Source organism: Sciurus carolinensis, chromosome 11, assembly GCF_902686445.1.
Source record: "Sciurus carolinensis chromosome 11, mSciCar1.2, whole genome shotgun sequence".
Classification (NCBI taxonomy): domain Eukaryota; kingdom Metazoa; phylum Chordata; class Mammalia; order Rodentia; family Sciuridae; genus Sciurus; species Sciurus carolinensis.
The window spans coordinates 24,278,417-24,350,505 of record NC_062223.1 but is presented as its reverse complement, the minus strand read 5'-3'; the positions used below and the strand labels follow the sequence as shown (position 1 = coordinate 24,350,505).

Genomic DNA, 72,089 nt, shown 5'->3' with positions numbered 1-72,089 from the left:
TGTGTGTGTGTGTGTGTGTGTGTGTGTGTAAGTGTTATTTCTCTGTAATCCCTAACCTGCTTTGAATGATATGTAAAAATTATGGATAACTCTTATGCCATCACTTTTCGTTATGGTTTCTTTGTTGCTTTTTCTCTATCTTCCGTTCGACCTTGTGTCTTCCTCTTTTCAGGCAGGGAGTGATGAGAAATTTGACTTCCATTTAGTGCATTTGAATCCTTTCCCCTTCTCCATGAAATATGGCACTTGGGTCAATCCTAATGGTCTATACTGGTGCTAATCAGGATTTGGAAAAGCACTACTGCTATTGGTCAAAACTTAAGTCAATAAGGGTTTGAAAACATCTGAATGCTATTTGTCCAAACTTGTGCTTATTAGGGTTTGGAAAACACTAACACTATTTGGCAACCCTTGAGTCTGTGCTTTCATTCATGTGCACCCCTTTTCTAGTGAGAGCAGGAAGTTGAGGTCATTGACCTGTGTGAAGCAGGTACCTGCCACACATGTGCACCTTCCACTGCAAGGTAAAAGACAGTGAGTTCCACCCCACCTGGTATGAGGTTCAGCAGCTTCTAAGTTCCACCACTGCTTGAGCAGGAACTTTGACTGGAAGTCTAGTGTGGTGGTGAGGGAGCCAGGTCAACCCAGCTGTGATATGGAATAGTGGAACTTACTGCTTCTACCTCTGTGTGATTTGATGCCCCATAGACAGCCTCCTCTGTCCATTCCCATTGCTGTTCCCAATCTGCAGTTATCTCTTCTTTAATTCTTATCAAGGTGTTTAGCTATTGCAAATGAGAGAGAAGATAAACATTTGTTAATCTGTGTCTGCCTTGTTTCTTGAACACAATATACTCTTGTTTTTGTATCATGCTGTTGATAAGCTTTACTTTATTTGCTGTACAGTATCTGATTGTATATACACAGCACATTTTCTTTATTCATCCACTGATGGACATCTTCATTGGTTCCATATGTTCACTATTGTGAAAAATTACTGTGATTAAAAAAAACAAACAAAAATGTTGGAGCTAAAAAGTAAAATAAATGTAGGCAAAAAGAGAATAGAAAGCACCCCCAGCAGACAACATGATGTAGATAAATGAGTAGTAGCCTTGAAAATCTCCTCAAAGACTAGTTGAAAATATGGAAACAGACACAAAAAGGCAAAAATAATGATCATTAAGAAAACTTAGGGAATCTATGAGATACAATGAAAAGGCCAATCCTCCTGCCCTTTATGTCCAAGGTGGACTCAAGTATGATAAACAGGCAGAAGGTTTATTCAAAGAATAATAACAGAAAATGTTCCCAACTTGTGGAGAGATGCTCATCTATAGACCTAGGAAGAAGTCAAGTTCTGCCAAAGTTAGGTGGTAAATATCAAACTCTGAATGGTCAAAGAGCAATAGTGGATCTTCCAAGCAGTGGTAGAAGGAAATTACATGTAAAATAGTTCAAGACACCCAGTATATGACTTATGAGCAGAAGCTCCACAGCCAGGAGATGGTGGAATCCTGCATTGAAAGTTTTGAAGGAAAAAAAAAAAAACTGCCACCCAGAGTAGTCTGTACAAAGGCCATCCTTCAGAAACTAAGAGAACATTGGGACATTCACAGAAGAACAAGGGTGACAGACTTCATTGCAAACAGACCTGCATTATGAGATACACTTCAAGATTCAAATATAATGGTGCTGAGGTGTAAAACACAAAGATCTGAAGGTACAGAATCTACAATTTTGGGTAAATGTTCAGAATATTCAGGACTTAAATTACAGTTATCATGGTCTGTATCCACTTATTCATAAAGAGAGATTAAAAGACAACATAAATAAAAATAACAATAGCTGAAAACAGTTTTTAATGGGACAAGCAGTTTAAAATGATATCAACTTGTAATGTAAAAATTGTAAAATATAGGAGTCTGTGCATCCCTTCAGGACCCTGGCCTACCCAAAACCATGCCCAGCTTCAGGACCCTGGCCAAACTTCTCCACATCTACCAAGGTGGTCAGAAGCTTATATAACCCTGTTCAGTTATCCCAGAAGTGGAAACTGCCATCTTTAGGTGGGGCAAATCCCATACTGAGACAACTGATGGAGACTGGAAGTCCTTGGTCAGGTACTCTCTTGAACCAGGATAGTGAAAGCTGGGAGGTTCAAATAGTATAAGACTGTTGAACCTTAGATTTTTTTAATTGTTAATTTTTATTTCTTTTTTCTCATTCTATATTTCTTTTATTACCTGTTTTCTCAGAGTTTCTTTCTCACTTTTCTTATGGTAACAACCAACTTCTTAAGATCCTGCTCTCATTCTTCTAATGATCTAGTACCTCTACATACTCACCTCTTATCCCATTAACAGTTATATACTAAACCCCTCACCATCTTCTTTGTCACCATTAGAAATTGTAGGTATCATTGTAAGCCTATTGTCTATACTGTACATAATAATTGAACTCATTGTCTGTATTTATTGTAATATTGTTAATGTTTTCATAGGGGTATGTGGTTTAGGGCTGCATATTTTTTTATTGGGTACTGTGAATGGATATTGATCTCCCCTTAAAGGAGAGGTGTTGGAAACCTGGAGGATCACAATTAATGTACAAGGGAGAAACTGCAATACCTGGGATTTGCACTACTAGAAAGGAAGATACAGGAACGACATGAAAGAACAAGGGAAGACAGTGTCCCAAAAAAACTAAGATGCTATTTTAATAGAATCCAATGACAGCATGGCAGTAGAAACTTCAGAAAAGGAATTTAGAATGTACATAATTAAAATGATCTGTGAAACAATGAGATAAGAGAGAAAATGCAGGCAATGCATGATCACTCCAATAAAGAGTTAAAAGAGTAAATGCAGGAAGCAAAAGAGAATTTCAAGAAACAGAGATCCTGAAACACAAACAAATAAATTCTTAAAATGAAGGAAACAATAAACCAAGTTTAAAACTCAGTAGAAATCATCACCAATAGACTAGATCCCCAGGAAAATAGAACCTCACACAATGAAGACAAAATATTTAATCTTGAAAGTAAAGTTAACCAAACTGGGAAGATGGTAAGAAATCATGAATGAAATCTCAAAGAATTATGGGAATCATGAAAAGACCAAATTTAAGGAGTATTGCTATTAAAGAAGGCACAGAGATACAAACCAAAGATTTAACAACCTGTTCAAGGAAATAATATGAGAAAAATTCCCAAACCTGAAGCATGAAATGGAAAATAAAATCAAGAGGCTTACAGAACACCAAATACACAAAGTTACAACAGATCCACATCAAGGCACATTGTAATGAAAATGCCTAACATACAAAATAAAGACAGGATTTTAAAGGATGCCCAAGAAAAGGATCAGATTACATATAAGGGGAAACCAATATAGATATAAACAGATTTCACATTCCAAACCCTAATATTTGGTAGGGTCTGGAACAGCATATATCAAGCCCTGAAAGAACATGAATACCAACCAAGAATCTTAAGCCCAGGAAAACTTAACCTCAGATATGATGATAAAATCCTTATGTGATAAACAAAATTTAAGAGAACTTATAAATAGAAAGCCTGCACTATAGAACATTCTCAGCAAAACATCCCATATGGAGGAAGTGAAAAACAATGAAGCAAGTCGAGAAAGGGAGAAACTATCCTAATGGAAAAGTCAATCAAAGGTGAAACCAAGTCATTTAAGTAGATTAACCACTGCATACAGAGGTGCCAGACATTTCTTTGTAGGGAAAATATTTAAGTTATTAATTCAATCTGATCACTTGTTTAGGTCTGACAAGATTAAATTTCTTCTTGTATGAAAAATGCAGTTTTGTGTTCCCGGGAGTCTGTTTTACCTATATCATCGAACGTATTCACCTATTATTGCTTATTATCTTCTAATCCCTTTCATTTCTGTAGTATTAGTTCCCTGCAGGTTTCCAAAAGCTTTTCTTTAAGGGGGAGATCAATAATAGCAGCACACATTACAGAAGTACAGCAAATATGCAGCCCTAAATGAAATAGCCCCTATGGAAGACATTAACAATATTGTCATAATAAACAGAGTGTTTGAGTCCTGTCTGGAGCCGGCAGGCCATGCCCCCGCCTTGCCACATGTTGAGCTAAGATGGCACCTGCCGAATACTGGTGGGGTGTGCCTCTCCTGCACATGTAACTGTCAGTCAATACTATGTGTGTATCAGGTTAGATTGTGTGGTGCTTTATGATTGGCTAAGTATGCTTCCTTACTTTCCTCTGATTGGCTTTTGTATTAATATAAACTGGACTCACTTCCTTAATAAATGAGACTTGATCAGACTTTTGTCTTGTCTCCATTTCTCCTGTCTCTTGTCTCTCCCAATCCCCACTCCCCCTTCCAGGTTCCCATTGTAGTCCTGCGGGTCAGGACAAATTGGCGCCCAACATGGGGCGTGGACACGGGGGAAATCGCGAGGGAAGAGGCGTTTGATAGTTCAGCCCAACACAGCAGAAGTCAGTTCAACAAAGATCGCCATGTGAACCTGCCACATTGCTCTTAAATGTACAGTAGCACCAAATTATGGGACAAGATTTAAGTAAGCATAAAGTTTTTGTTAAGCGATTGAAAGAAGCCTTAAAGACACGGGGAGTAAGGGTTAAAAGTAATGAGCTTTTTAAGTTTTTTAAACTTATCAAGGACAACTGCCCATGGTTCCCACAAGAAGGAAACATTAATCTAAGAAGCTGGGATAGAGTGGGAGCTGCCTTGAAGGACTTTCATAGAACATTCGGTCCAGATAAGATTCCTGTTACAATTTTTGCTTACTGGAGTCTCATAAAGATCTTTTAGAGCACACAACAAACAATTCTGATATAGCAGCAACTTGCTTATGAAAATGCCAATCCTGCATGCCAAGCCGCTATAAGACCATACAGAAAGAAAACTGATTTAATAGGATATATTCGTTTGTGTTCAGATATAGGACCTTCTTACCAACAGGGCTTAGCAATGGCAGCTGCTTTTAGTGGGCAAACAGTGAGAGACTTTCTTAATAATAAAGACAAAGACAAGAGGGCCTGCTTTAAATGTGGTAAGGGTGGACACTTTGCCAAAGATTGCAGATCGGACTTACAAAACACTCTTAAGACCAAGACACCTGGTCTCTGCCCTAGATGCAAAAGAGGAAAACATTGGGCTAATGAGTGCAAATCCAAAAAAGATGATCAGGGAAATCCCCTCCCACCACAGCAGAGTAACGGGAGGAGGGGCCAGCCTCAGGCCCCGAAACAAGCATATGGGGAAATCAGCTTTGTTCCAGTCAGCAGCAACAGCAACAAAAGCAATCCATTTCAGACCTCAGTAGAGCAACCCCAGGAAGTGCAGGATTGGACCTCAGTTCCACCTCCTATGTCATATTAACCCCTGAAATGGGTCCTCAAGCCTTAAGTACTAGAATTCTTGGCCCATTGCCCCCAGGTTATTTTGGCCTAATTTTAGGAAGAAGTAGTTCCACCATGAAAGGTTTGCAAGTACTCCCAGGAGTTATAGATCAAGATTTTCTGGGAGAAATTAAGATCATGGCTAAAACAGAGAACAACATTATTACTGTTACTCAGGGAGAAAGAATAGCACAATTGATATTGTTACCTTTAGTTCCAACTAAACACCCAGTTCAAAATCCTAGGAGAGGAAATAAAGGTTTTGGATCCTCTAATGTATATTGGGTACAACACATAACTGATCAAAAACTTTCTTTGACCTTATGGCTAGATGGCAAATCATTTAAAGGTCTGATAGATACTGGAGCAGATGTAACTATAATTAAACAAGAGGATTGGCCTTCTTCTTGGCCTACCACAGAAACTATGACCAATCTTTGGGGTATTGACCAAAATACAAATCCCAAGCAGAGTTCTAAATACCTCACTTGGAGAGACAAAGAAAACAATACGGGTCTCATCAAGCCTTATATCATACCTCATTTGCCTGTTAATTTGTGGGGAAGAGACCTACTCTCTCAGATGAAAGTAATCATGTGCAGCCCCAATGAAACAGTTGCTGCTCAAATGCTATCTCAGGGATATACACCAGGTAAAGGATTAGGGAAGGCCGAAAATGGTATTTTACATCCCATTCCCAATGTGGGACAGATAGACAAAAAAGGCTTGGGAAATTTTTGATTTCAGCCATTTATATGCCTGCACCCCAAATGTGTGCAGATCCAATAACTTGGAAATCAAATGAACCAGTTTGGGTTGATCAATGGCTGCTAACTTCTGAAAAACTTGAAGCTGCTCAAATGTTAGTGTGGGAACAACTAACAGCTGGACATATCATAAAGAGTAACTCTCCTTGGAATACTCCTATATGTGTAATTAAGAAAAAATCTGGTAAATGGAGATTACTACAGGACTTATGGACTGTCAATGTCACTATGGTGCTCATGGGAGCCCTACAACCAGGGCTGCCATCTCCAGTAGCCATCCCTCAAGGATACTTTAAGGCAGTTATTGACCTCAAAGATTGTTTTTTCACCATCCCTCTACATGTAGATGATCAAAAAAGATTTGCTTTTAGTCTACCATCAATAAATTTTAGGGAACCTATAGAAAGATATCAGTGGAAAGTATTGCCACAAGGGATGGCTAACAGTCTGATCTTGTGCCAAAAATTTGTTGCTCATGCCTTACAACCTATTAGAGATTCTTGGAAACAGATGTATATTATTCATTATATGGATGATATACTCATAGCAGGACAATCAGGAGAACAGGTATTACTATGTCTCACAGAGCTTAAACAGAAGTTGACTGCAGCAGGGTTACAAATTGCTCCAGAAAAGGTTCAGCTACAAGACCCTTATACTTACCTAGACTTTTTGCTCAATGGCCCTAGGATCATTAATCAAAAGGCAACCATCAGGAGAGATTATTTAAAGACCCTTAATGACTTTCAAAAACTTCTTGGTGATATAAATTGGCTTCGACCATACCTTAAGTTAACCACAGGGGATTAAAACCATTGTTCAAGATATTAAAAGGGGACCCTAACCCACAATCATCCAGAACTATATCTCCTGATGCATTAATCACTCTTAAAAAGGTGGAGGACGCTATTGCAGGTCAATTTGTTACCAATATTGATTTTTCTCGCCCCTTAACACTCATTATATTTAATACTTCTATCAGTCCAAAGGGTCTTTTCTGGCAAGATAACCCTATTATGTGGATCCATCTTCCTTCCTCACCCAAAATGATGCTATAGCCTTATTATGATGCAGTAGCTGACCTGATTATCATGGGGAGAGAAGATTCTAGAAAATATTTTGGAATAGAACCATATAAAATTATTCAACCCTACACCCAACCTCAGGTCAATTGGCTATTACAAAATACTGACACGTGGCCTATAGCTTGTGCCTCATTCACAGGTGATATAGATAATCATTATCCACCAAATAAATTGGTTCAATTTTGCAAACTACATCCTTTTTTGTTCCCTTGTATTATCAAAAGGGAGCCCTTATACAATGCTCTTGTAGTCTTCACTGATGGGTCATCCACAGGAACAGCTGCTTACACTTTCCTTGATAAAACTGTCACTTTCCATACAAAATGCACATCTGCCCAACTTGTCAAATTACAAGCTACTATTGCAGCTTTATCTGCTTTTCACAATCAACCCCTTAATATCTACACAGACAGTGCCTACCTAGCACACTCGGTGCCACTCCTTGAAACTGTCCCTCAGATCGGACATGTTTCTAAAACAGCATCACTATTTCTTCAATGCCAGACCCTAATCCATAACAGAGCCTTTATTTATTGGACACATCAGAGCTCACTCTGGCCTTCCAGGGCCATTGGTTAAAGGCAATAAAATTGCTGACACAGCCACCAAAGTGGTTGCAGTAGCCTTCTCAGATAATATTAGACAAGCTCAAGACACTCATAACCTACATCATTTAAATGCCCACTCTCTTAGGTTACTCTATAAGATCACTAGGAACAAGCAAGGCAAATAGTAAAAGGCTGTACCACGTGTGCTACTCATCTACAGGTTCCACATCTAGGAGTTAATCCTAAAGGCCTTGTTCCTAACATGATATGGCGAATGGATGTTACTCACTTCTCAGAATTTGGCAATCTAAAGTACATTCATGTTTCCATAGATACGTTTAGTGGATTTATAATGGTTACTCTTCAGGCTGGAGAAACAACAAAACACGTAATTGCCCATTTATTACATTGCTTCTCAGTCTTGGGCATACCTAAACAAATTAAAACAGATAACGGACCTGGATATACAGCCAAAACCCTCCAAAAATTTTGTGACAAATTACAAATTCAACATGTCACCAGAATTCCTTATAATCCTCAAGACCAAGAAATGGTCGAAAGAGCACATCTTTCCCTTAAAACTACTATTGATAAAATAAAAAAGGGGGAATGGTACCCAATCAAGGGTTCTCCCCGTAATATACTCAGTCATGCTTTACTCATTCTCAATTTTTTAAAAATGGATGATCATGGGAAATCTGCTGCTGATCGTTTCTGGCACCCGGAATCTCAAAAGCATTTTGCCATGGTAAAATGGAAAGATCCATTGGATGGTTCATGGCATGGTCCAGACCCAGTTTTGATCTGGGGTCGAGGCTCATTCTGCATCTTCTCTCAAAAAGTTGATGCAGCCAGATGGCTGCCAGAGCGCCTTGTGCATCAAGTTAATGAAGTTACCTCCTCCAGGGATAAAAATCATCCCTGAGAGTCTTTTCTTCTCCTTCCACAGGTATGAACAAAACATTGCTTCTCTGGATAATGGCTGCCTGTTCACTGCTCTCCTACAGTCATGCAGGGTTTGGGGACCCAGCTAAGGCTCGTGAGTATTTACTGGAGCTCAAAAACAAACCATGTAAGTGTGAGGGAGGATATATGTTAAATAACAAACCAGCAGGCCCCAATCACCCGCAACGCTTATGCGTAGATTGCGGCAGTCACATCGCATTTTGGGAGAAACATACTCTGTGGTACTGTATCGAAAAACCACAAATTAATCCCACAGTTAATGGCAAACCTGCACCCTGTCCTTTCACAACCTTTTACACTTCCTTCCATAGCTCCTGTTATTCCTTAACTCAAACTTGTTCCTCAGCGAAAAAAATCTATTTTACTACCACCTTATTAAGGTTCCATCCAGGATCAGCTGGAGGGAATTGGTCTAATAACCCTGGAAAATTAAGTGTTGCCTCATGTCCTACAGACTTAGTAGGGAAAGCAGTTTGCTGGTTTTCTATGGCCCCTCTACATGTATCTGACGGAGGAGGTCCCCAAGACTCTAATAGAGCCGAACAAGTCCATGAAAAAATTCAATGGATGTATGAGGAACTCCATCCCAGTCTCTTATATCACCCACTAGCATTACCTAAACACAGACCTTCTGAAATAGACCCTGCCACTAACGATATTCTTGAGGCCACTTATGCTTTGCTTAATCAGTCCAATTCTCCCTTGACTGCAGATTGTTGGCTTTGCCTGCAGCTAGGATATCCCGTTCCACTAGCTATTCCAATTGATTATAGAAATGACTCAGCTACTAACCTCACTAGAAAAATTGCTGAGAATATAACCTATCCTAATACACCGTGGTCTAATTTCACCAGTAAAAATTGTCTACCGACTCCACCATTTTTGGTACAACCATTCATGTTTTCCAATACTACTTGCTTTTTCTCACCTGGCTATAATAATACCTGGGATTTAGATGTAGGGATTATAACATTTAGTGATTGCTTCGAGACATTCAATTTTTCACAGCCATTGTGCCCCCCTAATGGCACTGTATTTGTTTGTGGAGGTAAAAAGGCTTTTACTCAACTGCCTATCAACTGGACTGGACTATGTGTCTCAGCTGCCTTGCTCCCAGATGTAGACATTATTCCAGGAGATGAGCCTGTCCCTATACCAACAATTGATCACATTACAGGGCGAGTTAAACGCGCTGTCACTTTCATTCCTTTACTTGCAGGACTTGGAATAACTACAGCAGTGGCCTCAGGTACTGCTGGTTTGGGGGTCTCTCTTATTCAATATACTAAATTATCCAGACAATTGATCTCTGACATACAGATACTCTCAAGCAGCATACAAGATCTTCAAGATCAGGAAGATTCCTTAGCAGAAGTGGTCCTAAAAAATAGGAGAGGTTTAGACCTTCTAACTGCCGAACAGGGAGGCATTTGTTTGGCTTTGCAGGAGAAATACTGTTTCTATGCCAATAAGTCAGGAATCATTAACAACAAGATCAAACAACTGCAAGAAGACCTAGAAAAATGCCGACAAGCATTGGCTGATAATCCACTATGAACTGGATTCAGTGGACTCCTTCCCTATCTCCTTCCTTTCTTAGGTCCCCTCCTTTGCTTGCTGCTCATCGTATCTATAGGTCCTGTGATATTCAACAAGATTATCGCTTTCATTAAAGCTCAAATTGAAGCTATACAGGGAAAACCTATTCAGGTTCATTACCATCGACTGGAGATGATGGATCGTGATGGTGCAACATCTGATCAATATTAGATCTTAATAAACCATCACCCCTGTGAGCTGAACTGGACAGCCAATGACAGGTAAGATTCGTGAGAGCTCATACCAACCTAAGACAGGAAATGAGGGCTAGAGCCTCATTATCCAATGATGGGTAAGGATGTTGCTCTGTCACGGACAACCTAAGACAGGTGCAGTTCCCGAGGGATTGTCACTCGAGCTCTATAAAATAAAAAAGGGGGACCTGTCCGGAGCCGACAGGCCATGCCCCTGCCTTGCCACATGTTGAGCTAAGATGGCACCTGCCGAATACTGGTGGGGCGTGCCTCTCCTGCACACGTAACTGTCAGTCAATACTATGTGTGTATCAGGCTAGATTGCGTGGTGCTTTACAATTGGCTAAGTATGCTTCCTTACTTTCCTCTGATTGACTTTTGTATTAATATAAACTGGACTCACTTCCTTAATAAACGAGACTTGATCAGACCTTTGTCTTGTCTCCATTTCTCATGTCTCTTGTCTCTCCCAATCCCCACTCCCCCTTCCAGGTTCCCGTTGTAGTCCTGCGGGTCGGGACAGAGTCCAAATATTATCTTTAGTATAACAAATGGATTCCAATAAGGGCTACAATTTGTAATGGTGGACAAAGATAAAGGGGAGGGGTGTAGGATATAACTGTTAATGGGATAAGGAAAGATTACCTAGCACTACTATATTGTAGCAGTGTAAAAGTGGAATCAAAAGAAGCTTGTTGTCAGCAGGAGAAAAGGGAGAAAGATACTCTGAGGAAACAGGTAAACAAAAGCAAAATAGAGCGAGAAAACTAAAGAAATAAAAACTTAAAAATTTTCAAAGAGAAAGAAAAACTATACTGAAGCAGTTACATACTATACACACCTCCCAGTTTTCAGTAGCTTGATGCATGAGACGTACTGACAATGAGATTCCAGTCTCCAGGAGGCCTCTAAGGATGGGATTGATCCCACCTAAATATGGCAGCTTCCAGGATAATCCAAGATGGCCACACTGGTTTCCCAATGTGTTGGCAAATGGTGAGCTGCAGCATGTGGCATGGGTGCTGAGTCCTTGTGGGGTGTGGTCATCAGATCAGGGATTCTGCAGTTTCTGGCTGTTTTCCCAAAATTGAGGAGACACATGTAACCAAACCTATGGGTACTGTAACAGTGAACTTCCAGGCAACAACAAGGAGCTGGTGATCTGCTGGTGGTGTGCAGGCAGTCTGTAGGCTACAGGTGAATGATTGCCAGGTGGACCTCTGGTGGTGGGTGATGGGAGGTGAAAGGCAGGTGATGGGCAGGCAAGAGGCAGGCAAATATGCAAATGGTGGATGATACACAGCAATCAGTGCACTATCTGCCCTCAAAAATAGCCAATATGCTGGCAGATTGCAATTGATTGAAGTGGACAAATGGGGTAGACAGCAAGGGACTTTGAGCAGCAAAGACTGCCTCACAGAGAAACAGATTTCCTCTGAAACCTGAGCTATGGAGAAACAAGGAATGTAGCCTCACTGTGGTCCACCATCATGGATCTCTGAGAACAATCATTGTTATTCCCACAATACAGAAGACATCTTCAGGTTTCTTTAATTTTAAGTACTTCAGGATATGCCCTGCATGAATTTGTCAATTGTGTGTGTGATTGTTTACTTTGAGAGAACACCATGTTGCAGAAAGAGAAACTGATTCCAGGAATTTTACAATCAAGCCATAGAAGAGTGGTCCACAGTCCCCCTTGAGCCATTTAATAAGTTCCTCACTAATAACTCTGGTGTTTCCTAGAGATCCAGTGGATGGTACATAAATACTGTGCTTCTCTGGAGAGGGTGTCTTTCTGCAGGGATTACTGAAATCTGTTGAACTCTTAGGGAACCTCTGGATGGTAGGGGACCAATCTGATTATGGATGCAAAGTAACAGGTCCAAAGAGCTTCAATGGTTGGCTGGAAAACTTCATTCATTCATTTTTGTTCCCTAGCATCTAGTTCCTCATACTGTATCACAAGCACTGGATTCATAGACATGAGAGCTGTTTTTAGTGTCTGTTCAGAGGGATGTAATACTTGCCTGAGGATAGGTCCCATCCCTTGACATCATGTTTCCATATATTATACAAGGCAGGGGAGATTAGGAACTCTCATCCCAGGCCCTATTGAAACCAGAGTTTTGTGATGGAACTCAATTCACTGCTTGTGCTGAGAGGTGACATCCAGGCAAGCTGTAGACATCTGCAACTGAGAAAGATGGCAGCTGATGTCAGCAGCTCATACTCCAATTCTTCTTCTCTTTGGGTTCTTGTCTCATTAGTTCAGAGAATGAAACCCACAGACCAGGATTAGTGAGTGTGAAGGTGGAATTCACTGGAGACAGAACTCTTGCAGCACAAGAGGGAACCCTACAGCAGGTTCCCTTGTGCCCAGCATGCTGACCTAGGGGTTTATGTAGCACTCAGTCCACATTTATGATAATCAGAGCTTGAAAACCTACTAATGCTGTGAATCAATTCCTGAGTCCCAACTGTCATTCAGGTCTGTCCCACTTCCATTTTCTCTTGGCAGGTCAGGAAGTGGGAGGTTGATGTCATCAAATAGGGCTGCAGGGGTTCCTGGAGGGTCCATCTTCAGTGAGCATCCACACGGTACACAGGCCAACTTTCCATGGAATGGTGGGTGAGCTTGCCCTGGCTTGGAGCTGACCTGCCAGTCTTCATGGCAGGCTGCACACAGCCATGGACAACCAGTGCTGCACCCCACCTGACCTGCCACTCTGAGGCTTCACCACTGGGCTCTAGCTTTCCTGCAGGGACCAAGCAGTTGGCTGTTAGTTCCAGGCAGGGAGCCACATCATTATCTCACCTTGATCAGTACAACTGGTGAGGTTAAGGGCCTCCCTTTATCCTGTCCCCTCATGCAGGAAAGGAACTGTGAGCCATGGAGGTGGAATAATTAGGAAAGGATTCAGTCAACAAAACCCTGGGTAGCATTTTGAGGATCTAGTGAAACCCTGACTTCAACAGAACAAGGACTTTAAAGTGGGGGAGGTGAAAATGAAGAACAGGTATGGGGCAAAGACTCTGCAATGTTCATGGAGACAGGCCAGCAGAAAGTGTCTCACTGCCTCCCATGGAGAATTACTCAGAGAAGACACACATCAACAGACATGAGAGACTGTGTCCAGGGAGGAAATCCTCATCCTAACCTGAGTGGGCATCACTGTGGAAAGGCTTCCACAGACATCAGAGACATCCCCAGGCAGCTCACTGCATGTTCAGAAGTGACTCTCCCACACCAACCAGTTTTCCTCACCAGGTCTACTGGTAGAGCTCTCCTCATATTACAGATAGTATTTCTGCACCATGAGGAGCCTACATAGTCCCTTTGGTTATTATGTCTGTTTTAGTCATATTTTTTAATTCTGTTACTAAAATAGCTGACCAGAACAATTTTAAAGGAGGGAAGGTTTATTGAGGGCTCCTGATTTCAGAGGCCTTAACCCATAGAAGGCCAGCTCCGTTCCTCAAGGCTCAAGGTGAGGCAGAACAACATGGCAGAAGAGTGTATCAGAGAAAAGCAACTAACATAATCAGGAGGCAGAGAGAGAGAGAGAGAGAGAGAGACTCCACTCACCAGATACAGAATATATACCCCACAGCCATGCCCCCAATGAACCACTCAATCCAGTCATACCCCACCTGCCTCCAGTTACCACTCAGTTAATCCCATCATGCATTAACTCACTGATTAGGACTCCTACAACCCAAACATTTCTCCTCTGACCTTCTTGCATTGTCTCACATGTGAGCTTTCGGGGGACACCTCACATGCAAGCCATAACAATGTCTTATGTCCTCAGGACACTAGTGCACATCCAAACCCTAAAGTAGTGCCTGAAAAATTTAACGTGGGCAATGGGCATTGGTGGGATACACACAGAGTACACTTTAATAGAAGTATGATACAAAGCACAAATTGCATTTTCCATTTTATTGTAGCTTTATATAAAGAGACCAAAAGCAACCAGATAGAAGAGTTTTAATTGCATATAGAAAAAACACATATTTCACTCAAAATGTCATGATTTAGACTTGTAATTAATGTGAAAATTGTTCCAGTGATACATATATACTTTTATTCAAACTAAGGTTTCTATTTTGAGTGCATTTAAGATTATAGAATATATAAATTTACACAAGTGGAATTTGAAGTGCTCAAGTATTGCATGGATCTCTTTTCCCAGATGAGTCTTGAGAGACTTTTCTCTTTAAGCACAGGGAGTCAGTTTAGTCTTTGAATATTCTGTGGGAAATTTTTTTCTACTCATTGAAGAAGATTGTCGGGGTTTCGGCCGGACCCCTGGCCCTAGGTGTGGCAAGGCTAAGATGGCGCCTGGCAGGCTGCCAGAGCAGTAAACTTTTGCACAAACAACTGACATTATTTTGAGGAAGTTCCAGGGATTGGCTGAGCTCCCTGATGGACAGTACAGGTCCACTGTATGCCTGCCTTTGCTGCCTGTATCTGTGAATGCTCTCCCCTCGTGCGAAAATGCTGATTGGTTACAGTACTGTAGATATTGAAGTGTAAGTTCCTCAAAGAGGAGAACAAAGAAAGAACTATGAGGAAGTAAGCGCGCAAAATAAAGAGCTCAAAAGAACCAGGTTTGCGTCTCGTCTCTCTGCGGGCAGGGAGCGTGACAAATGGTGCTGAAATCTCGGGATCCAAAGAACAATAATTTTTCACAGACAAGGGTAAGTGAAGTGGTAAGTAATAAAGTAATAAAATAATAAAGCAATAAAGTAATAAAGTAAGTAAGGCTAGTAAGCCCGGTAACAGAAAAAGATTAATAGGCTTTAAGCCCGGTAACAGAAAAAGATTCATAGGCTTTAAGCCCGGTAACAGAAAAGAATTCATAGGCTTTAAGCCCGGTAACAGAAAAAGATTCATAGGCTTTAAGCCCAGTAACAGAAAAAGATTAATAGGCTTTAAGCCCGGTAACAGAGAAAGATTAATAGGCTTTAAGCCCGGTAACAGAGAAAGATTAATAGGCTTTAAGCCCGGTAACAGAGAAAAATTAATAGGCTTTAAGCCCGGTAACAGAGAGAGATTAATAGGCTTTAAGCCCGGTAACAGAGAGAGGTAACAGAGAAAAATTAATAGGCTTTAAGCCCGGTAACAGAGAGAGATTAATAGGCTTTAAGCCCGGTAACAGAGAGAGGTTAATATGCTGAAAGCCCGGTAAAAGTTCACAGAAGGCAAACTCGTTGCCCGGTAAAATTAGTTAGTTTCAATTTATGAAGTGGTACCAAATTGTGTGTGTGGTGTGTTATTTTTGTGTTTGTTGTGTGGCTTGTTTGTGTGCTTGGAGCTCTTAGTGCTGTAATATTTAATCATAGGAACAGAACTGTCTAAGACTGGAATGCAACAGCCTCTTAGGGAGTTAATAAAAAGTCATGGAATGCCACTAACGTTCCTTGATACCATAGAGAAGGTCTCTCCGTGGTTTTTAAAGGAAGGACTGTTAATTATTCCACAGTGGGAACATAATATAGTAGCCATAGTCCCCACAAGTATTGGGAAATAATTGTTTCATGATTTTCTGCATTCAAACCTAACCTGATTTCTCAACCAGGAAAAAAAGGGTTAAAAAGTCCTGGGTGATCCTCCCTCCCCTCTGCCTGGCCTTGTCAAGGCCTGCAATGGAATGTAAACTGCAGCAGTCTCAGCGGGAAGGAGGAGGGGTAACCTGAAGAAAAAAAAAAAAAAAAAAAGAAGTGTCCGTTTTAAACTCCTGGGCCGCTACACAAAACTAACTTATTCTTCAGGATTCTTGTTTTGTTTTGTTTTTTCTTTAATGCTGTATTTTTGAGCTCATAATTTTGATCCTGCATACCTAGGTTAATGATTTTTTTTTCTTTTTGATCAGTTCTATTTTTTATTCAACTGAAGTTTTTGAACAGCTGTTCCATTGCAATGAACATTTACCTATAAAGTTACAAGGCCTTTGATTTTGTGTTATGTGTTATGTTGTGCTGTCTAATGTCATGTTTTGTTAAAACTGAGCGCTCTTAAAATTAAAATTTAAAAATGGATCCAAATACTTTTATTCACGTGATTTAAAAAGGTTCAATTTAAATTTGGTAAACTAATGAAAGTAAAATATCTTTAAAAATAACTTGCAAGTCTCCAGGTGGTCAAACTAATGAAATGTTAATGTTAAACAATGTCTAATATCAATTGCTTCTAGGACTTTTCTTCAGCAGGAAAGAGGCAACGGATCCTGTTCAGGACACTTGTCTGATATCTTGGTTTTATAAAATAAATAAATTGGAGTTAACATGTATGGGATTACTCAAATGTGTTTGTAGAGACGTCTGGTTAATTTACAAAGTTAAAATGCTAATTGTTAAATAACATCAAGTACTCTTAACCCCTCAAATCCCATGGAGTATCATACTTAAACATTATTGGTGTTCTCATAGGATGGTAAATAAAAGGGTTTAAACTTGCTTTGTGTCATCACTAAACTAAAAACAAGGTTACTAAAAGTTATGTCCTAACAAGTGGAATTCTATATACAAAGGGTCCCAAAAGTTTCAACTGTGTTTCAATTAAGAGTACTATAAACAACAAAATATTTAATCTTATTAAAATAGGGTGATTTATCTAAATTCAGAAATTTCATAAGAGTTGTTTCAGAATGTGAACAAAAATGGGTCAACAAATAAAAAAGAAAAAATAAAAGGTTCTGGGTTTAAAAATGTATTTAATAAAAAGGAAAAGAAAATGTTTCTGGATAAGAAAGTCTATGTGTAATAAAGGGCAAGTTTCAACAAGTCTGTGTGTAACTAAGTTGGTTGTATGTATGTAAATCAGCTAAAGCTATTTAAGGTTTTTCCTAAGGTGAAATACTAATGTTCTGATATAAGCCAAAGTTTAATCTATATGGTAAAATGACATGGTAAAATAACAAAGTTTTCTTAAAAACACCAATTCATTCTTAACTTTGTGTCTCTTAAGTTTTATTCTTTAAAACAATTGTCTTAAAAATAGGGGTTTATACAATTATGGTTAAACAACTGTTAAAGATTGTACTACGTTATAAAGTCTAAATTTTTCTTTAAAAACTAAAATTGGTAAGAACCAATTCCTCACTAAAATTAAAATAACTCTAACCACAGATGTACCTTATAACCCACAAAAACAAGGTATTGTTGAACATACACATCTCACCCTCAAAAATACTCTTTATAAACAAAAAGGGGGAATAGAGGAGACCTTCAGGTCCCCTAAAGATAAACTTTCTCTTTGTCTCTTTGTTTGGGGTTTTTTTAACTCTTGGTAATAAGGGTAACCCGGTGCTTTACTGGAGCTGCGGCTCAGTTTGTGTGTTTCCACAAAATAAACTAACTTACAACCTCTTTTTAGACTCTTAGGAGGAACAGTTCAACTATGTAACAAAACAACTGCTTCTCTCAATTGTACTTCAGATTTGTGCTATCTCTCAATGTTAAAATGCTTCTAGGTTCCTGCTGGCAGACTTAATGTGTGTTCCTACCTTCCTACCAGTCCCAGTCTCTGTTACAGATGCAGAATTGCCAGTGTTACTATCAAGAAACAGGAGAGAATTTGGCATCACAGCGACTATGGTCACTGCAATAGTGGTTTCTGCAACAGCAGCACTAGCAACTGCCATACCTACAGCAACAGCAGTCAATCACTTGGCCAAAAATACAGCTGCAGCCTTACAGACTAAAGAAACTCTAAACCAACATTTAAGAACAGACATTCTCCTGGTGACTCAGAGAGTGGACCTATTACAAGAACAAGTGGACATATTACAAGAACTTTTGGGACTGGGATGTGTTTACTCTTTAAGAGCTGTTTGTGCTACCCCCATTGTATATGATAATTCCAGCACCGCAGCTGGGTTATCTAAAAAATTGTCAGCCTATCTTACTTCTACTTGGTCGTCTCAATTTGATAATCTTACCTCACGACTTAGGGCTGAAATTGTCAAAGTTAATTCTACTAGGGTACAAATTGCTTCTATGTCTGAGCTGGCTAAATGGTTTTCTTCTGCTTTTAATTTTGTAAACAGTGGGCAAGCCTTGGCACTTTGGGGTTTTTACTCCTCTTTGGTATCTTTTTCCTCACCCGCCTGGTTGTAAAACTACGAGCTACCCAACAAATGGACCAGATTATTTTTCATCAGGCCATGACTGCCCTAGAGGCCGCCAGTTCCCCACAAGTATGGCTCTCGATGCTGGACCGGTAGTCAAAGACGGGTAAGGGAGAAGGTGACACCATACCGACCTAAGACAGGAGCTGTAGCATGCTCTAAAGTTATCCAATGACGGGTAAGGACGGTGGTTGACCACTCCGCCTAAGACAGACACGGTCCCGAGCTTTCCTTTTCTTTTTAAAAGAGAAAAGGGGGAACTGTCGGGGTTTCGGCCGGACCCCTGGCCCTAGGTGTGGCAAGGCTAAGATGGCGCCTGGCAGGCTGCCAGAGCAGTTAACTTTTGCACAAACAACTGACATTATTTTGAGGAAGTTCCAGGGATTGGCTGAGCTCCCTGATGGACAGTACAGGTCCACTGTATGCCTGCCTTTGCTGCCTGTATCTGTGAATGCTCTCCCCTTGTGCGAAAATGCTGATTGGTTAAAGTACTGTAGATATTGAAGTGTAAGTTCCTCAAAGAGGAGAACAAAGAAAGAACTATGAGGAAGTAAGCGCGCAAAATAAAGAGCTCAAAAGAACCAGGTTTGCGTCTCGTCTCTCTGCGGGCAGGGAGCGCGACAGAAGATGAAATAAATTGAGAAATAATTTTATAATTTTTCATCAGTAAAAATGGGCATATGTTCAGGTACCATGAAGAAAAATTGCACTAATCCCCTCCAGTCTTGAAATTTTCACATATGTATAAAAGGATTAAGATTCAAACAGTTGTTTGAGAAATTAATGAACAAAGGCATTCTACAAGCAGGAGGATGGTGTGTGTGGCTTTGTGTTCAGGAGATGGCTGGGAGGAGACATGGGGACTTTCGCTCTGCTGGAATCTCCTGCAGTGTCTGAGGAAGTGATTCACCATGTACAGACTGGTGCAGACCATGAGGAGTACAAACACCAGATTTCAAATCATTATCATATTCATAAACATCACCGAGTTCCAGTTCTCAATCTGCCTGCTTCAATAGTGTGCATCAACATAGCCTCAATTAACCACAGTGAAATTGCTCCTGACTTTTACAGATTCAAAGATGTGGACATAAATGAGTATGTTGAGGATCCAGAAAAGCAACGATGGACAAGTCCATGTAGGGAGCTTAAACTTAATCCACATCCATTTAGGACTACTGGGAATGAGAGTGATGACTTGAAATGCACTGAGGAAAGAGTTGGTAGAGAGGGAAACACCCGAGATCACACAAGACTACTTTGCAACAAACATCACCCAAAAATTGTCTTCCTCCAAAGGATGACATCATATGTGATACTGACATGAATGTGATTGTCAAAGTATTGGAAAAGGTGAGGTGGAAAAAAATGGAATCCATAAGCTTCTTCACATGATCCTGAAATAAGAAGGTGTGCATGCACACCAGAAAGAGGAACAAGTACCCTAGGATGCCAAGAGACAACTGAGACCAGGAGAACACCAAACATTGCATTATATTTAAGTATTTTCCTCTTATTTTTATTTTGTTTTTCTCAGTATTAATCACAGGACTTCATGCATGCTGGGAAGATAGAGTAGCACAGAGATACACACCCAGTGCAGGAGCATTAGCTGAATGATGGTTTATAAGTTTAAATAAGGGAAAGTAGGCCTGGAATGAAAAATGAATAATTACTTAAAATTATTTTTAGGACATAGCTTCTGCAAGAATATTGACATTGCAGAAAGAGAAAAGGGTGGTGAAATGCTCAATTCCCTTGCATTTCAGGGACTGGTGAGACACTTCCTGAACATCAATTCCAGGGATTCTAGTGAAAAAAAGATCACAGAAGTAGGTGAAGAATCAAGGTGGATTCAATACACAACACTGCATTCGAGGATATATGGACTGTGTAGAGAAAAATATGCAGGTTATAAGGAAAGTTTTCGCCATATCCTCAGACTGTGTTTCCTCTTCAATCTATTCTTTTGCCTCTGAAGAGCATGATGCTTCAAACAGACAGTGTATTTCAACTTCTGTCTTGAAGTTTTCATGGAACACACCCATCCTCCAAGTCAGTAACCTTTAAACACTCATCCACCAGAGCATTTTCCACTGGCGGAATTTTCTTCTCACACCCTATCCTTTTGTCCAGCAGCAATGATCTGAGACACTGCTGTTCTCACAACTTGTTCATCACTACTAACTTGCAGAGGGTAGAGCCCAAATTACTGCTCAGTTTCCCAGAGTACTCTGGAAAACACACAGGACATGAAAGTGGGAGCACTACTGACACTGAAACCAGGGTTGATGAACCCAGGATAATGTATCATGAGGACTGCAACATATGTTAAATCCACCCTTTGGTCTGAGTATTTCTGACTATTTTGTTATAAAAACAGAATGAGTAGTTTCCCCAGTATTAGTGCAGCACAAATGATATGACCTTCACTCAGGCTAACATTGAAGTTGATGAGGTTAACATCTCAAGTGCACTTCTTGTGTTTTGGGTTTATATTACTATTTCATTTGCTTGGAGATACTTTCTCCCAAAGACACAGTTGTCCTTCACCTGAACCGTAGTCTTTCATTCCCTGTTGGACCTCTGGTCAACTCCATGTGGCTCCACACTAAGTAAGTCCATGAGAACACACCAAGGTCGTCACAGCATGCACTCTGACACCAATTCCTGCTTTGGCATGATCTGTACTGCGATGATCCCACCCTCATTATCTTGTTAAGGGAACAGCACTGACATTTTTTATTGAGCACCCACAGAGTTGAATTACTCTTCCTCCACTGGTTCATTTGTGCCTTCCACCAATTATGGAATTTAAATTTTATGAGTTTGAATGGTTTGAATTTGTGAACTAATCACGAATGACCATGGCACCTATACTCTCCTGTTTGAAAATACATCCTCTCTATAATTCATGATCTGAGGTTCTCAGGGTCAACCTCAAATGTTTTGATCATTTCATTTGCTGTAGTTTCACCAAACAATGGCCTCTCTCCATCCTCACCTTTGAAAGTGATCTTTCTTCAGATATCTTCTCTCCTTCTTACTCTTTAATTGGGATGATTGTCTATAACAATTCTAACACTTTCCTTATTTGATCATCCACACCTATTCCCAATATTCCTTTCCATATTAATGTAGTTCACATTTCCTCCAGCCTGGGGTGGGAGGCCAGGATGTAATTCCAGGCTCTAATCTGGACCTAACACACACAAGACTGCATAGTCTGGGTGGATGATCAGGATCATCCCCACTATAGATGAGCAGAGGGAAAACAGAGAACTACAAATACCCTAGAGACTCATAGGAACAATTACATTGCAAGAATTCAATGATTTGCAAAATTACCAAATAAATAAATTGCAAAAAATATGCCAATGATGAAGAATGAATTATGAAGAAGTAGAAAATCTTTATTAAGTCAAATTAGCAAGACTGAGGCTGTAATTTTATAATATTGCTACAATAAATACTGGACCTGAATGATTCAATGCTGAATTTTACCAAACATTCAGAAATCAAAACTCATTCTCTCACACATCCAAAAAAATGAAGCACAAGAAAACTACCAAATTCATTTTGCAGATTTTCTGTTATCCTGAATCAAAAGCTTGACAAAAGACACTAGGGGAAAGAAAGTTACTGGCCATTTACTCTCAAGAACATCCTTGCAAGAGTTCTCAAAAAATTATAGCTAGCAGAATTCAGCAGCACTTTAAAAGGATCATTCACTCTGATGGACTGGGATTTTCACCTGGCATGAAGGATGTGTTGACACACACAAATGTTCTCATGTTAGAAGAATGAAATATGAATACCAATGGTCCTCCCAATAGATGCAGAAACAGCATCCTCAGTTGATGTGGAAATAGCATTAACTGACTTTCATGATAAAAACTCTGAAGCAATTAGGTATGGAAGAAATGTACCTCAACATAATGAAGACAATAAGTGACTAGCCCACCTCAACATCATACTCCATACTGACAAGTCAAAGTTTCTGCTCTAACAAGCCCACTCTTGCCTCTTCTGTCCAGCATTGTACTGAAGTCCTCATCACAGCAATTAGGCAGGAAAAATGAATGATTAATACTGTGACAGTGCACATGCTACTGAAATTGGACCGTGGAGTCCATGGAATTCCAATGAAAATGCTAACACCAGTTTTCAAAGAGTTGGAAAAACCAATTCTGAATTCATGTGCAACTCCTAAATATACCTGATAGCCAAAACAATTTTGACTTGCAAAAACATTTGGGATCCTTACACTTGGTGATTCCAAACTTTACAAAAAGGCTGTAGGAATGGAATTGTACATCAGTGGCATAAAAATAACCTCTTAGATGATAAATAGAAGGAAGATTCCTGAAGTAAACTGAAATGTACACAATCTCTTAACCTTTGACAGGGATCAAGAATTCACAATGGTGAAAGCAGTCATCTCTGCAATCACTGGGGAAGGTAAATCTGGATCTCCACATGCAAAAAATGATTTTGCCTTTCATCACACAAAACTTCTCTTCAATAGGATTAATGATGTAAATGTAGGATCTGTCACCATATGGTTTCTGGACAAATCATAAGAAAAAACACCTTGACCTATTTTTTCTATATGACAACAAAACTAGTGTTGAGAGAAAAATAAAGAAGTAGAACCACTTCAAATTAAAAAGTTACTGCATGACTAGAAAAGAGTAAATCAAAAAGGAAGCTGAATCAGAGATGGTGTTCACAAATCCTCCATCTGATGGGGAACTAATTACAAATTAACTAAGGGGACATCATACAACTCAAAATCAAAGGAATTTTATTTCAATAGACACAAGGAGATGTACTTGCATAGAATGGCTACTATGATAAAACAAGAGACATAAGTAGTGTTGGAGATGGGAATAAAAGGAAACTTGTGGGCACTCTTGGAACGAATTAATTATAAAAATCTTCACAGAAAGTTGAGTGGAGTTGCCTCAAAACTTTGCAACTGGAGTGACCATGTGATCTGCACATCCCACCTCAACACACACAGAGGAACTTAAATCAGTCTTTCAAACGTGTCTGCATCCAAAGTTCAGTGCAGCATTGTTTATGGAGGCCAAGATATACAGACAACAAAATATCCACCAACCAACACAAAGATGAAATGATTGTGATATGTGGATGGACAGATGATAGGTACACACACACACACACACATACACACACACACACACATTCAGTGAAATAGTATACCTTCACATACAGGAAGAAATCCTCTCAACTCTGATAACATGTATAAACCTGGAAGACATTGTATTAGTAAAAGCAGACAGAGAAATATCATATGAGCTCACCTCAAGTTTAGAATTGTTCAACTTGGATAAACAGAGAGAGATGTGGGTCCCAGGATGCATGCACTGGGGACTGAGGTTGTGGTATGAATGGGTACTAACTTTCATTCACTAGAGGAATAATTTCTGCATGTCCAGTGTAATGTATGATAAGAAGATGGAATTAAGGTTTGGTGTACTTACAGTTTGCTGAAAAGTGATCCTAAATACTCTCAACACAAACACACATATTGATTCATCAACCAACTTGATTTTAGTGGTCATTTCACACTGTACAACAAGTCAACACTCTCTTCGCACTAAAAAATTATTAGTAATATTTGTAACTTGAACTCAATAAATCTGAAAATAATCTGTAAAAAGTAAATGAATTGGTGGTGGCAGCAAACCGACTGGCATTCTGGCCCCCCAAATATTGTTCACATCCCAAGTTGGAGGAGGCCTTAAAAAAGAATGAAATTATGACATTCGCCATTAAATGCATCGTGCTGGAGACTATCATGCTAAGCACAATACACTAATCTTAAAAAACAAAACACTGAATGTTTTATGGGATATATGAGGGGGAAACTATGGAATAATATAGTTACTTCAGATTAGGTAGAGGGGAGTGTAGGGAGGGCAGGGATTATGGGGTAGGAGGGAAAGTAGAATGAAACAGACATTATCACCCCATGTACATATGACTAGTGGGATCTACATAATGTACAACCAGAAGAATAAGAAATTATACTGAATTATATATGATATATCAAACTGCATTTTACTGTCATGTGCAACAAAATAAAATAAAGTTTTAAAAACTTAAAAAACTATCTTTAGACAAACAGAGGAAAAGAAATAGTCTGGATATTAACTGTTTCCACTTATTCATTTCCAAGTATAAAACTATTATTGGTTGTTAAGTAAGTAAATATAAGAAATAGTTAATAGAGTATTATTTTTGAATATCTACTTTTCACAATTGGTCTTTTCAAAGAGATTCCTTAGTACTTTTTTATGATGCTGAATTAATATTTGCAGTATATGAATATTTTATAAGAATGCTACACTTTAATTAGGACCCCACTTATACTTAAGAATGGGTTTGTATATGCACTAAAATTAATGTATCCATCTCTAGTGGACACTGGTGGTGCCACAAGGAAAACATTAGGTTAGCCATCAAAGGGCACACATTCTTTTATATTTTCTATATATTCTATCTTTAATTTCTGGAACCAACACACCTATTATTTATATAATACTCTGAAATGCTATTTATATTTTCACACACATATTTCATTTATCTAGTTAAGTTGCAATTATTTTTGAATAAGATTATGTCATCTTTGCCAAATTAAAAAAATATGAAGGAAACAGACTAAGCTGAAGGCAGAGAATGCAAGACTACAAAATACCACATCGCATATTTGTTTCATCTAACCAATCACACCTTACCAAAAAAGCACATGGGTCAACAGCAACAGCAGGGAAGTTCTAGGCACATGCTCCTCAGCAGAGAGCTGGTGTGTCCATGTGGAGATGAGATCTACAGCCTTCAGCACCATCACACCTGCTCCATAAGACTCCTCCCACTGAAGGAGATAGAGAAACATTAATGAGAAACAGATGATTACAAACTACAGAATAACTTACCAAAATGTGTCACCTTCAATAATGTTGGGAAAATGTGCTCAAGGGGAGAGAACTCCTGTGTATGAAGATGGACATTGCATTGAAATACATACCTTAAATTTGTGTCCTCAAACACGTGGCATCAGTATCAATGATGTAAACACACAGAGTTAATGTACCACAGTGGGAGGTTCTGGTCAAAGTCTCCTGTGAACAACAGAACTGGCACACATGTCAGGATATAAGAGATCCACCAGGTCAATTCACACTCTCCACTTAATTGCTATAAACAACACCACACCCACAATCATGTGAGAGGCCAGCTTTCTCCTGATGCACTAGAGAATCAGGGAGGAAATGTGCATATATAAATGCAATTATAATTGCTCAAAATGTACAAATATGCAGTCATATGAGACAAAATGTGGGAAGAACTTTCAGATCCTTGGAAACCCAGCAAGTGAAATGACTCTCAGGTCATCCTGAGCTGCTTTGGCATGGTCTATACTGCAATGACCCCACCTTCATTATCCTGTTAAGGGAACAGTACTCAAATTATTCATTGTACCTACAGTATTGGAGTCTGTTTCTCCAAAGGTTCATTTGTGCCTTCCACCAACCATGCAATTTATTTTTATGAGTTACAATTGTTTGAAAATATGCCTCTTGACATCTTGACCATGAAGGCCATACTGTCACTTCTAGAATTTAGTCTTGACTTTAGTATGTGACGTGACAGTTTCAGGTGAATCCTCAAATGTTTGATCATCTATAATGTTCCACTTTCACTAAGGCATGTCCCCTGTTACTGTTAGCCAGAGATCTTTCTTCAGCCATCTGCTATTCTTCCCAGGACACCTGCCTTTAGCAATCCTAAGTCCTTCACAACTTGATCTTCCAGATCTAGTCCCAATATTCTCTTCAGTATCAAAGTAGGCCAGACTCCCTCCTGCCAGGGTAAGGAAACCAGATATGATTCCCAGATTCTCATGTGCACATAACATCCTAACTCTGTACAACCTGAATGAATGAACAGGATCAGCTCCAGTGCAGGCAAGCAGAGGAAAGAGGACCACTGCAGTGAGGAGAGCATCCTGGGGTCTGAAGAGTTTTGCACACCTAATTCTTGACCTCCCAGGAGGGATAATCAAGAGGGAAATGGATGAACCTCAGCCTCAAAACATGATAAGACCCAGAGGGCTTGCATATCAGAGCAACAGGGTGTACATTGTGTAAACAACAGGAAGGGAATTCAAACACACAGCTGATATGCTATCTGCTCCATAATCCCACATGAGGGGAGAGCAGGAACCTCTGTCAGATATTTCAATTTTATTAACAGCATGAAATTAAAATATTCAGTATTTTAAATAAAATACTGTAAAATATACAGTAGAACAATCTGTAAATATTAATTACCTCATTTCAACATGCCACACTGTGTTTATATATCCCAATATACTCTCTACATCACATATATAAATTCAATTATAGTTGCTCAAAATGCACAAATATGCAGCTATATGAGACAAAATGTGGGAAGGACTTTCAGATATCTGGAACGCCAGCAAGTGAAGTCAGACAGATAGAAAAATTTACTAATCACGATTTCCAGGAGCACAGTTTTTAAAATTGAACTCAAGAACACATATCATCAAGTAAAACCATGGATCATTAATAGGGCACAGTTGGAGGTTTTAATGAAATATTTTCAAACTAGTGAATCTACACAAGAATGTGAGCATATAGCAAATTTATCAAGTCACATCACACTCTCTACTAACTGTTATGAGAAGCATTACACCTGCAGCCACTGGAAAATACCCACCATTCTCCTGGGGCACTTGTGAAGCAACCAGGAAAGGTTATGAATGATCCAGTTCAGACAGCATGGAACAAGATGATCCACAGATATAATGTAGAATGACAAAATGATAGTAAGCTTCAAATTAGAAATTATGTGATAAATTAATCTGTTTGGTATTTTCAGGCATTAAATGCACATTAATATTATAGAAGTTTAGTATAAACACGTAATAATTAAAAGTTTGCCATGAAAACCCATAAGTGTAAGAGTTGAGTAGAAAAAAGAGGAATAAAATGAAATATAGATAAATAAGTATCAATTGAGTCATTTGAAAATGAAGAGGAGAACATGAAAAAATCACAGAATACGGGAGACCCATGATTGTCATGGAACTGAATGGAAATTTCACATGTGTTAGGAGAAAAATCAAAATCAACACATCAAGAATTTTTCAGAGACTTTTTAAGAAAAGTCACTTGACTTATACAATGACAGATATGCAGAACTGAAACAGATCCTAACATACAGAAGACAGGAAATAATGGAGATGAGCCATCATATATGGTAGAAAAGAGAATTAGAGTTACATGGTAAGAGAGGATCATATAAGAACATTAAACAGAAATGTTAGAAAGAAAAATCTGAAAATGACTGAAGCCCCTGCACAGAAGCTTAGATGTGGTAATGGGAAAACAGACAAGGACTTCCCACCTTGTTGTCTCCTGAGGCTGAGGTCTGCAGGATCCTTGCTCCAGGAAGTTGGCCTCCCTGACAGAGTGAGGCATGTTGGAATGACTGTGTGTGGCCATTAGAGACTGCATTTCATCAACAGAATGACAGAACCTCTCTTGCCAAGTGACATCAATCACCTTGTCACCTGCTTCCTGAATGACCTTGAGTACCAGTATTCATTTTGATGCTCTTGGAGGAGCAACACATCCTCTCCCACATGCACAGTGGCTCTCTGTGTGTAACTGCTTGGTTATTCATTAGGAGTACTAAGTCATCACTTGAGGATGTGTCTCCCCTAGTTGAACTGCCGCAGAATGTAAACTTCAGGGTTCAGAAAACCACTAAATTTTTCATGCGATTAGTGGAAAAGACCACAGCAGTCAATGCAACTGAGCCTCAGCAGGACCAAGAGGACACACTGGCTGCTCCATGGGAGATCCCTGTGCCTCCTGAACCCACAGTGTGTTGTAAAAACCTCCACACTCCATGAAGCACAGGCCTGCTTCAAGGCAGAGGGCACAACATAATTCCAAAAAAGCCCAATTATTCTGTCTAACCCTTCCTTATTTGTATTTCTGCATTGTTTTAAAATTGAGCAAAACCTTCTGCATTTGGAAAATGCTGTCATTTTTAATTAATTATTATTAGTTTTTTTAATTTTTATTTTGCTTTTAATTTTTTACAGACTGCATTTTGATTCATTGTACACAAATGGGATACATAATTTTGTTTCTATGGTTGTACAAAATGTAGATTCATACAATTTGTGTAATCACACATGTACATAGGGTAATGATGTCTGTCTCATTCCACCATTTTTCATACTCCCTCCCTCTAATTTCCTTTGACATATTCTAAAGTTCCCCCATTATTCTCTCATTCCTCACCTCCCACCCCCATTATATACCATTCTCCACTTATCAGGGAAAACATTCCGTCTTTGGTTTTTTGCACTTGGTTTACTTCACTTAGCATGATATTCTCCAATTCCATCCATTTATTTGCAAATGCCATAATATTATTATTCTTTATGGTTGAATAGTATTCCATTGTGTATATATAGGAGAGTTTCTTTATCCATTCATCTGTCGAAGGACATCTAGGTTGGTTCTACTCTAGCTTTTGTGAACTATGCTGCTCTAAACATTGATGTGGCTGTCTTACTGTAGTTTCCTGACTTTAGGTCCTTTGGGTATAAACCGAGGAGTGAGAAAACTGTGTCTAAAGTGGGTTCATTCCAAGTTTTCTTAGGATTCTCCATGCTTTCCAGAGTGACTGCACCAATCTGCAACTTCACCAGCAAAGTAAAAGTGTGCCTTTTTCCCCACATCCATGCCAACATATATTATTGTTTTTTCTTGATAATAGCCATTCTAATTGGAGGAAGATGAAATCTTAGAGTTGTTTTAATTTGCATTTCTCTAATTACTAGAGATGTTGAACACTTTTTCATATATTTATTAATTGCCTGTGTGTCTTCTTCTGTAAATTGTCTCTCCAGTTCCTTGGTCCATTTATTGATTGGGTTCTTTGTATTTTTATTGTAAAGTTTTGTAAGTTCCTTAGAAACTTTGGAGATAAGAGCTCTATCTGAAGTGTGTGTAGAAAAGATTTTCTCCCACTCTGTAGGCTCTCTCTTCACATTCTTGATTGTATCTTTTGCTGAGTAAAACTTTTTAGTTTGAGTCCATCCCATTTATTGATTCTTGCTTTGATTTCTTGTGCTTTGGGAATCTTGTTGAGGAAGTCTGATCCTAAGCCAACATGATGAAAATTAGGGACTTCTTTGTCTTCTATTAGGTGCAGGGTCTCTGGTCTAATTCCTATGTCCTTGATCCATTTTGAGTTGAGTTTTCTGTAGGGTAAGAGATAGAGGTTTAATTTCATTTTACTGCTTATGGATTTTCAGTTTTGCCAGGATCATTTGTTGAACAGGCTATATTTTCTCCATTGTATGTTTTTGGCTCCTTTGTCTAGTGTGAGGTGACTGTATTTATGTGGTTTTGTCTCTGTGTCTTCTATTCTGTACCATTGGTCTTCCTGTCTATTTTGGTGCCAATACCATGCTGGTTTTGCTACTATTCCTCTGTAGTATATTTTAATGTCTGGTATTGTGATACCTCCAGTTTCACTCTTTCTACTCAGGATTGTTTTGACTACTCGAGGTCTCTTGTTTTCCCAGATGAAGTTCACGATTGCTTTCTCTATTTCTGAGGAATGTCATTGGGATTTTAAGTGGAATTGCATTGAATCTGTATAGTGCCTTTGGTATAATGGCCATTTTGACAATGTTAATTCTGCCTATCCAAGATCAACGGAGATCTTTCCATCTTCAAAGGTTTTCTTCAATTTTTTTCTTTAATATTCTGTGAGAGATCCAAGATGGTGGACTAGAGGGAGGCTGCATTCCTTGTCACTCCCTACCTCCAGTTTCAAGCAGAGAATATCTGTTTCTCGATTGCTCACTCTCAGGCATCTATCATTTGCCATGTGCCTGCCTCTCACCTGTCCATCGCTTGCCTTACACCTATCCATCATCCAATGCATGAAGTTCACCTCTCGATTGTCCGTCAACAGTAAGCAAACTGATTGCTGGCCACGAGTGGAGCACCAGCTGCCTGCTGTTGCCTGGAAGTTCACTGTACAATACCTGCAGGTTTGATTACATGTAGCTGCCGCCATTTTGAGACAACAGTCAGGCCCTGTAGGACCCCTGGTCGGATAGACTGAGCCCCGTCTCCAGGATACCTCAGCCCAACCAATCACTCCCTGCCTCTGGGGCCCTCAGATCCACTGAATCCTCCCTGCCGCCAGGACTCCCAGACCAAGTGACTGCACCCTATCACAGGGACACCAGATCGACTGATTACACCCGACCTCCAGGATCCCACAACCACACCAAACACACCAGACCTCCAGGACCCCTGCCAGACCAACTGCATCCCATCTCCAGGACCTCCAGCTGACCACGTTCACCCCTGAGCTGCAGCTCCCCATTTGCCAACACATTTCGAAGCCAGAGCGGCCAACTTGGATAATCCTGGAAGCAGTAGCTCTGAACTTTGGGTGGGGCAAATCCCATCCTGAGAAACCTGCTGGAGACTTGAAGCTCAATATCAGGTACCTCTCATGCATCAGGCTACTGAACACTGGGAGGTTTCATTAGTATATGTCTGTTATACAATAGATATTCTTTTTTCTCCTTTCTAAAAAATTTAAATTTTTATTTCTTTACTTTTCTTGCTCTCTTTTCCTTTTGTTTACCTGTTCCCTAAGAGTCTCTTTCTCCCTTTCTTGCATACTAACATTCAATTTCTTTTGACTACACTCTCACCCTTTCTATTTTCTAGAACTTCTGTATATTCTTTTCTTATTCCATTAACAGCCACATTCTAAATCCCTCTGCATCCTCTTTTTCCTCCATTAGAAACTGCAGACCTTATTGCAAACCTGTTTGTTTAACTGAAGTTAATATTTGAACTCATTTTGTTTACTATGACAATTTTGTTATGTCCACATAGGGACCATTTGGTCTAGGATTGCATAGTGTCTGATTTGGGCACTGCTAATATTGATCTCCCCTTAAAGAAAGGGTTTTGGAAACCTATAAGGCCACTATAAGCCTATAGGGGGAAATATGCAATACCCCAGATCTGCACTGCTAGAGGGGAAGACACATGAACAACATGAAAAAACAAGGGAAGAAAATGATCCAAACAAATCTGGATTCTATATTAACAGAACCCAATGACAATATGTTAGAAGAAATGTCAGCAAAGAACTTCAGATTATACATGATTAAGATGATCAGTGAAGCAAAGGATGAGATAAGAAAGCAAATGCAGGCAATGAATGATAATACCAATAAACTGAAAGAAAACCTGCAGGAAGCAAAAGATCATTTCAACAAAGAGATAGAGATTCTCAAAAAAAAAAAAAAAAAAAAGGAAATCCTTGAAATGAAGGAGAAAATGAACAACAACAACAACAACAACAACAACAAAAACTCAATGGAATGCATCACCAAAACACTAGACCACTTGGAAGACAGAACCTCAGACAATGAAGACAAAATATTTAATCTTGAAAATAAAGTGGCCCAAACAGAGAAGATGGTAAGAAATCATGAACAGAATCTCCAAGTTCTATGGGATATCATGAAAAGACCAAATTTAAGAATTATTGGGATTCAGGAAGGCACAGAGATACAAACCAAAAAAATGAACAACCTATTCAATGAAATAATATCAGAAAATTTCCCAAACCTGAAGAATGAAATGGAAAATCAAATACAAGAGGCTTACAGAACACCAAATGCACAGAATCACAACAGATCCACACCAAGGCACATTATAATGAAAATGCCTAACATTCAAAATAAAGATAGGATTTTGAAGGTCGTGAGAGAAAAGCATCAGGTTACATATAGGGGGAGACCAATACGAATAGCAGCCAACTTCTCAACCGAGACTCTAAAAGCTAGAAGGTCCTGCAACAACATATTTCAAGCTCTGAATGAACATGATTGCCAACCAAGAGTCCTATACCCAGAAAAACTAACCTTCAGATTTGAAGATGAAATAAAATCCTTCCATGATAAACAAAAGTTAAAAGAATTTGCAAATAGAAAGCCTGCACTACAGAATGTTCTCAACAAAATATTCCATGAGGAGGAAATGAAAAACAACAGTGGAGGTCAGCAAAGGGAGGAACTATCTTAGAGAAAAACCTCTCAAAGGAGAAACCAAGCCAACCTAAAAAACCAAATATAAGCCAAATGACTGGGAATACAAATCATATTTCAGTAATAACCCTGAATGTTAATGGCCTAAACTCATCAATCAAAAGACATAGACTGGCAGAATGGATTAAAAAGAAAGACCCAACAATATGCTGCAATCAGGAGACTCATCTCATAGAAAAAGACATCCACAGACTAAAGGTGAAAGGATGGGAAAAAACCTACCAGGCATACAAATTCAGTAAAAAAGCGGGGGATTCCATTCTTATATCAGATAAAGTGGACTTCAAGCCAAATTTAGTCAGAAGGGATAAAGAAGGACATTTCATACTGCTTAGGGAACCATAAATCAAGAAGAAACAATGATAGTAAGTATTTATGCCCCAAACAATGGTGTATCCCTGTACATCAAACAAATCCTTCTCAATTTCAGGAATCACATAGACCACAACACAATAATTCTGGGTGACTTTAATGCACTGCTGTCACCACTAGATAGATCTTCCAAACAAAATCGAACCAAAGAAACCATAGAACTCAATAACACAATCAATAACCTAGACTTAATAGATATATATAGAATATTCCATCCATCAGCGAGCAGATTCATTTTCTTCTCAGCAGCACATAGAACCTTCTCTAAAATAGACCTTATATTATGCCACAAAGCAGATCTTAGGAAGTGCAAAAAAATAGAGATACTGCCTTGTGCTCTATCAGATCATAATGGACTGAGAATAGAAATCAATGACAAAATAAAAAAGAGAAATTAGTCCAACAACTGGAGACTAAATAATATGCTATTGAATGAAACATGGATAACCAAAAACATCAGGGAGGAGATTAATAAATTCTTAGAGGTCAATGAGAACGATGACACAACATATCAAAATCTCTGGGACACTATGAAAGCGGTACTAAGGGGAAAATTCATTGAATGGAGTGCATTCCAGAAAGAATGAAAAGTCAACAACTAAATGACCTAACATTACAGCTCAAAGCCCTAGAAAAAGAAGAACAGAAGAACAGCAAATGTAGTAGAAGACAGGAAATAATTAAAATCGGAGCTGAAATCAATGAAATTGAAACAAAAGAAACTGTTCAAAAAATTGACAAAACAAAAAGTTGGTTCTTTGAAAAAGTAAACAAAATAGACAAACCCTTAGCCACACTAACAAAGAGAAGAAGAGAGAAGACTCAAATTACTAAAATACATGATGTAAACGGAAATATCATGACAGACACCACTGAGATACAGAACAAAATGAGAAGCTACTTTGAAAAACTGTATTCCAACAAAATAGAAACTATCGAAGACATTGACAATTTTCTAGAGACATATGCTCCTCCCAAACGGAACCAGGAGGACATAAACAATTTAAACAGATCAATATCAAGCAATGAAATAGAAGAAGCCATTAAAAATCTGCCATCCAAGCTAAGCCCAGGACCAGACGGATTCTCAGCTCAGTTCTACAAGACCTTCAAAGAAGAACTCATTCCAATACTTCTCAAAGTGTTCCAGGAAATAGAAAAAGAGGGTATCCTACTGAACTCATTCTATGAAGCTAATATCACCCTCATACCCAAAACCAAGAAAAGACACATCAAGGAAAGAAAGTTTTAGACCAATATCCTTGATGAATATAGGTGCAAAGATCCTTAACAAAATATTGGCAAAACGTATCCAAAAACATATTAAGAAAATTGTGCACCATGATCAAGTGGGGTTCATCCCTGGAATGCAAGGATGGTTCAACATTCTCAAATCAATAAATGTAATCCATCATGTCAATACACTTAAGTATAAGAATCATATGGTTATTTCAATTGATGCAGAAAAAGCATTTGACAAAGTACAACACCCCTTCATGCTCAAAACAATAGAAAAAATAGGGATATTAGGAACATACCTGAACATTGTAAAGGCTATTTATGCTAAACCCATGGCCAATATCATTCTTAATGGAGAAAAACTGAAACCATTCCCTTTAAACTGGGAACAAGACAGGGATGTCCTCTTTCACCACTTCTATTCAACATTTTCCTTGAAACTCTAGCCAGAGCAATTAGGCAGACCAAAGAAGTTAAAGGGATATGAATAGGAAAACAGGAACTTAAGCTGTCACTATTTGCAGATGACATGATTCTATATTTAGAGGATAGAAAAACCTCCTCCAGAAAACTTCTAGACCTCATCAATGAATTCAGCAAGGCAGCCTCCTTCCAGACTCCTGGGCATCCCACCTGCCACAGCCTCGACCTCCCCCCACTGCCCACCTCCACCTGCTTGCTGCTGCGGAGGGCTGAGGGTGCGTGTGAACTCGCATTTACAGTTGCGGAGAGCTTACTCCCCACCCTGCGTGAGCGGCACCGAAGGGGAACGCCCTGGACTCGGGCTGCTACCCTTGCTTTTCCTTAGTTGTCCCGAAAGCTGTCCCCCCGGGAGGCTCCCAGCGATGAGTGCCAACAAGGACCAGGAGACGGAACTAGAAGCATTACGTTCTATTTATGAAGGAGATGAAAGTTTCGGGAATTAAGTCCAGTTTCATTTCAATATAGGGTGAAAATGGTGATCCCAAAGCCTTCTTAATAGAGATTTCCTGGACAGAAACATATCCCCAAACACCTCCAATTATATCTATGAACGCTTATTTTAACAACACCATATCATCAGCTGTAAATCAGAGTATATTAGCCAAGTTACAGGAGGCCGTGGAAGTGAATCTTGGAACTGCTATGACCTATATATTGTTTGAATATGCCAAAGACAATAAAGAGCGGTTCACGGAGAATCATCATCCCGTTAATTTTACAACATCCATAAGCAATATCATCTCTGTTGAAACTCCTAATACAGCTCCATCAAATAAGAAAAAAGACAAAAAAGAACAACTTTCTAAAGCCCAGAAACGTAAACTGGCTGACAAAACAGATCACAAAGGGGAACTGCCTCGAGGCTGGAACTGGGTTGATGTTGTGAAGCATTTAAGCAAAACTGGCTCTAAAGATGATGAATAGCACTTGGAATTTGAGACAAGGAAAAAACATCCTTTAAAAAGTAAACTGAGTTCAACATCTTTCATTAACTATTTTCTGGTATTGAGATGACTTTTTATAAAATACAGGGGTTTTGTATGTTTCTTACATTAAAAAATGTTGTCAGTGGGAAGTTCATGAAGAGTTCTGGTTGTATTACATTATTTTCACAAACTTGCCTTAATAAAAGGTGAAAATGTTACTGTTTAGTATACTTTATGAAGCCTACTGAGCTTTATAAATGGACAAACATGGGAAATAATAATCAGTGTTAATTTATATGATCTTATTGTAGTGGATATGAGCCCTTTTCAAACTGTCATCCCAATAGAGCAGAATTTTACTTGTACAGTTGTTCCATAGCATGATCCATATTAATTGGCTTCCCATCTTAAAGTCTTCATCTCTTCTTTTGCTTAATCACTGAAGCATAAGTTTCTTCAGAGAAATTTAAATACCAGTATTTGAACTTTTTATGAAACTTTGTAGTTCCTTTTTATTTTTCAATGATGAACTGTTTCCTTTTAATAAATTTATAATCTATTTATACTTTTCTCTTGATTTGGGTCAGGGGTTTGATCATGAGAACTTTCAATGATATATGTAATAGGAGAATATAAAAACAAACCTTCCAAATATATTAGAGTGCATTTGAATAAATTCTGACTCTTATTTAAAGCATTTCTCTTTGCTGCAAATACTAGGATGGGAATAAAAGATGCCTTAATATTTAATTTTTGTACTGTTGGAGACAATGATTTCAATAAATTTCTATTTATCTGCTATTGTGGTGTTTTTAGTTGTTAGATAACTGAAGTCTTTAAGTGGGTTCAACATAAAACCACATTTCAGGTCTTGTTATTTTAATAGTGTCTTCAAATATCCAAACGTATTTCTCAACCTCTGCATCTGTTTAATAATATACATAGAAGTCTTTCAAATGCCGAATTGTTAAACATGCTTGATTTTTTAAAAATCATTAGTAGAGGAAACTATTGGTATAGCTTTACTAGGAAAAGTTATTGGTGTTATGTGTGATTTACAGTGATTTCGTATATGCTCCCCAGCTTTAAGTACACTTAAGACTACTGCCATTTATCTGAAAGGGTGGTTTGTTAGAATGTGAAGTTATTCTGTGGGTGTAAAGAATAATTAACTTCTAAAGAATTTACCTTAGCATAAGAGCAACTTGAGATGTTTCCATGGTTTTTACAAAGTTAACTTTGGCATCAGTTAAATCATTTGAAGTATGAAGTAAGTATAATTATAATAAGTTTAATGTCATTTCAAAAGTGGAATCACATTTGTTTCTTGAATTAACATCAAAATTGAGGACCACTAGAATCTGACAACATTTGTTTTCAGGGTTGTGTATGTATAGTTTTTGTTGTTGAGTAGATTTGTTTGCTCATTTAAAAAAATTTGGTAGTGGAAAAAATATTTTGTTTTGCTTTGAAAGTTCTGAAATATTTCATGCTTATTGTGGTTCATAGATTACAAAGAATAATGCTAGTTAAATGCCAATGAACTCTTTTTACTCTTTTTATATGACATGTACAAATTTCTGGGGGTGATGGTGGCAGTGGTGCCTCTTATTACCTTATGTAAAACACTTGAACATTTTCATCAGTATTGCCATCATCTGTGTAACACTCCCAGTATATTTTCTCAAAGTCTGTTTACTTAAAAATGTGTGGAATGATATAACTAATAAGCAATAAAGTCTGAATTACAATGAAAAAAATGAATTCAGCAAAATAGTAGGCTATACAATCAACACGCATAAATCTAAAGCATTTTTATATGCAAGTGACGAAACAGCTGAGGGAATTGAGGAAAACAACCCCATTTGCAATAGCCTCAAAAAAAATAATAAAATACTTGGGAATCAATCTAACCAAAGAGGTAAAAGATCTCTATAATGAAAACTACAAAACATTGAAGAAAGAAATTAAGGAAGACCTTAAAAGATGGAAAGATCTCCCATGTTCTTAGATAGGAAGAATTAATATTGTCAAAATGGTCATACTACCAAAAGTGCTATACAGATTCAATGCAATTCCAATTAAAATCCCAATGATGTACCTTACAGAAATAGAGCAAGCAATCATGAAATTCATCTGGAAGAACAAGAAACCCAGAAGAGATAAAGCAATCCTTAGCAGGAAGAATGAAACAGGGGGTATCGCAATACCAGAACTTCAAATACACTACAAAGCAATAACAACAAAACCAGCATGGTATTGGCACCAAAATAGACAGGTAGATCAATGGTACAGAATAGAGGACATGGACACAAACCCAAATAAATACAATTTTCTCATACTCGACAAAGGGGCCAAAAATATGCAATGGAGAAAAGATAGCCTCTTCAACAAATGGTACTGGGAAAACTGGAAATCCATATGCAACAGAATGAAACTAAACCCCTATCACTCACCCTGCACAAAACTCAACTCACAATGGATCAAGGACCTTGGAATCACACCAGAGACCCTGCATCTTACAGAAGAAAAAGTAGGTTCAAATCCTCACCTTGTTGGCTTAGGATCAAACTTCCTTTACAGGACACCCATAGCACAAGAAATAAAAGCAAGAATCAATAACTGGGATAGATTAAAACTAAATAGCTTTCTCTCAGCAAAGGAAACTATCAGCAATTCGAAGAGAGAACCTACAGAGTGGGAGAATATCTTTGCCACTCATACTTCAGATAGAGCACTAATTTCCAGAATATATAAAGAACTCAAAAAACTCTACACAAACAATACAAATAACCCAATCAACAAATGGGCTAAGGATATGAACAGACACTTCACAGAAGAAGATCTACAAGCAATCAACAAACATATGAAAAAATGTTCACCATCTTTAGTAATAAGAGAAATGCAAATCAAAACTACCCAAAGATTCCATCTCACCCCAATTAGAATGGCGATTATCCAGAATACAAGCAACAATAGGTGTTGGAGAGGATGTGGGGAAAAAGGTACACTCATACATTGCTGGTGGAGCTGCAAATTAGTGCAGCCACTCTGGAAAGCAGTGTGGAGATTCCTTAGAAAACTTGGAATGAACCTACCATTTGACCCAGCTCTCCCACTCCTCAGCCTATATCCAAAGGACTTAAAATCAGCATACTACAGAGATACAGCCACATCAATATTCATAGCTGCTCAATTCACAGTAGCCAGACTGTGGAACCAACCTAGACATCATTCAATTGATGAATGGATAAAGAAACTGTGGTGTATATATATATATACATATATATATACACAATGGAATATTACTCAGCTACAATGTATAATAAAATTATGGCATTTGCAGGCAAATGGATGAAATTGGAGAATATCATGTTAAGTGAGACAAGCCAACCTCAAAAATCCAAAGACGAATGATCTCACTGATAAGTGGATGATGACACATAATGGGGGTTGGAGGGGGGCAAGAATGGAGGAAGGAGAGACTGTATAGAGGGAAAAGAGAGGTGGGAGGGGTGTGGGGGAAGGAAAAAATAACGGAATGAATCAAACATCATTACTCTATGTAAATGTATGAATATGCAAATGGTATGCTGTTACTCCATGTACAAACAGAAACAACATGTATCCAATTTGTTTACAATAAAAATAAATTTTAAAAACATCACACAATTTTACTACTTAATAAAGTTATATTCATTTCTTTTAATTTGCATTTTGAATTTAATTTAGGTTAATTCTGTTAATGATATATAAATTATGTATAGCATATTTGTGTTATAACAGTATTATAAAATTGAAATATAAAATTGTATATACAAAATTATTATATATAAAATTATATATAGCATATTTATGTTACAATGTATACATAAACATTTTTACTAAATTGAAATAATAAAATTAGATGTACAAAAAATAAAATTAAATTAAAATATTTTTAGTTTTCATTGTAGAGGTCTTTCGCCTCTTTTGTTAGATTAATTCCTAAGTGTTTTTTTTTTTTTTTTTTTTTTGAGGCTGCTGTAAATGGAGTGGTTTTCCAAATTTCTCTTTCAGAGGGTTCATCACTTATGAATAGAAATGCATTAGATTTACATGTATTGGTTTTTATATCCAGCTACTTTGCTGAATTCATTTATTAGTTCTAGAAGTTTTCTACTGAAGTTTTTTGGATCTTATAAATATAGGATCATGTCATCAGCAAATAGTGACAGCTTTAGTACTTCTTTTCCTATTTGTATCCCTTTAATTTCTTTGGTCTGTCTAATTGCTGTGGCAAGTGTTTTAAGGATGATGTTGAATAGAAGTGGTGAAAAAGGGCATCCCTGTCTTGTTCCAGTTTTTTGAGAGAATCATTTCAGTATTTCTTCATTAAGAATGATGTTGACTGTAGTCTTAGCATAGATAGCCTTTACAATGTTGAGGTATGTTCCTCCTATCCCTATTTTGTCCAGTGTTTTAAGGATGAAGGGGTGCTATATTTTATCCAATACTTTCCTCAGCATCAATTGAAATAATCATGTGAATCTCAACTTAAGACTATTGATATGGTGAATTACATTTATTGATTTCTGGATGTTGAACCAACCTTGATTCCCTGGGATAAACCCCACTTGAACATGGTGCACTATCTTTTTAACATATTTTTGCATGCAATTTGCAAGTATTTTGTTAATGATTTTTGCATCTATGTTCATCAGGGAAATTGGTCTAAAGTTTTCTTTCCTTGATGTGTCTTTGTCTGTTTTTGGTATCAGGGTGATACTAGCCTCATAGCATGAGTTTGGAAGGGTTCCCTCCTTTTCTATTTCCTGAAATATTTTGAGGAGTATTGGTATCAGTTCTTTTATAAAGGTCTTGTAGAATTTGGCTTAGAATCGATTTGGTCCTGGGCTTTTCTTGGTTGGTAGGCTTTTGATGGCTTCTTCTATTTCGATGCTTGAAATTGATCTGTTTATATTGTGTACATCTTCCTGATTCAGTTTGGGAGGATCATATGTCTCTAAAAGTTTGCCAATGTCTTTGATATTTTCTGTTTTTTAGAGTATAGATTTTCAAAGTAGCATCTAAGTATGTTATGTATTTCAATGGTGTCTGTCATGATCTGTTATTTTTCATTATGAATTCTAGTAATTTGAGTTTCCTCTCCTCTTCTCTTCATTATTGTAGCTAGGGGTTTATCAATTTTGTTTACTTTTTCAAAGAACATACTTTTTGTTTTGTCAATTTTTTGAATCATTTCTCTTGTTTCAATTTCATTGATTTCAGCTCTGATTCTAATTATTTCCTGTCTTCTACTATTTTTGGTGTTGATTTGTTCTTTTTTTTTTCTAGGGATTTGAGATGTACTGTTAGGTCATTTAGTTGTTTACTTTTTTTTTTTAATGTATGAGCTCAATGCAATAAACTTTCCTCTTAGTACTGCTTTCAGAGTGTTCCAGAGATTTTGATATGTTGTGTCATTGTTCTCATTTACCTCTAAGAATTTTTTTTTATTTCTTTCCTGATGTCTACTTTTATCATTGCATCATTCTATAGCATATTATTTAGTCTCCGGGTGTATTAGTAGTTTTGTTTGTTATTTTATTGTTCATTTCTAATTGCATTCCATTATGGTCTGAAAGGATACAGGGTAGGATCTCTATTTTTTGTATTTACTAATGGCTTTTTTGTGGCATAGCATATGGTTTATTTTGGAGAAGGATCCATGAGCTGCTGAAAAGAAAGTATATTCGCTTAATTATGAATGAAATACTCTGTAAATATCCATTATGTGTATATCATTGATTGTATTATATAGTTTTATAGTTCTTTTGTTCTGTTTTTGTTTGGGGGATCTATCCAGTGGTGAGAAGAGAGTGTTAAAGTCCCCCACTATTAATGTGTTTTGTCTATTTGATTCTTAAAATTGAGAAGCATTTCTTTGACATATATGTATACTCCATTGTTTGGGGCATAAATATTTAAAATTGGTATATCTTGCTGCTTTATGCATCCCTTAAGCAGTATGATGATTTTCTCTCACAGCCTTCAAAATCCTATCTTTATTTTGAATGTTAGGCATTTTCATTATAATGTGCCTTGCTGTGGATCTGTTGTGATTTTGTGCATTTGGTGTTCTGTAAGCCTCTTGTATTTGATTTTCCATTTCATTCTTCAGGTTTGGGAAATTTTCTGATATTATTTCATTGAACAGGTTGTTCATCCCTTTGGTTTGTATCTCTGTGCCTTCCTCAATCTGAATAATTCTTAAATTCGGTATTTTCATGATATCCCATAATTCCTGTAGGTTCCATTTATGACTTCTTAGCATCTGCTCAGTTTGTTCAACTTTATTTTCAAGATTAAATATTTTGCTGCCATTGTCTGAGATTCTGTCTTCCATGAGGTCTATTCTATTTGTGGTGCTTTATATTAGTTTTTATTTTGGTTTGTATTTTCTTTAATTTCAAGTATTGTTTTTTCAGAATCTCTATCTCTTTATTGAAGTGTTTTTCTGCTTCCTGCATTTTTCTCCTTTAACTGTTTACTGGAACAGTCATGTATTGCCTGCATTTGTTCTCTTATCTCATCTTTTGTTTCACAGATCATTTTAAGTATGCAGATTCTAAACTTTTTTCTGTCATTTCTACTGCCATGCTGTCATTGGAGTCTATTACAATAGCATCTTGGTTTGTTAGGGACACCTTTCTTCCCCTGTTTTTTATATTGTTTCTATATATTCCCCTCTAGTAGTGAAGAATAGAGATACTAAAGTTTTTCCCCCTTCAGGCTTATTATGACCCTGCAGTTTTCCACTATCTCTCCTTCGAAGGGGATATCCATACCAGTAGCACCCTATACAGAGAAAATGTAGCCCTGAAACAGATAGTCCCTATTAAAATAAACAGGATCAATTTGATTACTATTTTCAGTGTAGTTGTGAACAAGAGGATGGGGAAGGATGTAGGATGTAAGTGAGTAAATAGAGGTACCTGTCTAAGGAACTCCAGTCTCCTGTAGGTGTGTCAGGAAGGAAGCCACACTTCCAATGATGATGGCCATGCCCTCAGGAATAATTCAATATGCTTGCACCCTCCAAGGAAGCTGGGGAGCCCCAGTGAGGGCATGATGAGTTAGCCTGGAGGCAGGCACAGTGTCCGTCAGCAGTAGTAGGGCAGAAAGGCAGTCTCAGCTGCTGGCCTCTGTAATTGATGTGGGGGTGGGGTGGGGGCTCAGCAGTTGTCTGTCTGTGGGGTCACGGGCTCAGTGCTGGCAACCAACCTCAGTGTGTGGGGCAGGCTCAGCGATGCATCTGACCTTGGTGTGGGGAGCTGGTAGGCTCAGAGTTGGCATCTGACCTCAGTATTGGGGGGCGGTCTCAGCAATGCGTCTGACCTCAGTGTTGGGGGCAGGCTCAGCAGTGGTGTCTGAACTGGGTGTGGGGTGCAGGTGGGCTCAGAGTTGGTATCTGACCTCGGTTTGGGGGGCAGGTGGGCTCAGTGGTGGTGACTGACGTCTGTGTGGGGTAGCAGGTTGGTTCAGCTATGGTGTCTGTCCTCGGTGTGGGGTCGGGCTCAGCCATGGCGATCAAACTCCTCATTTTGACTTTAAATTGAAAATTACCTTCTCCTTCAAAACAGGATACAGAAAGTCACAATGTGCTGTTGCTTCTCCCTACCATTCATGGAGTTGGATTGGTTCAAAATTAGTATCCCATGAAGTCCTTTTGTACTCCTATACTCAACCCTACCTGTGCATGCCTGCATTTGGTGCTTACAGGCATATAACAGAGTTTGAACTATGCCCAGGTGACATCTGCACAATACTATAGGTACCTTTTAGGGCTGAACCTGAAGAGCACTGCTAAGACTGTGGGCAAACACTGAAACTTGAGTTTGCAGAAGATGTCAACAAACAAAGAAAACACATACTCTATTGGACATAAATAAGACCAAGAGTTCTGAACTATGACTTCCATGTGCTTAGAAACCAACAATTACTCAAGCACAAGTTGAATTTTATACTAGTATTAAAAGTGACTAACACAAAGCCATCACAGTATTAAACATATTCTAGTTGAATGTATACCTTCCACTAAGAGGCTTCCATGGTCAGATGTTACCTTCTACTGAGGTGAAACCTAGACTTTGCAGTCTGGTGAGTCTGGTTTTAGAAGAGGTCACCTCCTGGGGCTCTAGACCTGAGAGAATCTTGAAGGCTGAATCCTGTCATCATGGGGTTCAAGTTTAAGGCACAAAATCTCCCCTTGAATGGAGAACAGCAATCAATACACACCAAACAATGAGTAAACAAATAAGTTCAAATTATTTGCTACCAATGTTAAAGAAATAGAAAATTGCTCCAATAAGATAGCAAAACTTTCAACACAGCAATTTAAACACTTTCTGATATTTGAAAAGAGTGTATAAGCCAAGAAATAGAGAAATCCAGAAAAAGCAAATGGAAAACTTAGAGTTCATAAATTTAAGAACTAAACTTTAAATTCAGTAAATGGATTCAGTGGAAGGACAGAGGTGGCAATAAGGAAAGTCAGTGTGGAGGAAGATACATCAGTAAGTCATACGCAGTGTGAACCACAGAGGGGTAAAAGTCAGAAAGGAAATGAAGGGAGTCACAGCCTTGTAGAGGAAAACCAAATGTTCCACGTTTATACACCACAGTAGCAGAAGGGAAAGAGAAATCAATATGACGGTGAAAAAATTATGATGAATCAATAGTTGAAAACTGGCAAGTTTGGTGAGAGTCATAAATATGGCAACTTAAGAAAATGAGCACACCAAGAAGGTGAACTCACCAACATTCATACTTAGACATTACAGTTTTATTAATGGATTATAATTGTACAGAAATTTGGAAGTGCTTTACACTCTTAAGTGTCTGTGTTGGTGTGAAATGGGGGAGACAGTATTTTAAAATTCCTGACTGTGTGTGTGACTGAGAGAATACTTGTGAATCTTGTTCCATGTAATTATATCCATGTCATTTTTCTCAGCTCAAATTTTTGTATTATGAATTCATCTTTTATCCTGAAGAAATTAGTCTTGTTTGTCTAACTGAAATTTATTCCTCTCTGCTTTTCTTTCTGCTGTCTTTATTCAGAGGTCAATTGTTCAAGGGCTAACTCTCAAATACACTAAAAAATTGAGTTAATATGATTTAAAATGATTAGAGATAAAAATAAAGATCTCTAAATTCACTAACCCACACGTTTTATTCCCCAGATGATCAGACACTAAAGGGTGTTCTTTTGTATAAATTGTTTAAAATATAATTAATATCCATTGATTATAGGATTTTCCTTCACAAAAAGGATGAGGTAAGACATTAACTAAACTTGGTTTTTGTGGATAACCTAAATAAAAAATGAGTAAATCAGATTAAACATAAATGGGATAAATATCATAAATAAGATTTTAATTGTAGGTCAATAAAAGTTTAAAATTGTTTTGTAACTGCTCTTCTCTAAAAGCAAGATGATTATGGGTTAAAATTCTACCTTCATGTATGTTCTACATAGAAGAATTTAAGAAAAGGGAGATAAACAAATACTCAAAGATGATAAAATACTGTTGTTTTATTCAGTTCCAAGAATCCTTCAGTATTCTGACTCAAACTTTGGCCCCCTGAAAGTCAACACTCCCAAACTACTGACTCTGGGAATGATTCCAGCACAATGAAAATAAAATGTCTGAGCCAGCTGCAGAGACCCCACTCTTCCACCTGTCTGGTTTCTTTAATATCCAAGATAAGAAAAACTTGATATGTACAAAGTCCTGGTTTTCATGATTCTTTCTTGTTTATATGTTTTTCATATCTGTTACTGGACCTTAAGGATATGGGCCATATTTTATTGGTCTCTCCAGTGGTCTTTTAAAAAATTTTGGCTGAATGGGTGACCTATATTTATGGGCCTATTTAAAAGAAACATGTATTACTGTCATTATCTGGCCTTTCAATGGTTGTACAGATAATTCTATGATCTTACAGCTAAAGTTGGTTAGTCAGGGGTAAAATATATGAAAGAGATTCTGTATGTACAGACACATATTCAATTGCATGATAAGAAGTCTGAACAGTCAGGCACTAAGTTAAAGGTGCCAAAAGGCACTGCCTCTTGTGTACAAGGGTAACAGGGCATCAAAATAAAGAGTTTAAAAGAAAGATTTAAGTCTCTTAAACCCAGTGCTGGTACACCAGTATTATTTATCATCCTGACCCAGGCAGCCACAGATCATCTCACTCTGGTCAAGGACACTAACTCTAAACTGAAAAAAAAAAGATGCCAAAAAATGTTGTCTGGTCTATAGAGAAAATGACCGGAGAACCTGGCCTCTCCCCTGCCTTCCAGGCCCTTTTCCCATGGGTGATGGAAACTGCTGACCACAAAAGATGTGGCAATAGGTTTCCTCATTGTTAGTTTATGACCTGGGTGCAGGAATAATCTCCCCTTTTAAGATCTGACAGGACACCCCATTTCGTCAGGGGACATCTATCACTAGGGCAAAGCAGTTCTTGCTATAATTGTATCCCATCAAACTAAATGCCTGGGGAACTGACAGAATAAGTAACTGTACCCAGAACAGAAAAAGGTAGGAACTAAGGCCAAACGTGTGTTTTGTAGCCAGTGTCTGCAAAGGGATCTTCACAGAAGTCTTAGAAAAGGATGGAAAGGTCCTCCTTCATTGCATATGAATATGTCTCGTATAAGAGAAAATTCCAAAGAGCCTCTGGGTACAATTGACTGTGGAAAACTCAAAGTTGATGACATTATGATGAAGGTAACGGAGACAGTATCCTGTGTTCCAACCCTGTGACTGCAACTTAGGAAAAAGTAATTAACAGTTTTTGTATGTACTACATATTCTGTTCCCTTTCTTGGGATAAAATTTATTATGTAAATTAAATATGTAGATAACATTCTTAAGGGTTGTTTCAAAATATAAATTTGAAAATGGGACTGAAACTATAAAAAAAGTAAAACGTTATAGGTATGGGAACATATTAGAAGGAAAAAAAGTTCCTAAATGGAAAAGTAGTTTTCCTGGTAAAGTAATAATTTCACATTAAAGTCCAAGATGAGAGGAGAGAACTAAGAATAAAGCAAGTTACAAATGTCTAAGAAAGTCCCAGAAAGTCTGCAGAAGGTATATCTCAAAAAGTTTGTGTTTGGATTAAATTGGCTTAAGTTAACACAACCAGTTATCTAATCCTTAATACACACATATGAAACAGAGTCTAAAACATTGGCTTGCTCTTATCCATCAAGGCAATGTTCTTGCATTTGTATGTCTTAGAGAAACTGAGTCTTAAGGAAATTAGAGTTTGTGCCTGTTTTAAAGACTTAAATGATTACTTTGTACGTGGTTAAACAAACAGCTGTTATTTAGGTTATAACACTGTTGTTGAAAACCAAAATATGTGACCCATATATGTGTTTGGGTTTACTTCAGGAATCCTTATAATATTTATTGGTTAATGAGATTATTTTAATTCCAATATTTTTTTATTATTGTAATATTTTACCAATTAGATTATGATAAGTTTATGATAAAATTTGAAATCACCAAGTGTGAGAACCCCAACTGTTTTTTGCAAATCAAAAGTGTTTTGGCTATCAGTATATTTTGGAATTCCACATGAATTGAGGATTGGCTTTCCCAACTCTTTGAAAACTGATGTTAGAATTTTCATTGGAGTTCCATGGACTCCTTAGTCCAATTTCAGTACCATGTGCACCATCACAATATTAATCATATGTTTTTTCCTGCCCAATTGGTGTGGATAGAATTTCCAGTAAAATACTGTAAATAAGAGGCAAGGATTGGCTTATGAGAGGAGAAACATTTGGCTTGCCAGTATGGAGTATGATGTTGGGGGGGGCTAGTCACTCATGGTCATCATTACATTGAAGTACATCCTTTCCATGCTTAATAGCTTCAGAGTTTTTTTTTTTTTATCATGAAAGGCATTTCATGTTACTTCCTCATTGACTGAGGATGCTACTTCTGCATCTATTGAGAGGATCATTGGTCTTCATATTTCATTCTGCTAATGTGAGCACATTTGTGTGTGTCGACCCATCTTTCATGTCAGGTGAATATCCCAATCCATCAGTGTGGATGATTCTTTTAATGTGATGATGAATTCTGCTTGCTATGAATTTTTGAGAATACTTGTAAGGATGTTCTTCAGTGTTACTGCCTCGTAACTTTCTTTTCCCTAGTGTCCTTGTCAAGCTTTTGATCCAGGATAAGAAAAATTCTGGAAATGAGTTTGACAGTATTCTTTGTGCTTCATTGTTATTTGTGTATGAGAGAATTAGCTTCCAAATGTTTTTGTAAAACTGAGCATTGAAGCAATCCAGTCCTATTTTTATTGTAGCAATATTATAAAATTACATATTCAATGTCACTCATTTGATTTAAACCAGATTTTCTATTTCTACATGATTCTTTCTTGGTAGTTGGCATATTTTTTGAAATGCATTCATTTGAAAATTTTGTAAATCATTGAATTCTTGGAATATAACTGTTTGTATGAGTCTCTCTGGTACTTATAGCTTTCTGCTTTCCTTCTTCTCATCTACAGTGGGATTCATTCACCCAGAATATGCAGACTTGTGTGTGTAATGTTCAAATGAGAGCCTGGGATGTCATCCTGGCCTCCTACCCCAGGCTGGAGGAAATGTGGAGTACATCAATGTGGAAGCAAATACGTGAATAGATGTAGATGATCAAATAAGGAAAGTGTTAGTGTTGTTAAAGGAAAGTGTCACAACAAGGAGAGAAGACGATTGAAGAAAGATCTCTGGCAAAGGTTTGGAGGGAGAAAGGCCATTTATTAGTGAAACTAGAGAAATAAAATGATCAAGACATTTGAGTTTGACCGTGAGAACAGCAGATCATGAATTAAAGACAAGATGCATTTTCAAAAATAAGAGTATGGTCACCATGGTCATCCATGATTAGCTCCCAAAATCAAACCATTCAAACTCTTAAAATTCAAATTGCATAATTTCTGGAAGGCACAAATGAGCCTGTGGAGGAACAGACTTCAACACTGTGAGGGCTCAATAAAAAATTTGAGTGCTGTTCCTTTAACAGGATAATGAGGATGGGATCATTGCAGTAGGGTTCATGATAAAACAGTGATTGTGGTCATAGTGCAGCCTGGAACAACCTGAGTGTTCTAATGGACTTGCTCAGTGTGGAGTCACATGGAATTGACCAGAGGCACGGCAGGGAATGAAAGACTATGGGTCAGATGAAGAAAGTATCCCAAAGCAAATTAAATAGTGAAATAAACTCCAAAACCCAAGAAGTGCAGTTGAGATGTTAACTACTTCAATTTCTATGCTAACTGAATGAAGGTCATATAATTTCTGCTGCAGTAACACTGGGGAAACTACTCATTTGGCTTCCATGACAAAATATTCAGAAATACTCAGATGAAAGGGTGGATTTAACCCTTTCATCCATATGATGCAGGAATTCTTCGTTATGCTGGGTTTATTAACCCTGGTATCAGTGTCAGTTGTGACTCCCAATTCCATGTCTTGGGCATTCTCCTGAGCACTCAGGGATACTGAGCAGCAATCTTGAGTTCCACCTTCTGCAAGTTAGTAGTGCTGACAAGTTGTGAGAACCACAATGTCTCAGATCATTGCTGCTGGACAAATGGATAGGGTGTGAGAACAAAAGTCCACAGGTGGAAAATGTTTTGTTGGATGAATGATGTGGAGGAAGGGTGTGTGCCATGAAAATTCCAAGAGAGAAGTTGAAGTACACTGGATATCCTACCTGTTTGAATGATCATGCTCTTCAGAAGTTGGACTACAGAAATGTAGAATGAAGATGAAACAGTCTGAGGACAACTTCTTATAATCTGCATATTTGTCTCTCACAAAGGCCATATGTTCCATGCTCAGTACCCTAGAATGCAGAGATGTGTCTTGAATCCACCTCCTTTCTTCACTGCTTCTGTGATCTGTTTTTCTCAGGAATCCTTGGAATTGATGCTGAGGAAGGGTCTCACCAGTCCCTGAAATACAAGGGAATTGGGCATTTCACCACCCTTTACTCCTGCGATATCAATATTCTTCTGGAAGTTTCATTGTGAAAATAATTTTAAGTAATTATTCATTTTTCATTCCAGGCCTACTTTCCTCTTTAAGACTTCTAAACCATCATTCAGATAATGTTCCTGGGTTGGGGATCTATCTATGTGGTACTGCACCTGCTAAGCTTGCATGAAGACCTGTATTTCATTCTGAGACCAACAAAATAGGAGGGAAATGTTTCCATGTGATGCAATATTTGGAGATCTCCTTGCCACTCATCTGTCCCTTGGCATCCAGGGGAACTTCTTTCTCTTCCTGTTGTACCTGCACACCTTCTTAATTCAGCATCATGTGAAGAAGCTAATGGTTCCCATTTTTCCCACCTCACTCTGGCCAAAACTTTGATGATGACATTCATGTTGATACCACATTTCACATCATCCTTTGGAGTAAGAGGATTTTTGGACAATGTTGGTTGCAAAGGAGTTTTGTATATATACCCAGTGACCCGGGGTGTTTCCATCTGTACCACCTCTCTCCTGAGTACATTTCAAGCCATCACTGTCAGTCCCAGCAACTAAGTAGACAAAAACTCCATATGTGTCCAGAACCACTCAGTCCTGGAAGGGCTTTACCCTCACCAGAGAACATAGGGAGGTGGAGATAACTAAAAGTAGGTTTTTGGAAGTAACCCACCAGGAGACAATAAAACCAAGGCAAAGATTGTGTACCCCACATTACCCACCAATGAAAACTGAGGGGGGGATTTTTCACTCTAGGGGATAAAGGTGTGTAAAGCCTGGGGAGATAGCTTGCTCCAGATACCCCATCTAGCCAGACATCATTAGGTAAATCTTCCCTGTCTCTGAACCTTTGCCTCTCAGGTCAATTTGTAGGTTTGGAGAGAGGAGATTGTTTCTCACACCCCTGTGAAAGAAAAGCAGCAACACATCTAGATATTTCTTGCAAAAGTTTAAAAGACATTGGTTAAAAAAAAAACATAGGGTGTATTTGAAGGACTCATGGCCCTATGCTAAAGCCTGAATTAAGCATGGAAGATCAAGGACAAGGTGAATTTTACTCCTCAAGGTGATCATGAAGGGAGGAAGGTGGAGAGGGCTGGGGAGCTTCTAGAAGGTATCTCAGACATGCTGACAAGGAGACAAACCAGACTGACACACAGGAACTTTGGAGGGAATCACTCACTGAGGGACAGTTTATAAGCTGAAGGTACTTTGTGCACATCCACATGGCACTGTGATTGACACACCAGGAGGTGGAAGCAGAGATTGTGAAAGCAGTAGAAGAAAAATAGATTATTGAAAGGAAAACTGCATTCTGTGTTAGATGTCATCTTTGAAACACAGAAAGCTAGAGACACTTTGTGAACTGTGGAGTGTGGAACCAAAGACTAAGAATCACATGGTCACAGGACTGGGACCCAAAACCACAGTGGAGGTAAGAGCAGGCAAGGATCCATGTACATATCACCTGTGAGACATTCTGAGGTTCTGATGAAACCCTGACTTCAACAGAACAAGGACTTCTGGTAGGGGAGCTGAAAGTGAAGAACAGAGTTGTGGGGCAAAGATTCTCCAAGGTCCATGGAGACAGCACAGGGGAAAGTGTGTGACTGCCTCCCATGGAGAATTACTGAGAGAAGACACTCATCAACCCAGACATGAGAGACTGCATCCAGGTAGGAAATTCTAATCTAACCTGAGTGGGCATCACTGTGGAGAGGCTTCTGCAGACATCAGAAACACCCCTGGCAGCTACAACATGTTCAGGAGTGACTCCACCAGGCCTTCAAGTTCTCCTCCCCAGCACTATTGGCAGAGCTCTCCTCATATTACAGATAGGATTCCTGCACCATGAGGAGACTACATTGTTCCATTTTTTTAATCATATTATGTTCTTGTTGATCTCAGAACTAGTGTACATCCAACCCCTGAATTCTTGCCTAGAAAATGTAAGGTGGCCAATGGTCATTGGGCGGATACATAGAAGCAGTTTCTTAGGCCCACATATTTAATAGAAGTATGAAATCCACAAATGTAAATTTATATTCTGTAGCTGTAATTAAAAAGAGCAAATGGAACCAGATAAAATCATATATCATTGAGAAAACACAATCATTTTATGCATTGAGTTATAAATAAAACATGTAATCAATGTGAAAATTGTTAAAGTGATACACCCACATACACTTACTCAATCTAATTCTGTGAGGTGCCATCCATGACGAGAAAAACCAGGCTTAGTGAACTGTCAGACATGGAAATCTGCTTCTCAGGAACTGACAATCATTGAGAGATTGTTCTAGATGTCCTGAGGCATGTGGTATCCATGAAGAGTGCCTCATCACCAGAGTTTGTGTGTCCTGGATGTGTCACTTGTTCCACAAGAGCAAAATGGCTTCCTTAACTCCACCCCATCCTGTTTCTCACAAAAGAAGCTCATCCTGGTCCTCCTTTCATCTATATGACTATAAGTAAAGTAAAGGTGGGCTCTTCCTGCCATTAGAGCCAGATTTGTATAGCAAAATTGGCCATGTCCCTGCTTGAAAGGGTGATTGCCACCTGTGGCTCTTCTATTAAATAAGTTTCTTAGTGATTAATTTACAGACAGCCCATTCCTCTGACAGAAACCCATTTCTTCACCCATGATGGACATGAAAGAAACTCAATATAAGTCTTCTAACTCTGAGAGTAGATTTACATAGTACATGATTTCAAACTAGTGTGATTGGAATGGTTGAGTTCCACAGGGAGCTCCTTTTCTCAGATGAATCAAGAGGGAATCTCTTCTCTTTAAGCATGAGGGGGCAGTTCAGCCATCAAATGCCCTTTGGAAACTTGTAGTTTGTATTCTGAAAAGGATGAAATAAATTGGGAAACAATTTTATTACTTTTCATTTGCTAATATGGGCAGCTGGTTGAGTAGAAGGATGATAAACCTCCACTGAGCTTCTCCAGGATTGGAATTTTCTTGTATGCATAAAAGAAATAAAGAGTCAAACAGTTTGAGAAATGAAAGAACACAAAGTAACTAACAATTAAGAGAATTGTCTGGGTGGTTTTGTGTTCAGGAGGAGAGGCAGGGACTGTGGATGTGCTGGGCTCTCCTATGGTGTCAGAGGAGGAGACTGACCATGTACAGGCTGGTGCAGATCATGAGGAGCACAAAGACCAGATATCAAATCATTATCATACTCATAAACATCCATGAGTTCTGGTTGCCAAACTGTCTGTTTTGACAGGTATCAACATACCAATGACCAACGAGAGTGAAATATCTAGAGGCTGTGAGGTTTTCAGTGCTATGGAAGTACATGTCTATTTTGAAGACCAGGAAGTAAAGGAATAAGGGACAAGTCCATGAAGGAATCTTGAATTTAAGCCTCACCCACTTTGTTGCTGGGACTGACAGTGATGGCTTGAAATGTACTCAGGAGAGAGGTGGTACATATGGAAACACCCCGGGTCACTGGGTATATATACAAAACTCCTTTGCAACCAACATTGTCCAAAAATCCTCTTACTCCAAAGGATGATGTGAAATGTGGTATCAACATGAATGTCATCATCAAAGTTTTGGCCAGAGTGAGGTGGGAAAAATGGGAACCATTAGCTTCTTCACATGATGCTGAATTAAGAAGGTGTGCAGGTACAACAGGAAGAGAAAGAAGTTCCCCTGGATGCCAAGGGACAGATGAGTGGCAAGGAGATCTCCAAATATTGCATCACATGGAAACATTTCCCTCCTATTTTGTTGGTCTCAGAATGAAATACAGGTCTTCATGCAAGCTTAGCAGGTGCAGTACCACATAGATAGATCCCCAACCCAGGAACATTATCTGAATGATGGTTTAGAAGTCTTAAAGAGGAAAGTAGGCCTGGAATGAAAAATGAATAACAGGATGTGGAAATAGGACTTTCATGGAAATACCTAAGGTTGAATGAGGTAATAAGTTTAGGTCCTGATCCAGTCAGATTATTGTCCTTGTAGGAAGAGCTGCAGACTCCAGCCCCTCTCTCCAGGTGTACGCATGAGAACAGTGAGAAGGTACCTTCTGCTTGCCAGAGACAGTGCTCCCTGGAGCCCCAGCATGCTTGCTACTGGCTTAGACTCCAGACACCAGAGGGCAAAAGCAAATTTCTTTTCTTCAAAAACTTATTTTGTGGTGATTTTTGAGGTGAGCTTTGGACAATATGTCTTTGAGGGAAAGGAATTTATTACAGTATTTTAGAGGAGATCATTTCAAGTGATAAAATTCCTCTTGATTTTCAGCTCTTTTTATGACCTTAAGATTTTATTTGTATGGTTTTCTTTTTTTAAATATTTAATTATTTTTATTTGTTCTAATTAGTTCTACATAACAGTAAAATGCATTTAAACATTTTTAACAATTTTTATTATTTTTATTTTTATTTAGCTTTTAATTTTTTACAGACTGCATTTTGATTCATAGTACACAAATGGGGTACATAATTTAATTTCTATGTACACAATGTAGATTCATACCATTCATGTAATCATACATGTACATAGGGTAATGATGTCTGTCTCATTCCACCATTTTTCATACCCCCCTCTCATTTCCTTCTACATATTCTAAAGTTCCCCATTATTCTCTCATTTCCCACCCCCACCCCCATTATATATCATTCTCCACTTATGGAATACATTTGGTCTTTGGTTTTTTGAGCTTGGCTTCTTGCACTTAGCATGATATTCTCCAATAGATCATTAACAAATGAAGTGTAATCTCCCATTTTTCTGATTATATATATTGTAGGATCACATTGGGCATGCAGTCATACATGTTCATAGGTAAAAATGTCTGTTTCACTCTGCTATCCTTCCTACTCCCATATCCCATCCTGTTCCTTCACTCACCTCTATCTAATATGAAGTAACTCTATTCTTCCCTAACCCCCACTTATTGGGAATTAGCTTCTGCATCTCAGAGAAAACATTCAGCCCTTGGTTTTTTGGGTTTGACTTATTTCACTTAGCATGATATTCTCTAACTCCATTCATCTACCAGCAAATGCCATCATTTCATTCATCTTTAAAGCTGAGTAATATTCCATCATAGATATATACATCACATTTTCTTTATCCATTCATCTGTTGAGGGGCATCTTGGTTGGTTCCATAGTTTAGCTATGGTGAATTGAGCTGCTATAAACATGGATGTGGCTGTGTCACTCTTGTTTGTTGGTTTCAAGTCCTTTGGTTTTAAACCGAGGAGTTGCATAACTGGGCCAAAGGGTGGTTCCATTCCAAGTTTTCTTTGGAATCTCCATACGGCTTTCCAAAGTGGTTGCACCCATCTGCAACCTTTTCTCCCACATTCTTGCCAACAGCTATTGTTGAATTTATTTTGATAATTGTCATTCTGCTTGGAGTAAGATGAAATCTTAGAGTGGTTTTGATTAGCACTTCTATAATTTCTAGAGAAGTTGAACACTTTTTCACATATTTGTTGATCAATTGTATTTCTTCTTTGAAATGTCTGTTCAGTTCGTTAGCCCATTTATTGATTGGGTTGTTTTATTGGTGTTAAGATTTTTTAGTTCATTACATATTCTCAAGATTAATACTTTATATGAGGTGCATGTGGTCAATATTTTCTCCCAATATATGGGCTCTCTCTTTACATTATTGAGTGTTTCTTTTGCTGACAAGAGCGTTTTAGTTTGAGTCCATCCCATTTATCCATTCTTGATTTGACTTCTGGTGCTATCAGAATATTGTTAAGGAAGTCAAATCCTAGGCCAACGTGGTAAAGATTTGGGCCGACCTTTTCTTCTAATAGTCCCAGGGTCCCTGTTCTAGTGTCTAATTCTTTGATCCACAGTGAGTTGAGTTTTGTGCATGATGAGGTTTAATTTCATTTTGTTACATGTGGCTTTCCAGTTTCACCAGCACCTTCTGTTGAATAAGCTGTCTTTACTGCAGTGAATGTTTCTGGCACCTTTTTCAAGGACGAGATAACTGCAATTATTTGTGTTTGTCTCTGTGTCTTCTGTACCATTGCTCTACATGTCTGTTTTGGTGCCAACACCATGCTGTTTTTATTATTATTGCTCTGTAGTATAGCTCGATTTCTGGTATTGTGATGCCTCCTGCTTCACTTTCCTTGCTTAGGATTACTTAGGCTATTTTGGGCCTCTTAGCTTTCCAAATTTCATGATTGCTTTGTCTATTTCTATGAAGAATGTCATTGGGATTTTAGTAGGAATTGCATTGAATCTGTATAACACTTTTGGTATTATGACCATTTTAACAATATTAATTCTGCCTGTCCAGAAACATGGGAGGCCTTTCCATCTTCTAAGGTCTTCTTCAATTTCTTTCTCTAGTGTTCTGTAGTTTTAATTGTAGAGGTCTTTCTCCTCTTTTATTAGAATGATTCCCCAGTATTTTATTTCATTTTTGAGATGATTGTGAGTGGGGTAGTGTTCTTTATTTCTCTATCAGTGGATCCATTACTGATGTATAGGAATGTGTTTGATTTGTGGGTATTGATTTTATATCCTGTTTCTTTGCTGAATTCATTTATTATTTCTGAAAGTTTTTTGATGGATTTTTTGGATCTTCTAAATATTGAGTCATATCACTGACTAATAGTGAGAATTTGAGTTCTTCTTTACCTATTTGCAAACCCTTAAATTCTTTCTTTTGTCTGATTGCTCTGGCTAGATTTTCTAGGACAATGTTGAATAGAAGAGGTGAAAGAGGGCAGCCCTGTCTTTTTTCCAGTTTTTAGAGGGAATGTTTTCAATTTTTCTCCATTTAGAATGGTGTTGACCTTGGGTTTATCATATATGGATTTTACAATGTTGAGGTATTTTTCTACTATCCCTAGTTTTTCTAGTGTTTTCAACTTGAAGTGGTGCTGTATTTTGTCAAATGCTTTTTCTGCATCTGTTGAGATGACCATATGATTCTTGTTTTTGAGGTATTCAAATGATGAGTTACATTTATTGATATTCCATATGTTCTAACATCGCTGCATCCCTGTGATGAACCCCATTTGTCAGGGTGCACTGGTTTTTAATGTTTTTGTATTTGATTTGCCAGACTTTTTTTGAGAATTTTTGCATCTATGTTCATCAAGGATACTGGTCTGAAGTTTTCTTTCCTTGATGTGTCTTTGGTTTTGGCATCAAGGTGATATTAACCCCATAGAATGAATTCGGGAGGGTTCCCTTCTTTCCTGTTTCATGGAACAATTTGAGGAGTATTTTGTTAATTCCTATTTGAAGGTCTTGTAGAACTCGGTTGAGAATCTTTCTGGTCCTGGGCTTTTCTTAACTGGTAAGTCTTTAATGGTATTTTCTATTTCATTACCTGAAATTGTTGTGTTGAAATTGTCTATGATCTTCTGATTTAGTTTAGTTGGGTCACATGTCTCTACAAATTTGTTGATGTCTTTGAGATTTTCTTTTTTATTTGAATAAAAATTTTCAAAATAGTTTCTAATTATCTTCTGTATTTCAGTTGTGTCCATTTTGATATTTCCTCTTTCATTCCATATTTTAGCAGTTTTCATTTTCTATCTTCTTAGTGTGGCTATGGGGTTTATCAATTTTATTTATTTTTTCAAATAACCAACTTTTTGTTTTCTCATTTTTTTCAATTGTTTCTTTTGTTTCAATTTCATTCATTCTGATTTTAATTATTTCCTGTGTTCTGCTGCTTTTGGTGTTGATTTGTTCTTCTTTTTCTAGGGCTTTGAGATGTAATATTAAGTCACTTATTTGGTGACTTTTTATTCTTTTAATGTATGAACTCAATGCAATGATCTTTCCTCTTAGTACTACCTTCATAGTGTCCCAGAGATTTTGATATGTTGTATTGGTATTCTCAATTACCTCTAAGTATTTTCTCATTTCATCCTTCATTTCTTCTACTCTATTCATCATTGAATAATGTATTATTTAGTCTCCACATGTTAAAGTAGCTTGTGTTTTATACTTTATCATTCATTTCTAATTTCAGTCCATTATGTTCTGATAAAATGCAGGGTATTATCTCCACTTTTGTGTACTTACTAAGAATTGCTTTGTGGCATAGTGTATGATCTATTTTAGAGAAGGGGTTATGTGCTGCTGAATAAAAAATTGTGTTTGCACATGGATGGATGAAATATTCTATATATTTATATTAAATCTAAATTATTGATTATATTATATATTTTTACAGTTTTGTTACTTAGTTTTTGTTTAGAAGATCTGTCCAGTAGTGACAAAAGTGTGCTAAAATCACCTAGTGTTACTGTGTTGTTGTCTATTTGATTCTTGAAATTGAGAAAGATTTGTTTGATGTGCACACATGCTTCATTTTTGGGGGCATAAATATTTAAAATTGTTATGTCTTTTGATTTGTAGTTACCTTCAATAGAATGAAATGACCTTCTTTTTCCCTTCTGATTAACTTTGGCTTGAATTTCACTTTGTCTGATAGGATGGAAACCCCTCCTGTTTACATAACCCAAAAGTGTGATATGTTTTTTCCCATCCTTTCACCTTCAGGCTGTGGATGTCATTGCCAAAGAGGTGAGTCTTTTGGAGACAGCATATTGTTGAGTCTTGTTTTATAATCCCATCTATAATTCTCTTTCTTTTGAAGAGTTTAAACCATTAACATTCAAGGCTATTACTGAGATATAACTTGTATTCCTGGCCATTTTGGTTTATTTCTGGCTTTAACTTGATTTATTTTCTCCTTTGATTATTCCTTTAGTGTAGTTCCTCCCTTTGCTGGTTTTCACATTTTTCTTTACTTTGTAATCATGGAATATTTTGTTGAGAATTTTCTGTAGTGCAGCCTTTCTGATTGTGAACTCTTTTTTTTTTTTTTTTTTTTTTTTTTTTTGGTGCTGGGGATCGAACCCAGGGCCTTGTGCTTACAAGGCAAGCACTCTACCGACTGAGCTATCTCCCCAGCCCTGATTGTGAACTCTTTTAACATTTGTTTTTCCTGGAACATTTTTATTTCATCTTCAGATCTGAAACTTAATTTTGCTAGATATGAAATTCTTGGTTGGCATCCATTTTCTTTCAGAGCTTGAAGTATGTTGTTCCATGACCTCCTGGCTATGAGGATCTGGGTTGAGAAATCAGTTGAGATCTGAATTGGTTTTCTCCTGTATATACCTTGTTTTGTTGTTGTTGTTGTTGTTGTTTTCCTCTCATGCGAGTTAAGATGTTATCCTTATTCTGTATTTTAGTCATTTTCATTATAATGTGTCTTGGTGTGAGTCTGTTGTAATTTTGTTCATTTTAGGTCCTGTAATTTTCCTGTATTTGATTTTCCATTTTATTTTTTAGGCTTGGGAAATTTTCTGAGATTATGTCATTGAAAAGATTGTGCATACCTTTGGTGTGTATCTCTACTCCTTCATCTATCCTGATAATTCTTATATTTGGTCTTTTCATGATATCGCATAATTCTTGGAAGTTCTAAATGTGAATCCCTGTGTAGTATGTTTGATTTTGTTTACACAGTAGCAGAAGAGGCTTGGTGCATGGCACACTGAGGATGTAGAGGCCTTCCCATGTGACCATAGCAGGGGAAAGGCTGGTCACCTGTGTCTTTGTTCCATCCATGACTGTGATGGCACAACCAGACCAGGTTGTGAAATGAAATTACAAAAGCATTGTGGGAAGAGTCCAATGCCTGAGATGTGGTCAGCTCCCCTTCCCTCTCTTGCCCTTTCTCCAGGAAGCCTAATTAACCATGGGCCCCTACTTTTTGCATTGTCAATAACTGTCAAAACTTCAGGAGGGAGTAGTCAGACTCCCTCCTGAAGTGTAATAGATGTTTGTGAAAAGAGCTGTTTCTTCTTATCTGTTCTGTGATCATGCTTTATGTTAGAGAACCTGTGCAAGGCCTTCAGCCACATAGATTAGAATTTTTTTTAAATGAGAAAAAAAATCCCAATGCCAGGATGGGTGTAAGATGATATCAAACAACCTGTAAATATTGTGAGAAACTATGGATTAGAGCGAAGAATTTTGGAGTGCTAATCACCTGTGAACCCACTGGCATAAAATAAAGTTTGATTTTTCCTACTTTCCGAGTGCTCTCTTGTCATTTCCACATCATTTTGGTGCATTGGCCAAGAAGTGATAACCATGAGGGATTTCGGGTGGGATCCACATGAGAGTCCGTAGTGCCCCTCAGACTGAACGGGTTGGCACTGCCCGGGAATTCTGGGATCTCCTTCACCAGCTGGGCCTGCACCTCTGGAGTGGCTTCTGGCATCCTGGGCACACTGGAGAGTAGGACAAAACCCCTGTGTAGTCTACTGGAAAAGGTAAAGTCCTGGGAAACAGGACCATAGACAAGCCTGTGGGTAAGGCAGAAGGGGAGCCTGAACACCTTCCTCGGCTACCCATGAGGGCGCCTGCAGTGTAAGGAACCCCAAAGGAAAAAGGGGTGGGGAGGAAATGCTTAAACTCTTAAGTGTCTGTGTTGGTGTGAATGGATGAGAGACAGTGTTTTAAACCTCCCATGGCCACCTGTAGTGGGTCCACAGGTATCAGGGACTCCAGCAGGGAAGGCATCAGTATGGGGAACTCTGAAAGTGGGGAGATAGTGTTTTAAAATTCCTGAGTGTGTGTGTGAGTGTGAAAATACTTGTGAAAGTTGTTCCATATGTAATCATGGCTGTGTCATTTTGTAGTCTTTGTCTTTTTCTGAGTTCAACTCTTTTCTTATGCAAACTACATCTTTTCTCTTGAACCAATAAGTCTTGTTTTGTCTAACTGAAATTTATTGCCCTCTGCTTTTTTTTCTGCTGACTTTATTTAGTGGTCTTTTGTTCAAGGGTTAACTCTTGAATACCCTAAAAAATTAAGTTCATGTGACTTAAATGATTAGAGATAAAAATAAAGATGTCTCTAAAATCACTAAGCCACACGTTTTTTTCCCCAGGAGATCAGATGATTAAGGGTGTTCTTTTGTATAAATTGTTTAAAGTATAATTAATGTCCATTGATTCTAGAATTTTTCTTCAAAAAAACGGATGACTTAAGATGTTAATTAAACTTGGTTTTCATGCATAAACTAAAAAATGGGTAAATCAGATTAAATGCAAATGGGTAAATATCATAAATATGTTTTATTTAAATTGTTAGTCAATAGAAAGTTTAAGATCGCTTGTTTCTAGTCTTCACAAAAACAAGATGAGTAAGTGTTAACATTCTACCTTCATGTATGTTATACATACAAGAATTTGAAAAAGGGAGATAAAAGAAAAATCCTCAAAGGATGATAAAATATAGTTGTTTCATTTGGTCCCAAGAATTCTTCAGTATTCTGACTCCAACTTTTGGTCCCCTCAAAGCCAACACTCCCAAACTTCTGACTCTGGGAATGATTCCAGCACAATGAAAATAAAATGTCTGAGCCAGCTGCAGAGACCCCACTCTTCCACCTGTCTAGTGTCCTTTACTATCCAAGCTAAGAAAAACTTGATACGTACAAAGCCCTGGTTTTCATGACTCTTTCTTGTTTATCTGGATTTCATATCTGTTACTGAACCTTAAGGATATGGGCCATATTTTATTGGTCTCACCAGTGGTGTTTTAAAAAATCTTGGCTGAATGGGTGACCTATAAATATGGGCCTATTTAAGAGAAACACATATTAGTGTCATTACTGGCCTTTCATAGTTGTGTAGACAATTATATGATCTTACAGTTAAGTTGGTCTATTGGGGTAAAATATATGAAAGAGATTCTGTAAGTACAGATACTTATTCAGTTGCATGATAAGGAGTCTGAACAGTCAGGCACTAAGTTAAAGGTGTCAAAAGGCACTGCCTCTGGTGTACAAGGATAACAGGACATCAAAATAATGAGTTTGAAAAAAAGGAATTAAGTTTTTAAACCCAGTACTGGCACCCCCAGTATCATTTATCATCCCCACCCAGGCAACCTCAGATCATCTCACTGTGGTCAAGGACACCAGCTCCAAACTAAATAAAATTGCCAAAAAGTTGCCTGAACTATACAAAAAGTGGTCAGAGAACCTGGTCTCTCCCCTACCTTCCAGCCCCTTTTACCCTGGGGGATTGAAGCTGCTGACCATAAAGGATATGGCAATAAGTTTCAGCACTGTTAGTTTGTGACCTGGGATAGGAATAATCTCCCCTTTTAAGATCTGAGAGACACCCCATTTGGCCAGGGGACATCTATCACTAGGGCAAAGCAGTTCTCTCTGTAATTGTATACTATCAATCTAAATGCCTGGGGAACTGACAGAATAAGTAACTGTACCCAGAAAAGAAAAAGGCAGGAACTAAGGCCAAACATGTGTTTTGTAGATAGTGTCTGCAAAGGGATCTTCTAGGAAGCCTTAAAAAAAGGATGGAAAGGGGCTTCTTCATATCAATATGCCTAGTATAAGAGAAAGTCTCAAAAGGAGCCTCTGGGTATAATTCTCTGTAGAAAACTCACTTAAAGTTGATGACATTATGATGAAATTAAGGGAGACAGAGCCAGCTCAAAAATATTCTGTGCTCCAACCCTTTGACTGCAACATAGGAAAGAAAGATTAAGAAAGAGTTTTTGTATGTACTAGATTACTGATCCCTCTCCTGGGATAAAATATGTTATGTAAGTTAAATACTATAGAACATTCATAAGGATTGTTTTAAAATGCAAATTTTAAAATGGACCAGAAATTTAAAAAGAAAATTAAAAAGTTATAGGTATTGAAACATATCAGAAGGAAAAAGAATTGTTCCTAAGTGAAAAAGCTTTTTGTGTGGTAAAGTAGTATTCTTGTGCTAAAGTCCAAGATAAGAGGGCAGAACTAAGGATGTAGCAAGTTACAAATGTGTAAGTATGTCACAGAAGGTCTGCAGAAAGTAAATCTCAAAAACTTTGTGTTTGTGATTAAATTGGCTTTAGTTAACACAATCATTTATTTAAACTTTAATACGCTGTTATGAAACAGGATCTGAAACATTGATTTACTCGTATCTATCAAGATAATTTTCTTATATTTTATTTGTTAAGTTTTACTACTTAGGGAAACTGTATCTTAACAAAATTAGGGTGTGTACCTGTTTTAAAGTCTTAAATGATTACTTTGTAACTGGTTAAATGAACAGCTGTTATTTAGGTTATAACAATGTAACACCCAAAATATGTGCCTAGGTATGTGTATACATCTGAAAACTGTATCAGTCTAGGCCCTGTCTGTTATGTGAAAGTTTATAAAATGAGGGGCTGGGAATGTGGTTCATTGCTTCCTTAGCATATGTGATGCACTGGGTTTGATTCTCTGTACCACTTATGAATAAATAAATAAAATGAAGGTCTATCAACATCTAAACATTTATAAAATGAAAATGTTTGTGAATTTATGGACAAGATAATCCATAAGTGCCCCTTTCCTATGTGGCCACAGAATGGCCACACTGTCATTTAAGGATATGTCTTATATCTGTTTACTTTTTTCAACTAAGTCAATTTTGAATAATTAACACCATTTTCTAAATATATAAGAGATTTAAGGCTATCCTTTGATTTTTATTGACCAATGCAAACCTATGATTATTGTTACCATACACTCTAGATTCTAAATTATATTTTAAAAGTTAAACTTACTTAAGTGTAATACTTAAGAGACAACATTGAGAAGTTGGTATTCTCCAAACTAAAATTATCTGTGGGAAAAGTCTCAGATTTGTATAAAAATAACATATTCAGTTGATATTTATTTATGTCATTTGATGTTTTATAGCTGGATTAATTAATCTGTTGTCATTAAGTTATATGTAGAAGTTTGTGTTACTCTTTGCACTGGAATTGAAACTTAAATGCATTTCTGAAAGACAATAAGGACAGCCTGTCCTGCTTAAAGGTGTAAAATTCTTTATAAAAGTTTTAAAAAGAAGTAAAGATCTGTTTAAGAAATAAAACAACTTACCTAAGATTTCTCATGAGGTCATGACACCTGAATTAAAAGTCTGCCTCTCAACTTATTCTATGTTAGCATAACCACTCAATATCATTTAAAGTTAAGTTCAAAAGATAGGTTTTTGTTATAAGGATTACTTTAATCTTAAAATGAAAAATATAATCCATAGTTAATTAAAAGCTTAGGATTACAAAATTATTTTGGTTCATAGATATAAGGTACACCAAATATGTTTTTACTTTCGTTAATATTATTTTATATTTTCTCTTAAACTTTATAACTGTTGTCTGTTAGCGCTTTATAGAATTGCAGTTTCTAATATAATAACCAGAGTTAATTTGAGATAATGAGTCATCAGCTATTGGCTAGATAATATATAAGACAGATTTCCAATATAATACTGATCCCAATTAAATAAAAGTGGTAAATAACTATAAAATTGTAGACATTAAAGTTAAAACCCAGTACTCCTACTTTAAGACTGGTAAAACAGGCCTGCTGGATGAATTATAACCAAAACTTAGAGACTAAAGATAAAAAGGGCCAAGGAAAATAGCCAGTATTTGGCTCTTGCTCTCTGAGGTCAGCTTGAAAACAGGGAACAACAGGGAATTCTCTAAGGACTTTACAACTCTGGGCCACATAACTGCCTGAGCAGAGAGATTAATGGGACCCTAGATAAAAGAAGTCCACCCCGTACATTCTGCGAAGAGGAGGGTCACTGGAAAGGGAAATGATTCTCTAATGCTTCCAAGAGAAGCCGTATGTGATCAACAAGACCTTGATGTATCCTAGAAGATGGCACTAGAGAAGTTAAGAGGCTTCTCACAAGTTCCCAAGAGTGATCCCCTGAAGAATTTCAGCTGAGTCTTAACAATGGACAGGACAAGGTCAATTTTGACCCAGTTTACATTAAGCACCTGACAGGAGAGTTACAAAGCAGAGTCCCTCTAGGGCCAATACCCATAGCTAAGGTGGCACAATTGATAGCAAAGGGGTTAGAGATCACCAGGAAGCTACAACTAACTGTATCAGGAAACCCACCTACAATGAATCAGGTATTGCCAGTTGCACTTTTAATAATTAGGCAAACAGGATTCCTCTTTAATAAGATTCTCTGTGGCCACCCTTCTCTCATTATGAGAGATATATAAAAAGATCTAATATTAAAAAGCATCATACCCAGACCTTTAAACCAGGAGATACTTGTTGCATTTCTTAAGTAATAATGAAGTCAAGTCCAATTATTAATTCTTCTTTAGAGAGGTCCTTTCACTGTCTTTTTATCCAGCCATAATACAATAATTATAGACAAGGTGACTCCATGGATTCATCAGAGCAGGGAAAAAGTAGCCTCTGATGGTTGGGAGTGCATTCTTGACCTAGCTGCACCTACAAAGTTGACCATCCAAATAAAAAAAAAAGAAAAAGAAAAAAGAAAAAAAACTGAAAGCCCCCAAGGACAAAACCTGCTTTATTCACTCTGGAAGCTGACTCATCTATGCACTGCAGAAGCTTGAGGAACTGACTGCTACCTGGGATAAATGGACTACTCTAATGTTCTGCATTGGTCCATTTTACTGTCATACTCCTCCTGGCACTCCTGTGTGGTACCTGAATTCTTAACATACTGACCTGATTTGTCTCCTCCTGCTTAGAAGGCCAGGAAATTACAAATGATCCTCTGGAGTTATCAGTGGATTAAATTGGAGGACATGGACAGAGATGATGACATTAAGAGGGTTTAAAGGGGCATCAAAGGAGGAAAATGGGATGGCAAAACCAGAACTAGTTGTGGAATGAAATTACAAAAATGTTACAGGAGGAGCCCAATGCCTGGGGAGGGGTCAGTTCCCCTTCCCTCTCTTAGCCTTTCTCCAGGAAGTCTAATTACCCATGGGTCCCGGCTTCAGCATTGTCAATAACTGCCCTAAGAGTCTAACTACTCCCTTCTGAAATGTAACAGATATCTGTGAAAAGAGCTGTTTCTTCTTCTCTGTTCTGTGAACATGCTTTATGTTAGAGACCCTGCACAAGTCCTTCAGAGGAAAATATCCCAATGATAGAATGGGTCTCAGATGATGTCAAATAACATATAAATATTATGAGAAACTGTGAATCTGGGCTCAGAATTTGGAGTGCTAATCTCCTGTGGACCTACCAGTGTAAAATAAAGTTTGATTTCTCCTACTTTCTGAGTGTCATGTTCTTGTTTCCACATCTTTGTTCCATCCATGACTACACGTCTCTGCATCCACAGGGCTGCAACCTCGGAATGTGCTCTGCACCTGGGCACCAGCAAGCAGAGGCAGAAGAATGTTGGTAACCAGGAGAGCCCAGCAGCTGCAGCAGAAGAGGCCTCAGCAGGAATTCAGTACACTTCAGACACAACCCATAACCATACCAGGTAAACAGTGCAGGTTGGTCATCCCTTGCCCCAGAAATGATTGGGACTGGAGTGGTTTTGCTTCCAGATCTTTTCATATTTTTAAAATTTCAATGTGTATAGTGTTTCCACATAAACATGAACCTATTTATGTCCCATACACATCTTAGACCTGAAGGTTATTTTACCTAAGTGTTTCTGTACGAATGTTTTGCCTGTGATCTGACACAGGAGGTCAAGTGTATACTTTTTCTTACATGGTGCCATGAGAGTGATCAAAATGTTTCATCTTTCAGATTGTTGTATTAAGCATGCTGACTGAACATTTTATACACCTTTAGGAAGTCTCAGATAGAGATTCTTTGATACTCTGAATTCATGATAAAGGTTTTAAGCTGTAGTCTGTGACAACAGGGAGTGTTTTGATCTGAGTTTGCTGCCATCTAAGGGAATGGGGGCAGGGAGGACTCTGCTGGGTTTTCTGGAAGCTCCTGTTGTTGTTTTCTGGTCCAGGTGTGGAACATGTCTATATCCACTGTGAAACTTCAGAAAGCAGTAACAGTTTGGGATATTTGGCACAATAATATACAGGAGATTTTACAATTAAAAAATGGTATACTTGAAGGAGAGATGGTCCTGAGCTGACATCTGGATTGAATAGAAGAGATGAAGGAAAAGGTGAATTTCATTCCTCAAAAGGATCATGAAGGAAAGAAGGAATACAGAGCTGGGGAACTTCCGTCAGACATCTCAGACATGTTGACAAGGAGTGACAAAGCCAAGGGACACACAAGAGATGTTTGATGGAATCACTCACTAAGGGACAGTTTCTAAGCTGAAAGTAGTTGGTGCACATCCACATGGTACTGTGATAGATGCAGCAGCAGAAGAAAGCAGAGATTGTGAAAGCACAAGTAGAAAAATAATTTATTCAAAGGAAACAAATAATTCTGGTGTTAGATGTTATGTTTGACCCAAACAAAGCTAGAAGACAGTTCAAATGTGAGCTATAAAGTGTGGAACCAAAACCTAAGAATTTCATGCCCTCACAGATACCATCCAGGAGCCACAGTGGTGTTAAAAGCAGGCAAGGATCCACCCACATATCACCTGAGACATTCTGAGGATCTGAGTGAATCCCTGATTTCAACTTCATGATAGGGGATGTAAAAGTGAAGAAAAGGGGTGTGGGGCAAAGACACTCTGCAAAGGCCATGAGGACATCACAGGGGAGAGGGTGTCACTGCCTCCCATGGAGAATTACTGAGAGAAGATACACATCAACCCAGACATGAGACACTGTGTCCAGTTAGGAAACCCCATTGTAACCTGAGTGGACATCACTGTGGAGAGGTTTCTGCAGACATCAGAGATGCCTCCACACAGCTCACTGCGTGATCAGAAGCGACTCTCCCAGGTCCCCAGTTGTCCTCACCAGCTCTATTGGTAGAGCTCTCCTCATATACAGGTAGGATTCCTGCACCATGAGCAGCCTATGAGTTCCCTTTTGTTATCGTGTCTGCTTTAGTCAGCTTTTTTGCTGCTGTGACTAAAAGAGCTGACCAGAACAATTTTAATGGAGGCAATGTTTATTGGAGGGCTCAGTTTATAGGTCTTAGTCCATAGAAATCCTTGGGGCTCAAGTTGAGGCAGAATATCATGGTGAAAGAGTGTGAAGAGGGAAGCATCTTACATCATCAGAAAGGAGACAGAGGGAGAGAGAGAGAGACACTCACTCTCCAGATACAACATATATACCTCATAGCCACACCCCTAATGAGAAACTCCCTCCAGCCACACCTACCTGCCTCCAGCTACCAGTTAATCAAATCAGGGATTAATTCACTGATTAGGTTAAGACTCCCACAATCCAATCATTCCTCCTCTGATCCTTCTTGTGTTGTCTCACACATGGGCTTTTGGGGGACACCTCGTATGCAAGCCACAAAAATGTCTTATGCCCTCAGGACACTCGTGTATATCCAAGCCCAAAAGTGGTGCCTGTAAAATGTAAGGTGGGCAATGGGCCTTGGTGAGACACATAGAAGCAGTTTCTTAGTGCAGCACACTTTAATAGAAGTATGATACAAACTCCACATTAAATTTTTCATTTTTTCCTAACTGTATTTTTAAAAGTCCATAAGACACTATAAAAAATAGTTTGAATAACAATTGGAACAAAAAGTAATCATTATTTTCAAAATTTAATTTAAAAGTGTAAACAAAGTGAAAATTATCAATGTAATCTCTGTACATTTGATCAAACTAAGCCTACTAAGTCTGAGTGCATTTCACATTGGTAGAATATCTCAACTCACACTAGTGTCATATGAAGTGCTCAAGGGAAACCTGACTTTTTTTTGCCATTGTAAGTCATTAAAGTCCCTACCCTCTTGCAGAATAATGCCTGGGGCATCAGATCAGTCATCAAATGCCCTTTGGGAACCTCTCATTTTCATCAATGAAAATAATGAATTGATTTGGGAAATAATTTTATTATTTTTCATGAGCAAAAATGGGCAGATGGTTGGGTAGCATGTAGATAAAGCTGCACTGAGTCCCTCCAGCCTTGGTATTTTTTGGTGTGCATAAAAAGAGTAAAGAGTCAAACAGTTGTTTGAGAAATAAAAGAACACAAAGCAACCTATAAGCAGGAGGATGGTGCGGGTGGCTATGTGTTCAGGAGGTGACTGAGAGATGTGGGAGCTGTGGACATACTGGGCTCTCCTGTGGTGTCTGTAGAGGAGACTCACCATGTATAGGCTGGTGCAGATCATGAGGAGCACAAACACCAGATCATTTGCAGGCAAATGGATGAAATTGGAGAATATCATGCTAAGTGAGATAAGTCAAACTCATAAAACCAAAGGATGAATGATCTCACTGATAAGCGGATGATGACACATAAAGGGGGGTGGGAGGGGAGCAAGAATGGAGGAAGGAGGGACTGTATAGAGGGAAAAGAGAGGGTGGGAGGGGTGGGGTGGAAGGAAAAAAAATAACAGAATGAATCGAACATCATTACCCTATGTAAATGTATGACTAAGCAAATGGTATGCTGTTACTCCATGTACAAACAGAAACAACATGTATCCTATTTGTTTACAATAAAAATAAATTTTAAAAATAGACCAATAAAATAGACTATAAAACAAGGACAAACACACATAGGTACAGTTAAGTGATACTAGACAAAGGTGCATAAAATATAATTTAGAGAAAGAAAATCTTTTTAACAAATGGTGCTGAGAAATCTTGATATTCATATGTAGAAGAATGAAACTTGAACCCAATCTCCCACCATGCAGAAAAGTCAACTAAAAAGGATCTAAGACTAAAGAAATAGGCCAGAAATTTTAACTGCTAAAAGAAAGTACATTCCCAGAACTCAATCCATGGGCATAGACACTGTGACAACAAGACTTCTAAAGAGCAAGAGGTAACACCACAAATCAATAAGTGGAATGGCTTCAGTTTAAAAGTCTTTTGAAACCAAGGTAAATTATAAAAAGCCTGTATGGTGAGCATAAGGAATGGAAGATGTTTTGCCAGGTGCTTCCTAGACAGGGGATTAATATCCAGAATATGTAAAGAACTCAAAATCTTAACACCAAAAATAGAGAGACAAATAACAACCCCAAGACAGTTACCCAACACAGGATATACAGAGAAGAGAATGCAACTCCCTCAAAGCTACTTACATAAAAGTAGAAGAGAGAATCATCCAATAAGATGGGTATTGAATACTAACAATATGAAAAGTAGGGAACAAACCATCAAGTGACTCACAACAGAGCTGACCCCATGGACACCAAAGCAAAAGGATTGCCAAAAAAAGGAATTCAGAAAGCAAATGCTGCAAATGTTCAAAGAATTAAATAAGTTCTAAGAGTAAATAAGACAAAGCACACAGGAATTAAGGAATATTTCACCAAACAGAGGGATTTTGAAAGAGAATAATCAAATCCTGAAAATAAGAGTCAAGAATTCAAATGAAAAATTCAGGAGTAAACATCACTAAAACTGTTTGAGGCCAGAATCTGAGTCCTCAAAGTAAGCATTTAACCTTGAAGAAGTCAATAATAAAAGCTGCTAAGAGACAATAATCAGGGGGGGTTGCAAGATAGAAGAACAGAGAAAGTCACTTTCCAGGTTGCTCCATGGCTTGAAACCAAGAAAGCAGACAGGAAGCTTCTAAGCAAGTCTGGTGAACAAAAAACAAAGGGGATGGAGAACTTTAGAGGAATTTAAACCTGGACATTCAAGGAAGATTAGGGACTCAGGAGACTTTAGTATAATAATATAAGGAAGAAATCTCCAGCACCATAACCATGTTGTGTCCAGAGGCACCAGCCAGAGTGATCCCTCCATGAGTAAAGTGGAGGGACACGGGAATTAATGTAATCCATGTTTATAGGTCTGAGGCATCTCTGGGTAGTGAGTTTAGAGATCAAAGACACCGTCCAACTAATCTGAAACATTAGTTGCACAATATCCTTGTGCAGTTAAAAAAAAGTCACCATCTCACCCAACAGAGTGTAGAGGACAGAAGAAGGAAGCATTCTGCAGCCACAGCCTGGGGACTAGCAGATGGAAGAGCCCAATTTCAACTCCTGGCAAACCCAAGTTTGGCCCTAAATACAGACCTGGAAACACAGCATGACATGGAGTGACTAAGTGAATAGGAGAAAATCAAACATGGAGAGAGGGACAATCTGGGAGAGACACACATCACTGGAAATTTAAATGGCTGAGTAAGAGGCAATAGGTTTGGAGACTGAACCTGAGGCCAGGAAACAAGGTGTCTGCAGGTGACATAGTAGACTAAGAATTGGCTCTTCCACCACACAAGTGGAACTCAGTGGAGATCCTTGGGGTGCAGACATCCAGCTTGGGCCCTAGAGATGTGTTGATTTATAATCTCCAGACCAATTGGCATTCAGCATGTAACCTGGAGCCCACTTAAAGCTCTACCTTGCCTACAGGAATTCTGACTATGGAATTAACTCTTTCACTCCAACAATCCACTCTGGAGGGTAGAGCATCATGCTGCATACAACCCTGCCTAACACTGCTGAGAAGAGATGCCGAGAATATTTTGACCTCCAATGGAAAGAATTCTTCAACTTTCTATTTTTTTTCTGCTTTAATTTTTTAAATTTTTATTGTAAACAATGGGATACATGTTGTTTCTGTTTATACATGGAGTAACAGCATACCATTTACATAATCATACATTTACATAGGTTAATGATGTTCGATTCATTCTGTTATTTTTTCCTTCCCCCCAACCCTCCCACCTCTCTTTTCCCTCTATACAGTCCCTCCTTCCTCCATTCTTGCCCCCCTCTCACCCCCCATTATGTGTCATCATCCGCTTATCAGTGAGATCATTCGTCTTTTGGATTTTTGAGATTGACTTATCTCACTTAACATGATATTCGCCAATTTCATCCATTTGCCTGCAAAAGCCATAATTTTATTATTCTTTATAGATGAGTAATGTTCCATTGTATATATATACCACAGTTTCCTTATCCATTCATCAATTGAAGGACATCTAGGTTGGTTCCACAGTCTGGCTATTGTGAACTGAGCAGCTATGAATATTGATGTGACTGTATCTCTGTAGTATACTGATTTTAAGTCCTTTGGGTATAGGCTGAGGAGTGGGATAGCTGGGTCAAATGGTAGGTCCATTCCAAGTTTTCTAAGAATT

The 72,089-nt window shown here is 38.1% G+C and overlaps 1 pseudogene; it reads left to right on the top strand.

Annotated features, from left to right (window-relative positions):
- Positions 1-35,402: 35,402 nt before the first annotated feature.
- LOC124960487 (RWD domain-containing protein 4-like) lies at positions 35,403-36,074 on the top strand (annotated as a pseudogene).
- Positions 36,075-72,089: the final 36,015 nt, after the last annotated feature.